At 41.2% G+C, this 72,089-nt stretch overlaps 1 protein-coding gene across 1 annotated transcript; it reads left to right on the top strand.

Annotated features, from left to right (window-relative positions):
* Positions 1–38,232: 38,232 nt before the first annotated feature.
* MYLIP (myosin regulatory light chain interacting protein) lies at positions 38,233–57,201 on the top strand. The gene is made up of 7 exons (XM_081144539.1): positions 38,233–38,544; positions 39,664–39,854; positions 50,824–51,009; positions 52,266–52,463; positions 52,908–53,072; positions 53,905–54,325; positions 55,689–57,201. The coding sequence occupies exons 1-7, from the start codon at positions 38,458–38,460 to the stop codon at positions 55,776–55,778; spliced, it is 1,338 nt and encodes a 445-aa protein (XP_081000665.1). The 5' UTR covers positions 38,233–38,457; the 3' UTR covers positions 55,779–57,201.
* The last annotated feature ends 14,888 nt before the right edge of the window (positions 57,202–72,089 follow it).

Raw genomic sequence — 72,089 nt, 5'->3', positions numbered from 1 at the left:
AGGGATGGGAACTAGACCTCCTCATAGCCCAGACTAAAGTTTCATATATTAGCATCTGCCTCTGGCTCCAGAAAACTTCTAAGCTGTCTAGACTAATAAAGCACTCCGTGGGCGGTGGCTCTTGGCATATTTTTGCTAGCGCAGGGTGGGCAGGCCAATTACTCAGGACTGCTGTGGTCTGCACCTTGGCTCATGCAGTCTATTGCCGTGATTTGAAAAATCCCTGCAAGCTTCAGGTTAAACTCCAGGCAACAGCTAAGGAGATTTATACATTTTCTCTTTCATCTCTTATGTAAAAAGAGAAGCAGGGGTATTTCCTTCTACTGAAGTGGTAACAATTAAGACCTGGCTTCATCATTTCCCAAAGCAAGTTGAGTACACTTATGTCTCTTTTCAAGAAAAGAAAAGTTATCCCAGCATGCAAAGCGTGCAAAGCTTAATACTAACCATAGGAATGAAGTCTTCCAAGAAAACTGGATTTTCATCACAGCTCTGAAATGCTGGCCGAGCGGTCTGCTCAGAGAGGGCCCGCCGTGCACAGGGAACCAGCAGCTACACAGTCATCATTTCTGCTCAGCTACCCTTTGTGAGTTCACACACGAGTTATGTTTCATTTTTATGCTTCTCAGAAACTCTCTGGAAAAGACAGATTTCTGAAAAACAAAATCTCCTCCTTCATAAAAAAAGCCCTTTTACATAAGCAAGGCTTTTATTTTAGCTTTTACAACACTCTGCCCTTCTGTGCTTTGTCCTGAAATCTTATAAAACCAAGATTTGGCTCTTTTATAATTCATGGCATGTGATGTTTTGGCCCTTGAATTTTTCTTAGAAAAATAATGTGATTATACAGTTCAGTTCTACTGCATGGGGCAGAAAGTCTTTATTTTCTGTAAAAGCTGAGGATTCAGACTTTCCCTGATAAAGTCAGGTACCTGTACACTGCTGTTTCAGAGTAATATCTAACAAAGAAATAGAATCAAATATCACTTTTTTTTTTTAACTGACTGGGTAAGAGAGCAGACAACATCAATAAAAAGTTTGAGTTATGACTCTGCTTTAAAGAAATACAATTGTTTTGCTTCCAAGCACATATAAACTCAAGTTAGGCTAATCAAGTGGTGTGTGATAAGGGTCCTTCAAGGACTTGCTTTAGCAAATAAACAAGACTAAAGTGTAATTATCACAGTTTCCTGACTAATTAATATTCTTTAATACCTCTGGTGTATTATTAGCTCACCAGTACCCCTGGTTTATTTTTATTTTGCAACAAACCTGATCGTATAGGAGCAAACTTCTTAGGTTTATTCACTTATATCATTTAAAAATTCTCCATTTAATCGTTTTTTACACTGTTGGTTTACTTAATCAAGCATGACTTCAACCTTACCAAGATATAGTCAAGGTTTAGAGGGACTCTAAGCATAAGATGGTATTGCAGCTAAATGGTCTTTAACCCGGATTTGATGATGCCTTTCAGCCAAGTGTGGACTAATGGAGGAAAAATGAAAAGACCTGGCTTGGAGACAAATTATTTACCCTCCCTGATTCTATTTTTTTCTCAGTTTGCGATTGATACACACCCCAAAGGATTGGTTAGGATAAAATAGGTTTTAAGTATGTGTAATTCCTCTTCAAACAGAAAAGCACTATTCAGATGCTGGGTATTATTACTGTTTCAAAGTCTGGATTACTGAAGCTCAAGTTAATGAGATTGTTTTTTTTCATGTATGAGCAGAATTTGTTCAGTCAGGTTTTTCCCAGGGTGAATCACTCCTTAGGAGTAAGAAAGCTTACTGGGAAGTCCTCTACCATTTTCAGGTGCCAAGGTGCTACCTGTTTGCAAAGTATTATCCAGGGTGGGTGAGAAAAACAAACTCACCTGTCCTTGGGGATCCAAGCTAAGGTTTTCTTCTTCCCAAATGCTTGCTGTGATTATGCCATCTCAGGTATTTCTCTGCCTCTTCTGATTTGATTAAATTCAACAATTACTGAAAACCCTCCAGGGAAAAGATCACTTGCTGGGTGCTGTGGTAGAAATTGAGGAGGAAGTGGCATCCCAGGTGGAGGGGGCGCTAAAGGGTGGATCCAGCTGTGAACCTGCCCTGGCTGCGGGAATTCACAGTCCAGGAAAGGACACCCACTGGACATTCACACCCTATGAGGCAAGCAGTGGTAAGTGAAAAATAGAGATACCAATGCTGAGCACACAGAAAGAAGTGACTAGTTCTGACTGGGAGTGTCTCGGAAGGCTTCTTAGAAGAGATGAGATTCTAGTTGAGCCTTGAAGAGCGTGTGAGATCTGGGGAAGAGGCTAGAAAGGTGGTTAGATTCAGTCTGGTGAGCTTTGAGGTGGATTGAAGAACACAAGGCAGACCAGGGAAGTTGCAATGAGGGGTGTAGAATGGGGTGGACTGTTGAAGCTGCTAGAAATCTGCATCCTTAAACTGAGTTGTGCAAAATATCACACCTTTTTGCTCTGCTGAAATCAACTTACTCTAGACTCTGAGCCTTTCTTCCACCAAGCAGGTGGAAATCCCATCTGTGCCATGACTGGCTTCTCTCCCTCGGATTACATAGGAGTGCGGGTGCTTGTGGGGGCCATAGAAAATGCTGCAGGCACCTCTACGCTCTATTCAGCCGGAGTCAACACCGAGGTCTTCAGTGTCAATGCCTGAGTGTCAGTGCTTCAGTGTCACATGCTACTTTCACTTTGAGAGTTGGAAGCAGGCATCTTTGCCTTGGCTGGACACCCAGTGGTCCAGCCTCTCTGGGCCCGTCATACAGCCACGTATTTCTGAGGCCCCTCACCTTCCCGGGATCGTACCTGAGAAGCAGCCACTCTCAGGGCTTCTATCACCGCTCCACTTTGGGGAAGTAACCTTCTCACCTCTTGTCACCTTCAAAGGCAGCCCTTCCATTCTCATCCCGCCTCAGGGACCCCTAAATTAGTTGTATTAGTCTGTTCGGGCTGCTATAACAAAATGTCATTGACTGTGTGGCTTAAACAAGAGACGTTTATTTTCTCAGGGTTCTGGAGGCTGGGAAGTCCAAGAACAAGGTGCTGGCGGATTTGGTTCTTGGTCAGGGCTCTCTTCCTGGCTCACAGAAAGCCATTGACCTCATAGTGAGGTACACTTTTCTTCAGAAGGTGCACTTGGAGAGAGCTCTCCCGCCTCTTCCTCATTTTATATGGGCACTAACCTCATCACATGGGTCCCATTCTCACAACCAAATCTAAAGAAAATCACTTTCCAAAGGCTCCACCTCCAAAGATCATCACAATAGGGGTTGGAGCTTCAACATATGAATTTTGGAGGGGTGCAAACTTTCAGTCCAGAACAACAATGTATGAAATAAAACTAGATTTGTGCAAATGGCAGGGTGCTATTGGCTCTGCACTAAAAGGAATAGTAAGGCCCAGCCTCCTGTTTGAAACAGGGGTGGAAGGGTGGAAATACAGAAAACAAAACTCAAGATAATAATATCTCAGGAAAGAAATCAGCCACATATTTTATAACTTTTCTTACATGGATGTATTTTGCTGTTATTTAACGCTTTATTTGGATCAACTTTTTAACTCAGCCATATTGTATGTATCTTAAGGGCAATAAATAGGCTTTACATCTTTCATCTTCTCTGGCACTTAGGCAAGTTGTATGATCAGAAAAAGCACTTGTGAATATTTGTCGAATGACAAGAAATGAATATTCTCCAAGACTGCCCGGCATATTACCAAGAGCCAACCCTATATGAAAGGAGTCTATGGCTTCTCATGAATATAACATCCCAACCATTGCCCCAACACGTACACATATGCCTCAAAGGAAACATAAATAAATCAGGACTTCAAAGTCCCAGGAGAGTTTCTCATTTTGAATACTATTTCCTTTTTAGAATTAAATGATGGAGAAAATTGTACTTATTATCACCACACAAGGTTCTAATTTGCTGTGTGAACTTCGCATATGAAACTTACCCAATAGAAAAGTTATCAGATATTGCAAAAAGACTAAGCTCGCGTGAAGCCACATTTCTAAGGGTTCCTGCAGTTGGAGGCCAGAGGAATAGTAAATTGGAGGTCTTTATTATCATTTTAACTAAGCAAAGATATAAAATCGCTTTCTCCCTCACACAGGCACACACAGATATATAGATACTGACATAGACTAGAAACCTGAATAGAGGTTGTATGAAATTCCTATGGCTGTTGTAACAAATTATCAGAAACTTGGTGGCTTATAACAACAAAACTGTGTTTTCTCATGCTTTTGGAGGCCAGATGTCTGAAATTAGTATCACTGAGCTAAAATCAAGTGTCAGCAGGGCCCACCACTTCCAGATGTTCTAGGCTCTGTTCCTTGCCTCTTTTAGTTTTGGTGGTTCTGGCATTACTGGGCTTGTGGCTGCATCACTTCGATCCCCAAGGTTAACATCTTCAAATTGCTCTCTGCTCTGTGTTCGCATCACCTCCTCTGTGTGTGTCAGATCTCTTTCTGCCTCCCTCTTATAAGGAGACATGTGACTGCATGTAGGGCTTACCTGGATAATCCAGGATAATCTTCCCATCTCAAGATCCTTAATCACATCTCCAAAGCCCTATTTTTTGCTATATAAGGTAACATTAACAGGTTCCATGAATTAGGACAAAAATATATTATAAGGGCCACTTTTCAGCCCACCATTGAGATGTTCTTATGACCAACCCCAGAAGCCCCTTACAATAATCGTTAATGGGACAATTATCCAGTGTGTAGACTATTTAGGCTTTTGCTTTTCGTCTCCATTTTTCTCTGGTCTTTTTTCAACCACATTACCCTAGGAGCTGAGCAATGACACTCAAAAAGTCAATGTAACATTTACCAACTCTGGTTTAAAAAAAAAAAAAAAAGAAGATTGATGGGGTGTTTTATTAATTGATTAAAATGAAAATAATATTACCTGGATTTGCTTATTTCTTGCCTTTTTGAGCTCAGATAATGAAGAAATCAATGATATATGTACAATAGAGAATCCATGGGTAGATCAAATAAATCATTTTCTTTGTGTATTTTCTTTAGGCTTTTCTATTGTTAGTTTAGCAAATTACAAATTAACACATCATGGAGAAATACTGACCAAAGGGACAGGTTTTGTTTCCCACAGTTTATTCTGGATTTACTCTGACCAGTCACTTTTTCCTGTGAGAAGTTTGAAAAATGAAAAGAATGATTGTAATTATTTTCTTTATATTGTGCTAGAATTCTTTAAAGATAACAGATGTAATGTATTCAAGTCCTTTTTGCACAAAAGCTCTATTAAATAAAATATATTAAGTGCTTTTGTGTATCTAATGAAATATTTAAAACTATGGGCTTAAATATTTGTAAATTCATTTATTCATTCATTTGTTAATTCAGCAATTATTTGCTCAGTGCCAGCCATGTGTCCTCCATGATTCTGGTTGCTGGGTAACTTAAAAGCCTGAATATGCCTTTTAGTACTCTTAGAGCATAGCTTAAATATCAGGAGAATCTAATTTAATTAATATAAGTTGGTTTGCACTGCTAAGAAGAAGGGTGTTACAAAAATCTGAGTCAATATTGGCCTTCACTTGCTCCTCTGAGTCTCAGGCAGCAGTAGCGACAGTGTGCTGCAGACAGAAGCACCTCTTTTCAATTTCTCCCAGTCTGGCTGCATCAGAAAATAGCTCTAGGGCTGCCATACTCAACAGCCTCTTATAAAATAAAGATCTGGTCAATTAACCAGTTGATTGAATCAATGATGGTAGCCAATCAAAATTACCCTAATTCTGGAAAGGACTTTTTTTAACCTAAATAATCGACCTTAATAGTCTAATACATCAATCAAGTGAATAGTGATTACTATCAAATTATCAGTTTAACTAAACCTAAGTGATTTAGTGCTATGTAGACAAGCTCAAATTTTACAGAGCTGTAGGCACCCTTTCTTCTGTACCTGCATCATGACCCCACTTGTATCCTTATATTTTTATTACAAATAAATATCTATTCTGCTGATACACTGATTTCTTTATTAAAATTATTTACTTACCTTAGAGTCTGTATTAGGATGGTTGATTTTCTTAATTGCTTTGGTGTGCATTAAAAACAAGAAACATATTAATGTAACTTTAAAAATAAAGCTAGCAATTGAGAACAAGGTCAGAAATGACAATTCACCATCCTGGAATTAAGAGTGTGCCTGACCCACAAAACAGAAATTCTCTCCTTCTGTTTAGAATGACTATTTTTTGGCAGACCAAACTACCTACTAATTCATTGATTTCTTCTCTTTCTATTTTTTTTAAATGTAAATATTACATTTAACTCAAGCATAATTTTTAAGTATCAAGACAAAAATACTAAGGCGTCACCTTGACATTTGCACAATTCAAACATCCTATCCATGTTTTACCAAGAATTTTATATTATCAAAATTGGGTGGCTGGGTTTTATCTGTTTGCTCACACGTGTTTAAGAAAACCATTGAGTAAATAAAATAAGTATTCACTGGGACACAATGGTCAGTTCTCAGCCTTCGATTGCCTCTCCCTCCCCCCAATCTCTTCTTCTGAATCATTGCTCAAGTGATAGTTTTACTATTTAGCTCAAACATGTTGGACCTAGGCTGTCCAGATGACTTGGCACAGCTGGCAAAGATCATGCCCTACATTGATGTGACAGTGGGGGGCAAGGGGAGGATGCCGCTGGCTCCAGGGCGGGGCAGAGGTGAGTGGAAACTGGTTCTCCCATTGCCAGCTGCACGGCCAGAGCCCACAGACCTGCTGCCGGTTTCTGCAGGCGGTGTGGGCAGTGATGGCTGAGTGGGCGCAGCAGGTCAGATGAGTGTTTCCTTCTGCGTCAGTGATGCTCACTTAACGGAACTGTCCCTGCCCTGTCCCCAGCCCCAGCCTGCCCTCCACGCCTGCCCGGAGGGTGTGGCGGGCTCAGCGCAGGCCTGGCTCCCCTTTTTGACTGGGTTCCTTGCGGGCTCTAAGGCTGTCCTGTTCATCCTTGGCCACCGTTTGACAGTTAATATTTGTTTCACAAGTGTATGTTACAACGAAATGAAATAAAATGGATGTCTGAACCCGCCAGAAGGTTGTTTGTCTTTCAAATGTGAGTACAGATGAATTTTGCATTCATGCATACATATTATACTGAGTGCTTTTGTTTGTTTGTTTGTTTGTTTGTTTTTGTTAATCTTCACCTGAGGATTTTACAGAGTGTGGAGGGAAGGGAGGGATGGAGGGGGGGAGGGAGGGAGAGAGAGAGAGAGAGAGAGAGAGAGAGAGAGAGAGAGAGAAACATCGATGTGAGAGACATGGCCTGGTTGTCTCCCACACGCTCCCCGACCCAGGGGGTGGGAGCAAACTTGCAACCCAGGTGCATGCCCTTGACCGGGAATCAAAGCCGAGACCCTTCTGTACTCAGGCAGGTGCTCTAACCACTGAGCACACTGGCCAGGGCTCGAGTGCTTTTTATGTGAAATAGTCCCAAGCCCTTCTTGTCTGCAACACACTTTAAATACGTAGAAAACTCCTGTTTGAATCCATGAGGAAAAAGAAATATAGCATTTTAAATTACTTATCTAAGGTAATTCGGCTATTTAAATGCCTTTTCACTGCACAACACTACTATCTATAAGTATAACTTTTCCACCAGAACTCTGTCTTCTATGTAAGGAATGGGGAAAGGCCACAGTAAGCTTTAGCTGAGATAGTCATTTTTCTGAAGAACTCCTAATTTTCATTGCCTTGAGGAACTTAGAAAACTCCTTGCATAGCTGTAGTTGTAAACAAAACCACTCCATCTCTCTGTCCTGGATTTCCTTTCATTTTCAAGTTTCATGCTGTGACCTTTGACCAGCTTCACTGTCCTTAGCAAGCTTATCAAAGCCTTCTAGTTGATAAGGATCTGTGCTCCTTAAAATGTAGCCATAAATATTTTTGTTAGCAACGGCTGGAATGACATGACAAGCAAGATAAATATCAAACTGGTAATAATATTGATTATAAGCAATCATCTAGCACGAGACCACCAGGAGATATGGCCCCTGACACTACTTCATTTTTGTCCCTTTGTCTTGTCAATCATTAGCACCTGAGTTATACAATAATAATAATAATAAAACGAGTACTGTAAGAGGGGTCTGGTAACGGAGAATGAATTATGCAAAATTGCTGGGCTGTCTGTCTGCCCGGCCCAATCTGCCCGTGAGTAATTTACCTATTTTGTTATACTCTATGGAATTGCCTGCTTTGTCATTCAGTCTGAAGACACCTTTTCATTACGGTGGCCATTACACCTTTGACCCACCGGCAGACATTCCTCTGTTATTTTTGTCATTTGTTTACCACACACCTTTAGTGTCTTGTCTACAATTTTGTTTTTTATCTCTCAGCAGTCTGTTTACCCAGGACTGTCTTACATTGGAGCCTCTGAGAGAGCAACTCACCTGCTAGTGAAACTGCTCTGTCCCAAATTATGAACAGTAGCAGAAATAATAACAATAATATGGCTAACACACAGCATTTACTATGCACTAGGTGTTATGCTAACCACCTTTCACTCAATAATTCACATTCACCTTCTGAGGTAGACATTACTAGCCCCATTTTGCAAATAAGAAAACTGAGGTTAAATAACTTGCTCATAGCCCCGTATCTGGTAAGCAGTGAGACTGGAATTTGAACCCAGGTAGCCTATCAGAATCAGTGCCTATGACCACCAAGCTCTAAGGCTCTAGGGTACCATGAACACAGTGGATCAGCTACATTCAGACATGATCTGTGTGCAGACAAGGCCTGTATATGCTGGTGGGGAAGTCCACTACCAGGATTCTCTATCGTCTAGTTAACCTGCAAACCCAGAGGGAGTCCACACTCCTGTTGTACGGCAATCATGCCTGGCATCAGCTCTGTATTCAGTTACAGCTAAAGTCTATAGTAGATGCTCAGTAAGTACTTGCAGAATACAAAGCCATTCTTGAACAGCAAAGGGAGAGAGCAACACCTTCATGGTTGTAAGCAGTAGACCTCTCTCTTATGAGATAAGGAATTACTTTTTAATGTCAATGTTGTTTTCTATATATCCTTGTATGCCACACGATACGGTGGCATTCTCCAACTGAGCGCAAGTGTTCGCTGCAGAAAGCACATTACTCCTGGCCTCTTTGTTTACACTGAATTATTATAATTTAAGCTGGCTGCTGTGATAGTTCGATGTTCAGCCACTTGCAATCTTGGTTAGCCAACACAAACTGAGAAGTTTGGGGTCAAAACAGAGATTCTTGTTTCCAATATGTATGCGATATAGTGATTTGGCATGGGGGTGTCCATTTGATGACTTCAATATCTGTTACCTAAATGTCTCAAAAAGAAATAGAGTCTGTTTCAGTCTTATCTTGTAGACTGTTATAAAACCAAGTGAGATCATGTCTGTAAACTGCTTGGAGGCATTTGGTTGAAAATACGTTACAAACAGTGTGTCTTCTTATACATAATAACTGTTGCTGATAAAGTGTTCAAAAATGCCTTACATGGAATGCGACTTGGAAATTAACGTCAGTCTCCTTTGCGCTTATTTCTTGAAATGGCAAATTTTCTAAAATAAGTGGAAAGTTCCAGGGATAAGGGTAGACTGTTAGAATAAAGTTTTTCTTTATTTACAGTTTTCTCCAAAACTAAATAAGCAAACAAAACTAACTGGGTGTGTGCATGTGCACATGTGTGTAATCCCTGTGGAATAAACTGGGTCCCTTATTTCAGGAACTATTCAATCTCTATATAATCGAGGAAAGGGGGGTTGCTGCTGTTATCTTTGTGTGGTTGTTGAATCTGAACTACTTATTACATTGCATTTCTGTCACACCCATTGATATGCACCCTAGTCAATATTCAAGATTATCTGAGTGAGGAGAGTGCCACAAATGTGTCACAACTTTCTAACCATATCAGATTCTGGCACGTTGGGAATTGGCAGAGGTCGATTCTGGAACTGCTGGGTCAGTAACTGGGATTTAAGCTTGTCTGCAACCCTGGAGGCAATGTCGTAAGCAGGCAGCATGTTCGCCATGACTGATCTGGCAAGGCAGGCACCAAGAGTCTAACCAGAGGCCAGAGTCAAGGTAAGAGCTGAGGTGGAAACGGAATAGTGACCAAGGACCTGGCATTCAGAGGCCTGTGTGAATTTAGCACAACATTCTGTGGCCATTTCAACTGACTTCTATGTCTACCTGCTTGGGCAGAGACTTTCACTGCTGGGCAAGTTATAGACACCAGGCAAACTCTGGCCAGATATTTTGGGCAAACAGAAGCAATAGTACAGCAATTAGTATCATAATTATTCACTTTACAAGGTTGAATAAAGCCTGAGACCAGAACTTAGTTCTATAGAGAAATGTTATTTCTTCCAGGATTTTCTAAACTCGTGCCTCAATCAATTTCATTGAAACAGGGCAAAGTCACTCTACAGGGTGGATATGGGGAGTGGCTGCTGTGAACAGAAAACTACCAACAGTACTGTCTACACTGCAAGTCAATCCAAGGTTGGCCAAAGGTCTGTGTGTCTCGGGGAGGTGAGAGGAGATACTCAGCATGAGGTCAGAGTAGTGCAGGACTCAGGAGGGAGCCTGGCTGGCAGGAAAGATCAGTGTTGTCCATTTCAGAATTCAACATGGGTTCTAAAGGGTCAGGGTGTGGATGGCCCTGAAGAAGGTTGCATTTACTCTGCTTCTGTGCAAAGGTGGACTCTCATTTGAATTCTAAGGCTAAAAAACACACAGACCTTAATCATTCAAAACATTCCACCTTGTAGAATAAATGTATTGGATTGAACCATATGAAATTGTCATTATTTAACTGTTTGTGACCTTAAAATATTTGTATTGCTCAAATAACTATTCCTGTTGAATGTTGTTATTTAATCATATTGGTATTGTTGATTGATTGATTGATTGATTGAGTCAATAAAAGAAATGGAAATTAGTAAATGTAAACACATCAGTTAGATGGTGTTTCTGACTCAAGGGGATTATCTGTAGAATGACCCCATAAGTTGTTACCTCAAGTCCAGACAAAGCTATGTAAGGAATCTAAAGTTCAATTAAATGTAATTTTATGTATCTTTGAGTGTTGCATGGTCCTAAAAATATAAAAGAATGCAAGAATCTATCAAGTTCCAGGATCTTTATAATGGCATTTCTCAGGATCCCATCCAATTCTAAGGTGTAGAGTTACAAGGAAAATGACCTTTATGTGTCTACAGGACTTACTGACAAGTGGGCTCCTAGCAGAGACAGAGGAGCAGGTCATGCATTTAGATTGAATCCAGGGGGAAGGGCAGGTGATTGCTACTCTCTTGAAAATTAGTAATTGACAGAACAACTGTAAATAGGTTAAGGACCCACCTTAAAATCACAACAGAGAATTCTGGCAGCTCCCCACTTAAATCTCTATTAGTAGATACATCAGATCAGTTGCAGGAAAACAGGCCACAAGTGGCCTGAGGCCCTTCCAGCTGTGATGATGAACATGCTGACTACATTTCAAAGGGCTTTGAAGCTCAGCCCAAGAGGTTTCAAATTCTTTCAGCTGCTGTCTTCCAACACCTGGAGGGCATTTGCTGTTATTATCAATGATCACTTCTCTTCCAAGTCCTTTCTATGCAGAAGTGTGGGCTGCCAGGCCAACACTGACTCTCACCACCATAGCCACCCTGGCCAGGAGGCCAGCTACAAGGATTCTGGAAAAAGACTGCCTTAGCCCCAGTGGACTGTACCCTATGAAATGAGATCTTTAAAAGACCTTAAAACTTACTTAGTGTGTTCATAAATCCAAAACATGAATCCAGATACTGTTATCCTTTCATCTCTTATGCTAACAATACCCAGCTGTGTTGTTACATTTACATTACAAATTGGAAGAAAGATGATGTCAGACAGGCTGAAAAGACTTTTAAATAGCAAGAGTGAAGGCAAAGGGCAGTGGCTTAATAAGTCAAGTTATTTATTACAGCATTTATTCACTTATTCATTCAGCATGTACAGATTGCCTTCTGTGGGCCAGCCCCGATGCACCGCACCATAGTTATAAAGCTTAGTAGGGTGAGATAAAATAATTAAACTAAGTACTAAATGACAAGTGAAATAGTGGAAAGATATATGAGATATTAGAGTAGTACAGAGAAAAGAATGCTTAATTTTACTTGGGAGAAATTACCCCGAAATTACTCTAGGTATTTCAAGTGGTTTTAAAGAATGATGATTCTTTTCCATTGGGTTGTAGAGGGAAGGAAAGAAAAAATTCCAGGCAGAGGCAAGCACATGCACAGAGACATAATTCAGCAAGGCACTTTGATGAAATTTCAACTCTCACTTGAGCAAAGTCTGCAAAAGAGAGAGCAACAGTTGATAAGGCTAAAATTTTAATCAATATCCAATCTTAAATCAAAGTTATTTTAGAAGCAATGGAAGCTATGGAAGGTTGTCAAGTAGGGTATGCTCTGGTCAGATTTTCATTTAAGGAGATCAGTCTGGTGACAGTCTGGGGGGCTGCATTAGGAGGGGAAGAAGGAGAGAGGTAATCAGCAATAGTCCATGTGAAAGAGGATGAGGCCTAAGCTAAGGCTAGGGAAATGGGATGGGGAAAATATATGTGCAATAAATATTTGGGAGGTAGAATTAGCAGGCTTTCCCATAATAAATGGTTAATGCTGTTAGCAAGGCAGAAGGTTATGGTGGCCTGCCACTTTCAATTGGTGGTTTGCACTTATTGTGGCATGCTAGGCTAGACCTTCTCACACCCCTGCAGTGAAGAATGTTTTTTTTTTATTTCCAATATGTGAGAATCAATTTGTGATTCCACTCCCTCCACATGACTAGTATGTTGCTTGAGCCATAAGCAACTCACCACATGATTTCATCAGTACTCACACTGGTTATACTCTGTTCAATAAGATGAATCCATTCATCACATATTTAGAGGTAACAGCAGTGTCAAATTGTTATCAAAGCTTCTTAATGTCTACTCTCAAATTTCTACACTTCTCTTTTTGTTGAGTAGTAATAAATTGTTCATGACTCAGCATCAGTTTGTGGACCACATTTTGAGTAGCTCGATCATGATCAAAATGAATTTTAAATAGTCCCCAAATTTCAGTGGCTTTATGCAATAGAAGTATGTTCCCTGCTCACTGCCCACTAAACTGTCTGAGGTGAAAAGTCCTGGTTGATGAATAATTCATCTCCACCTAGTGACTCAGGGACCCAGGCTCCTTTCATATTTTGGATCACCATACTGTAGGACCTCCTCTTAATCTAGATACTAGATACAAATGGAAGAAGAAGAAAGAAAGAGAGAAAGAGAGAAAGAGAGAAAGAAAGAAGAAAGAAAGAAAGAAAGAAAGAAAGAAAGAAAGAAAGAAAGAAAGAAAGAAAGAAAGAAAGAAAGAAAGAAAGAAAGAAAGAGGGAGGGAGGGAGGGAGGGAGGGAGGGAGGGAGGGAGGGAGGGAGGGAGGGAGGAAGAAGAAAGAAGAAAGAAAGAAAGAAAGAAAGAAAGAAAGAAAGAAAGAAAGAAAGAAAGAAAGAAAGAAAGAAAGAAAGAAAGAAAGAAAGAAAGAAAGAAAGAGGAAGAAAATGGGTAGTAAATACCCACTTCTTAATAACTGTGGCCAGGAACAACACATATCACTTTCACTCACATCCCATAGGCTAAAACTCAGTCACATGGACCGACCTAACTGCAAAGGAGGCTGGGAAATGTAGTCCAGCAGTAAACCTAGGAAGAGAAGAAGGTGTATATGGGGGAACAGCCTGAAGACTCTGACACATGACTACTCCAGATGATACTCAGAACGACTGCTGACAAAGCACTTAATTCTGTCCAGGAATTGTGGTCAGAACAAAGACGTGCTACTCAGAGGAGCTCAAGGCTCCCCCACTGTTCTGAGCTTCAACATGTCTTTCAGCCTTGTTTGGATTATGGACAGTTCAGATACAAGCGAAGGCGCATCTACGACTGGTGCACAGGCGTAAGTGCATGCTCAATTAAGCGTGCAGGGCTACCCCGTGCATATGCATGGCAACTCAGAGGTGAAACCTGATGGTTCTCACTGTGCAGGGCTGAACGATTTTATATAAGCCTATGCATGTACAATTTATATATATATATGGTTTTTACTTCTTGGATTCACTTGGCCGTGGTATGAGTCAAAAGCAAACCTTTTAGTGTGGGGCATGATGATTCCTCTTCCAGGACAGACTAGGGACTCGAGAGAGGATCCAGACCATTTTACTGCAGCAAAATCAGACTGTCCCCAAATGTTCGATGTGGTTTTATACTTCCTTGTCTTATACAGATTCACTGATTCACTGACTAGATAGCGCCTTGGCTCATTAGTTTTAAGTGCTACAGCTAAATCATTCACGTTTCGCAGAAAATTTAATGTGTCATTTAAAATGTCACCAAAATAAAGAAATGTAAAAATGTCACCACTGCTCTCTGTCTCTTCTTTATTCCTTTTCTCAATTTAACAACTAGTTTCCTTTATTACCTTTCCATTTTCTCTGCAATTTACTTAAAAAAAAAAAAAAAGAGTCAAGGCAAATATGTTTAAGGGTCATTGGATTAAATTCCGAGCATGGAAAAAAAAATATGTTGTACCTGCTGCCCTCAGAAATCACCGCCTTGTGCCTGTATGTGAGAAGCCATCAGCTCTTCCAGTATGGTTGCTAAGAAGGCGGCATCTTATTTGGAGGTGCAGAGTTGCAGTTCCTACCCCAGCTTCTCCATCTGCAAGCTCTGTGACTTGGACTAGTCATGGAGTCTGAGCCACAGCTTCCTCTTCTGGGGGACCTGGGCAGCCTCATAGGATATTCATCTTAACAAGTGAAGCCAGACATGCAGCAAGACTCAGTGAAAGGTGGCCGTAGGTAGTGATTCAGACTTCAGAGCCCAAGCCCCATTCTGCAGTCTTGAAGCAGAAAAGAGACACTGCTGCTCCCTTTCTCCTGGCTGCTGTTCTGTGGAAGAGACGGGAGAAAGCTGAGCATGGCCACTCCCTTGCTGCATTCATTTCCTGAGCCTGCTATAACCACAAACTGGGAGGCTTAAAACAACAGAAATGTATTCTCTTGCAGCTCTGGGAGCTAAAAGTCTGAAATCAAGGTGTGGGCAGGGTTGATTCCTACTAGAGACTCTGAGGATCTGCTTCATGCTTCTCTCCTACCTTCTGGGGGTTGCCGACAATCCTTGGCATCCTTTGTTTGTAGGTACATCACTCCACGTCTCTGTCACCATCTTCACATGGTTTTCTCCCCTGCATGTGTCTGTGTCTCTGGTTTCTTTTAAAGACACCAGTCATTGGATTAGGACCCACCCCAATGCAGTATGAACTCAATCTGACTGCATCTGCAAAGATCCTTTTTCTAAATAAGGTCACAGTCACAGGTGCTGGGGGTTAGGATTTCAATGTATCATTTGGAGGACACCATTCAAACAATACTATAGGATGGCAAAAAAAGCCATTGTTTCTGTTTAGTGTTCAGTTTCCTTCAGGGTCCTGGAGTACCTTCCACCCTTTGCCTGAGCAAAGGCATAGCAGGGAAGAGAGAACATTCCCCATGGAGAAACTGAGGTCAGTTAGCCTTCACTAAGCATCATTTGGGCCAGTTCCCCTACAAGCAGAGCAGTGCCTGCCAGGATCTTGAATAACGACCTATTTCCCCCTTTTTCCTTGACAAGTTTCGAAAAGGATGACCCAGTGCTGTCCACTGGCTGTTTCTACATCATCTTCTCTTGGCCCTCTGTCTTGACTGTCAGCAGGAAAACAAAAGAGCATGTTGAATAAAATGCCTCCTGCCCTGAGGGCTAATGGCATGGGCACATAGAAAACTGTTGCCATAAAACAGGCCATCTTCTTCCAACTCTGCCCCATTCAGGTAGGGCATTCAAGGGGCTCATCACGTGGTGTCTTTATTAAAACCTGCCCAACTATCTGAGTTAAGACTCTAGCTTTATATCAGAATCGACAGGACTTCTCAGTTATGCTTGTCAATACCCAGAAGTTGGCCTGCACTGCCACAGCTCAATTATTTTCTTTTCTTCTTGGTCTGTCAAATTCTTCTGTCTGTCTTGGAAAATAACATTTGGAAATAAAAACACTTTTAAAAAATATCAAACTATTTGCATGCAAGATTAAAAGTTTTAAAAATCATTTAAAATAACAGAACTGCTCTGAGGAAAATTTTTAGTTCTGAATCACAAGCACATTGTAAGATCTGGGATGAAGATCAGGTGCCTGTAGGAGCTATTTAAATTTTATCAAGATTAGCAATGACCAAAAAGCCTGTTGTAGTGACCCTTGCTGTCATATCTTAAGGTATATGAAATTTCATTCTGGGCACTATTTTAATTGTTGACAAAATTATTATCTTACAGATAATCAAAAGAAAGTAGACCATGGTATCTGCATTACTGGCTTGTTGAATATAATTGTTCAGTTTTTTTGGTAATTCTAAGGAATGAATGAAAGGCATAAAACACAGCATTCTTTGGAAGCAGCAGTGTACTTCTAGTTCCCATACGCATCTTATTGGGTTATTTTAAATTGCTCAGAACCCTCAAGGAGGGCCACACTCACATCAAAACACTTTGACCACATGAAGACATAATGCTAATCTTTCACCCTGGTTGGACAACTATATCTGATCTAAAGTACAAGTGCAAAGTCGGCCTTTAAAGGATTTAAGCTGATAGGCAGTATAGCTACAAGTCAACCTTGCTTCAAAGGTGAGGCGAAGTCCAACAAAAGACCAACAGGAGTGTGAAATCTAGTCCGTTGCAGTAGATAGAGTCTGAAAAAGAGTCAAAGCCAAAGCTTTGGCGGAGGCTTCTTAACTATGACAAGTGTTGAGTTTTGATGTTGCTGTGCCGCCTTAGTCCATTGAAGCTGCTATTATAAAAATACCACTGACAGGGTGGCTTATAAACAACAGAGATTTATTTTTCATAATTCTGGAGACCGGAAAGTCCAAGGTCAAGGTGCTGGCAGATTCGGTGTCTGGTGAGGAGGGCCCCCATCCTGGTTCACAGACACTGTTTCACTGCATCCTCACGTGGTGGAAAGGACAAGGGAGCTCTCTGGGGTCTCTGTAGGGCACGAGTCCCACTCATGAGGGTTTCACCCTCACTAGCTCAGTAACTCCCAAAGGCCTCATCTTCTAATACCATTACTTTAGGGGTTAAGATTTCAAAATATAAATTTGGAGGGAGGACACAAATATTGAGTCCATAACATGCCCAAAGTGTATTCCAAGTAGTTTTTTAACTTTGTTTCCTCTAACACTCGGAGATCTTTAAGATAATATTAATTTGGCTGATACGTAGAGGTAGGTACCAATGTGGATTAGATCAAGAAAGGTAACTTCTATATTAATTAAAAACATAACAATTTTAGCTTTCCTTAAATCATTAGATATATTATTTATGACTTATGCCAAAAAGAAATGTCCAAAGAAAGACTATCAAATTCATGCTATATTAGTTATACTGGAAGCCAGGCTGTTGTTTTTTTCTGTATGATAAAACTTACCAAAATAAAAAGAGAAACCATGACTTTTATAAGAACAAATAATAAAACATCTAAAAGCACAGAATATTTCCTCTTTTAAAAATATTGTTCTAAATTAGGAGAGTGGAACTGTTGTCTTTAAAACTGAATTGCTTCCTCTTTAAGTTTAACATATTATTGAAATTTATGGCTTTATCCCAAGGTAGAAATGACTACAATTTAGCATGTAGAGAAAGTAGAAGAATTTTTAAATAAGCATTTAAAATCTGAGAACTAAGAAGTTTCTGAAGCAGATATTTTGTTATAGTTAGGTAGTTAAATGGTAGCTAAGAAGGGAGAGGCATGTGAAGGTGAGTTTTAGATAATCTCTTAATTCATTATTGACTTCAAACTAGCATGCGATACATGAGGATGATTATTTTTTTCACTAATTTGATTCACCATGAGAATGTTTTCTATTGTAGTGCTGGGAAGGGTGGAAGAATATCTTTCTTTGGCAGACGTAAAGTGCCAAATAGCATCGTCAGTCAAAACTTGTTGTGCTACAAGTATACAAGTCACAGAAACATAGTGTGGTCATTTCAACTTTTATTTTCTGTATTATAAATGAAAAATAACAGACTAGTTGGTCATTTTTTTGGCCTCCACCCCCACAGATGCTCTTCCAGACATCTGAGGAACCACATGGTAAATTTGTTACCTAGGGGATAGCATTTCTCTGATGTTCTGTGCTTCCTTTTGCTTTTGGCCCTGGGGCTCAGGAGCATGGGCCAAAGGCCTGATCATACTGTGGTCCTATTTCAACCAGAGGATGCTGGGAGTGTCCCAGCTAGAGGTTTTGTGAATTGCCATACCAGATGGTGTGTGGGACAGTCTTCTCCAGCAAGGACTGAGTTTTATCACTGGCAAATTGAAAACATTGATTGAGCCAATAAAGAAGTTTCCCTCTTTATTCCAGTCACTTGATTCCAGATCTGTAAATGTTCATTTTCTTAAGTAAATTTGGAATCATTGGTCATGTATGGGTGGAGCAACAATGATAGAAAGAATTTCGTTGAATTCTTTGGATCGTGGTAAGAAGTCCAATAAGAGCACACTCTTACTGTGGCCTGAAAGTGAATTCATTCTCACTCGACCTGAAGGAGGAAAATCCTTCATGCTAATTTTGGTCTTACTGCCACCCCTAAACGAACATCAAGTGAATGCATTATTACGTTATGATAGTTACTTGTTGGAGAGGTGCCAGCCTGGTTTGACTGGGGCAGGAGGAGGGGTGGGAGTGATCCTAACATGAAACCAGAGGTTTATTTATGAAACAGACTGTGCCTATACAATTAAAGACTAATTTTCTCATTTTGGAGGCAGAGCCAGGAGTACGTTCACCTGCTGAGCTGCTAAAGTTATGCTCAGAGTGTGGGCTGATCCTCACCAGATACACGTGAAACACAAGCACACTTGAACGCTGCTCCCATTCGATTGCTGGCAAGGAGCGCAGCAGGGACGCGGGTCTCACTGCTCCTCAGGGGCTCTGAGCACGCGAGGGCGCAGGGCAGGGAAACACACCCAGGGCTGCAGGCACATCTCGGGGGACACGCAGCTCTCCCGCAACTGGTCTCAGCAGGCGCTTCCCAGTGGCTCAGGCTGGGTGGCCACCCAGTCACTTCAGACTGCCCCGAGGAGAGGGCCACCAGATTCTATTTAAAGAGTCATTTGTCCTTGAAAACCCCCAGTATTTTAAGAATATATTGCTACACACCAAAAACATTCTTCAGGTTTTTGTACAGCATTTGCAACGATAGTCAAATGGCTGCCCTAAATGCAAGCTGCACGGGCCATCTGCATACGTGAGGCTCACCAGCTTCTGCGAACTCAGGATAGTCTGTCTGCCATCCAAAGGGAGGAAGTCTGTTACGAAGTGGTATTTGTTTGAGAAAAATACAAACCTCCAAAGTCCCAGGATTCTTCTGCCAAAATACAGAGTTAACATCAAAGTTTTCAGTTTCGATGGACATTTGGAGAGTACCAGTTTCCATGGCAAATCCAACAAGGTATACTTTCCCTGGCTCTTTACTCTTGAGTGTAACCTAAAAATAGCATCACAGAGGAAGCCTGACCCACTTCGGTTTAAGAGGTATAAGATCACTTTCTGATTAAAGCTGTTCATTCAGAACCTCCTATACGATACTATTGTATACATAAGAGATAATTAATTAATGCCTGAATTCCTTCTCATGGACACTGAAGGAAGTAGCAGGATATCATGGAGACAATTGTAGGAGTGGGAGCTGTGGGTTCTTCCACTGGCCCAAAATTAGTTGTGTGATCTTAGGCGAGTGCTTTTAAATCTCTGGGTCTGTTTTCCCAGCCTGCACAATGAAAAATCATGTCTGGGACTCTTAAGGTCAGATCTAGTGCTAAAAACTCTAAGAATGTCTAATTGTGCTACAGCCTAGAAAAACTGCCCAGCATTCATTTTCAAGCCTTACATCTAGAAATTTACTTTCCAAGTTGCCTTTTCTTGTTAAATCAGTATTTGCACAGAACTTCCACAATCGTATTTTACAGGGATGGTCACTCTTGCAGAAGTGCAGAATTCTTAAGTGTTTCTTCACTTTATTTTTGTGTGTTCATATATTTTTCACAAGACTGTTCTTTCCTTTTAATCTTCAACATTAAAATATTGTTAACAGTTACATTAGCCACAAGACCAGAATGTGAGCCAGGATTGAGTATGACTTTGTTTGCATGAGAAAGGGTTAATATTACCTCCTCTAGACTGTTTTACTCTCTCTGGTCAATTTTAGGTTTTACAGAGGGATAGGAGATGGGCCAGAGCAGACCAGGTAGGGCCATCACCAACTTTCTGGCTTTTATTCTGAGAGCGGAAGTCATTACACGGTTATGAGAAGTGACATGAAAAGATTTGTTTTTAGAGCATGGCTAAGGCTGTTTATGGAGAATACACTGTAGAGCAGGAAAAGCAGAAGCAGGAAGACAGTAGAAGATAGTGGCAATAGTCCAGGATTTGGGGGTGGATTAGATGTGGGGGGGTGATGATTCCAGGGCTCTAGCCTGAGCAGTTGACGATGCCATTTACTGAGGTGGGGAAACTGAGGAAAGAGCAGTTTTGGCAGGGGAGTGGGGGTAGCTGGGAATCAGGAATTTTGGTTTTGGATGTGTTTTGTTTGAGATGCCTAATAGTCTAATAAGTATATAAAATTATTGTTTCCATTTTGCATATGAGGAAACAGGCACAGAGAAGTTAAGTGACTTGCTCAAAGTCTCACTTGCAAACATAAAAATTAAAATAACTGTTCCTTGGTGCAGTAACAAACACATTATAATAATATATATATATAAATATTTAAATAATAGTAATATAATATAACAAATATAATAAAAACAAATATTGTATCATTAATATGCTACAGTTTATCTGCATATGGTTGGCAGCTAAGTATCCCACTAATGTTCAATTTTCCCCAGAGAATTGTCTCCTGGAAACAAGTTCCAAGACTATGCATTGCCACTTGAGACTGTCATCCAGCTAGGATTAATGAATGATAACCTCAGAGGACAATAAAGAGAATAAGGGGGAAATAAAGAGAAAAAATATTATTTCAATACCTCAGAAGGCTCCCACACTATGAAAGCACATATACACAAGATTATTTATTGCAGCCTTGTTTGTAATTGCAAAATATTGGAGACATCCAAATGCTAAAAGAGGGAAGTGGTGAAACAAAGGCCAGCATATCCACACAACAGAGAACGAGGTAGCTGTAAAAAAGAATAAAGATCTTTAGGAGCAGATAAAGAGTGATTTCCAGGATATATTGTTCAGTGGAAAAAGCCAAATGTAAATAAGACATTCTATAGTATGATACTTTTATGTAATAAAGAAACAAAATTCAATATATATATATACAAGAATCTAGTTATTCTTGCAAAAAAATAAATATAGAAAAGACATACTAGATGCTCCTAAATAAACTTTCTGCTCACTAATGTGTGTCTGAGGGGAGATTCTCAGGGAACCTAACCTGAAACACACACACACACTCCCAGCTCTGCCTGCTGAAAAGGCCTAGAAACAAGGGCATGCCAGGAGCAATGAGTACACTTCCTGCCCAGATATTGCTCTCGAGGCCTCATTCTCCACTAGAAGAAACAAGGGCTCCTTGCAGAAGTGGCTGATTCCAGGGTCAGGAAACAGAAAATGAAAGCTGAGCCTGAAGCATCCTGCATCAGAAAGAGGAGTTTATTTGAAGAAATGTGGGGCCATGTTAAAAGAATACGGGAACCAGCTTGAAGGGTTCTCACAGGCCAAATCTGGGACAATTTCAACATCAAAATAAATAATCATAGTAACAAATTATGTACAATTGAGTAAAATAAGAATCCACCAGTCTATACTGCTATAAGTAAATCAATGAAAAAATAAATGAAATGAATGAGTGAGAAGGAATAGCTCTTCCCTGTAGTAAGATACCAACAAATAAATGTAGAAAGAATGATAGAATGAGAAAAATCAGTATTTGGTAAATATCATAGTAATGTTTGATTCATACAAAAACCATCAGTGGATGTTAAACACTATTGGGTGAGAGTTTGGTGAGGAATAAACTATCTACCTACTCCCTTAATATTTCCCCCCAAGGTACTTATTGATCACAAGAGGGGAAATAGTAGCTTAAGCGGGGGAAGCTGGGGAGACACACCACCTTCACCAAGTGACCAATGTTAGCGTCACCCACGATGGAACAAACTGGCATCCTGCCTCCAGACGCATTGAGGACACAACATCATTGTAGTTGTATTCCCACCCAAATGCATAAACTCATTCTAATGGGAGAAAACATCAGACACACCCAATAGAGACACATTCAACAAAATAACTAGCCTGTACTTGTACGAAATTTCAAGGTTATAAAAGAGAGAGACTGAGGAACTATTCCAGATGGAGGGAGACTAAAGAGATTTGGCAATGTGTGATCCCAGAGTGGACCCTGGACCAGGTGCTTTTCTTCCTCTATTTTATCTTATTTTAGCTCTAAAGCACATTATTGGGACAATAGGCAAAGTCTGAATAAGGTCTGTTGATTAGATGATAGTATTTATCAGTGTTCATTTCCTGATTTTAACAAATTATACAGTGGTTATTTAAGAGAATGCTCTTGTTCTTAGGAAATACCCAACAAAATGCTTAAGGATGGGGGTGATTATGTCTGCAATTTACTGTCAAATAGTGTAGAAAAATATTACACACAGAGAGAGATTAATAAAGAAAATATGGTAAAATGTTAACAATCAAGGAATTTGGATGAAGAGCATATAAAATAATTCCTGTATAAGGATCTCTTTGTACTATTCTTGCAACTTTCTGCATTTCTAAAATTACTTCAAAGTTAAAAAAACAAAAAACTATGAGGGCAACTTTCAAATGTTCTACTTTGATTGCCTACAAAATTGAGGATATTGGCTATTGCGGAAAGTAAGTGTTTAAGACAAAAAGGTTTAAAAGTTTGAGGTTGTACATTCACAAATTTAAACTAGCTGAATCAGAAAATAAAGTTACCTGGCTGGACTAAATTTTCAGTGTTGCACTGCTACACATAGATGCCATTTCAGGATGTATGCCATATAGGTTATGGTGCAATATCAAAAATATTTTTAGATACTGTAATTAGAAAAGTAGAAGATAATTATACATGGCAAATGATTACAACTAAAGTGGCTTGCTAAATTTTTGGGATTGTTGATATGTTTCGTCAACACTTGAAAAGGTGATTTAATATCTTTATTTATATGTAGTTTATATTTAAACTTTTTTACTTTAATATGACTAAGAAAATACAGAAATAATTTTAGTATACATTCCCATCCAGTCACTGTCTAAATATGTTAAGATAAGCAATACTTAATAATTTATTTAAAGGAGAGAAGGAAATACCACTGGGATAAATATATAGTCATTATTAGAATGTTTTACGCAATTGTAATTAAAATTCAATACTCTCTATCAGACTCATGTTTGTAAATATCTAACTTTGCTATATCTGGAGGCTGCATTGATAGCTTTATTTTTTTAATTAAAAATAATTACATTTTATTTCCCCTCCCTTTCCCCTACTAAGATAGGAATATAATCTTCTAACTTAAACTATTTAACAAGCCAGTGACTTCTTTTGTTGGCTCCCATGTGTGTACAAATAAACATTTTCCTACATTAAAAACTAATAATAATAATTACATTAACCTGGTATGCATTCACTACCTTAACCAAGGGATCAAGGCTGGCAGTAGTCATGTTGATATCTTGTTTCCCCAGACGTGATGCGATGAGAATGACAGTTCACCTCTGTGCATCAGACAAGCTCAAATTGAGGGACATTCTACAAAATACTCGACCAGCATGCTTTAAAATTGTCCAGGTCATGAAAAATGAGGAGAGTCTGAGAAACTGCCACAGACCAGGAAGACTAAGGATACCTGACAACTAAATGTAACGTGCTATCCTGGAGGGGATCCTGAGAGAGAAAAAGAACATTGTTTTCAAAAACAAAACAAAAAACAAACAAAAAAAACCTGGCAAAATTTTTAAAATGTGTATAGTCTCATTAATAGTAATGCACCGATGTCAGTTTCTTAGTTTTGACGGATGGACCACTGACATGCAGGATGTTAACTTTAGGAGAAACTGGGTGAAGGGTACATGGAAATTCTCTGTACTCTTGGTAAATTATTCTAAAATAAAAGGTATTTGTAAATGGTTCCATTAATATAAATCTATTCATAAGGTTGCTAAAATATAACTTGCTTTGAAAGTTGAATATTTTTTAACTCAAAAGTATTTAATGTACCTCTGCTATTTGCCAAATAGTTCAGAAAGAACTAATTTAACCTGCTGAATACATTTTTTTCTCCATCGATTTTCAGAGAGTAGAAGGGGTGGAGCAAGACAGAGAGATTCATGGATGTGAGAAACACACATCAATTGGTTGCCTCCTGCATGAGCCCAGACCATGGCAGGGAGCAAACCCGCAACCCAGGTGCATGCCCGTGACTGGGAGTCGAACCCAAGACGCTTCGGTGTGTGGGCTGGTGCTCTAACCACTGAGCAACACCAGCCAGGGCTGCCGAACACATTTTTAAAGAAGGGGAACTCAGATTATCTTAACTCAGATGACATCCCATTTTCTACTTTCAAGGCCAGAGGAGAAAAATTTTTGAAAGCTTTGGTTGGAAGTGGAGGAAATCAGCCATGAAACTATAGGCATAAAATAATAATCAGTGATGATTCTATTCAAATGAAGAACTTTGAAGAATATTAACTATTGAAAGTTGAATTGATGACCTGGAAAAGAACCTCTGATTGAGAAGAAAAGGCCACGCTATTAGATAGTAACAGAGTGGAGAAAGGGGAAAGTAGTTTTTTTAACCACTTATGAAAATCACAAAGATAAAAAGCTTTGCTTCCTCGAATCTGTATAACTTTAGATTGTATGTCAGCTTGTCCTTTAGAAAACTTGCACAATTTAAGTCACAATCAAGAATGTGAAGACTAAAAGAGGAATGATATTCTTTTTCTGAAATGAAAAGATAAAACATGAGGAGAAAATTTTGGGACCTGCATAATTTTAAAGAATTACATAATTTGAAAACTCTGCATTTACTCTTAAAACCAGTACTGCTAGCTCAGAGAAACCATTTGGCATCATTTTTTTTAAAGTTTTTAAGTTAAAAGCTATCTAAGCCCAAGAATAATGAAACCGTCAGCATAACAGCTTAGTGATATTTTAGTAGTTACACAGGAATACAAACTGGCAGAGAGAAATAACCTGGCACAGAACTCTAGCCCATGCTTGATCTACACTTATCTAGACTGAGTTACAGTGTCTATTTGTGATCCAGAAGTGCTTTTCTGCTGTTCAGCTACCACCGCCTACTTGGATTATATTAGCCACGACTATGCTGAATAAATTTGGTCACCATGGAGGATAGTGTTGATAGTCGTACTTTCCAAGAACACAAGGCAGAGGTAATTTAGGACAATGCACCCAGTTCAATAAAATGATAAATTGAGTTAAAGAAAAACAAAGTAGCCCAGGTTAAATATTTTGTCACACAGTCAATAAAAAAATGAAAGAAAAATATATACATTTGAAACCCTTAGAAATAAACTCAAAATGAACTATAATTAGTCATCAGAATTTTGATAATGAAATTTCAGAATATATACACTTAACAAAAATAATTTTAATCATTTACCAAGGAAGTTCCCCTAAAGATGAACATATTACAGGCAAGTTCTTTCACAGGTAGCAGCAGGAAATTTTGAAAACGATTTTGCACGTAATCTAATTTAACTGCCTCCTTTGGCGATTTGAGGAAACTGAGGCTTAAGGAGTTATAATAATAGTAATTACTTCTTGGGCGCCAAGGACTTTACATAATTTCATTTAGTCCTTACCAAAATCAAGCAAGCAAGCAAACTTCTCAAAGATTAGGCAATTTAGGACAAGGGAGTCAAGTACTTTCCACATAACCACATAGAATGTGGCAGAGCAGAGGGGCACTCAGGTTCTTAACTCCAGGAAAACTGTCATCGGGCATGATTTTATTAGAATGTCATACGCTTTCAGTTTAACTGGAATCATTTTAATAATCTAAAATTTTATGCGTTTAAAATTCAGTTTTCTCCCAACTCCAACTTAGAGCCTAAGGGGAGAGAACAGAGAGCGAGATGAAAGATCATCGTTTAACTGTCCCCCACTAGGAAGGGGGACCGGAGAGATCCCTGGTGTCCAAAGGGATTTGCTCTGCCCTGGAGTAGCCCCCTCTTGAAAAGAAGTAGGTGCTGCGTGCTCACCCCTGTCTGGGGGCAGGCTGCCTGCATGAAACGGTGGGAAGACTTGGGATTTGGGCCTTCATTAGGAAAGAAATTAGAGCTTCATTGATAAATTTTGCCAAACATTTAGGGGAAGCATTAACACCAATTCTGCAGAAAATCTCCCAGAACACACAAGGGAAGGGAACACTTCCCGACTCACCGTTGAGTCCAGCATTACTTTGATACCAAAACCATCAAAAAGATATTACAAGAGAATTATAGTCCATATCCTCATGAGCACAGACGCAAAAATCTTTTACGTAATATTTTAAAATGAAATCCAGCAATATTAAAAATGAAACTAGGTCTGTTTGTATTTGCTTTAAAATTTAAAAAAACCAATTGTCATTTATTTCAAACATCAAACAAGTTTTATTCATATCTTGAACCATATTATGTAAGTTTTTCCTTTGCTGGCCAGTGAGGGAGACACAGAGCTTCCTTGAGAGGCCACTGACACTCCTATGGTAGCCTCATGGAGAGTTGGCAGAAAGGACCTCACATTCTATAAGACTCTTGAAAGGAAACCCACAGGGATTATATCATCGCATAGCTCTTTGTGTAATTTTATATTTTTTTATTTCCATTATGTTCTATACTTTAATCCTCTGAACTTTAAGAAACAGATAATTAAGTATATCCCCCATCGTACATTAAGGAAAATATATCTGCTTTATAGCTTGATAGTGCTTTCATTTACCTCATTTAAAACTTATAAGAACCCAGCACCTAGAGGACAGGGGTTACTTCATCTTACTGCTCTGAAAGTTGAGCCTCGGGTTGTAACTTTGATATGACTTGCAAGGTCAGCATTAAAATCCACATGAGAGCACTTTTCTAGCCTCTCAAGCTGAAGGCTGGTGATCTTCACCAACCACATTTCTGCTCTGCCCGTCTGGATGTTGTGTAAAAGGCTTTGAATGACAGCTTATAGCCGAATGATCTTATAGGCGAGGAAGAGGAAACATTGGAGGCTGATAGCAAACGTTGAACTAGTCTCATAAGCTTTAAGAGAAAGCAACATTTTATTTTTCTCTGGAAGTATCTCAGACATTGTCATATTAAAATATATACTTGGTGTGTGCATGTATAAAGATACATCTTTCTATATGAAAATCTCTTTGGAATGATATAGCTTGTTCCTCAAGTTAAATTTGTTTCTTTCTTTGTATCTGAAATTACATGTTGGTGTTCCTTTCAAAGAAGAACCTTGCAAAGTTTCTGCCTTAATGTTGGTTCTGGCTATATTAATAAGGTTCAAAGGGTTTTCAGATAATTAGACTGTAGGGTGTTTTTAAAAATAAGACACATGGGTTTAATAGAATTTAAAGACTACCAGAACTCCCTACTACTTTTCCAGTAACCTACTTTTCTCAAGTATAAATACCGCTAAATATTATTTGAGGAACATAGCTTGAATAGTTTATTAGTACTTTCAATTAACAGAGTGGATAGAAGAAGAATATCAGCATTTATCCTTTGAAGTGCAACTAATGAAGTTTCAGTCTATTCATAGTGGAGGTTCATAGCAAAGCCTTATTTCTCTGGTTAGTTTAAAATTCCTCATTAATATTTTAAGAACTACAACACTTGACTATTGATTTTAGGCAATAAAAGCAATAAAGAACTCATTAAAATGAAGTTCTGAAATAAGGAAAATTAAATGTCTCCTTTTTAATATTTGTTTTTAAAAATTCCTGCCAACCAAAACAATCACACCCAATATTTTGGTGTGTTTCCTTCCAGATATGTTCATGCATAGATTTGGTGTGTATTTTACATTCTGGTAACATTACTCTGCTGGTTCTTGGACTTTAATTGGCAGTGAAGTTGGAGTGAGAGGAGGAGCCATGGTGTGATCCTAAAGGCTCCGCTGGCTCCATCAAACTGTCTGCTCTCTGTTCTCTTCTTATATTATTTTTGCTGACCATGGAGGATGTTGGACCCTCTGGTGCTGCTCATTCTCAGAGGCCTGCAGGAAAAAATTTCTTTCCTCTTGGATGACATATGGAGACAAAGGCTGGGAGTACCTTGAAGGTAAGCACTTAAGGTTTAGAGTGGATTGAGGTAGGAAAACCATCTACACAGGGCTTGCCTACTATGTGCCACTTGATGCTGACACACTTTCGCTGCTTAGGTCATTGTGACACTGCACCTTCCATTGACACAATGGGGGGAAGGAGAACTGAAAACAGGAGCACAAGCAGGAGAGCTGAGAGGCAGCAAATAGATATCATCCGTTGACCAGATATCATCGTTAGGGAAGGTAGGAAGGCTTTGGAACCACTGAGCAGGCCAGAGGAATTGAGTAGTCCCAGAGGATGAGGGGAGGAATGGTGAGCCATGAACTCTTCTCATAGTTTCATTATGTTTGATGACACCATCCAGGGAGGGCTTGCATAGCTTTGAAAAGCCTGGAACGTGAAGGTTGGGCCAATGAGGGATGGCCAACCCCCGACAAAGTTGACTCTCAACCCATCTGATTGGAATGTGATGGGGGTAGAAGAATGTCACAGCAACTAAAGGACACAGCTTGGCCTTTGTCACCTCCATGTAACACCTCCAGGTCTGAAATCCTCTCATCTCACAACTGAATTAGAGCTCAGCAAAAGTATGTGAGGGATGTCATGGTGAAGTTCTGGCCTTTAATAAAACCTTTACACTTCTTTGGAATGTGTGTGTTACTTTGTGCTATCTCTGCTTTTATCTTTGAAATGATTCTTCTCAAGTTGAGGGATAGTCTACAAGACCTATTCTCTTCAAAATACCAATGTCCTGAAAGACAAAGACGGAGGAACCATTTCAGATCAAAGGAGGGTAGGGTGACAAGGGAAGGCAACTCGTATTCCAGAGTCTTTTGCTATTAGTTCTTTTGTATTAGGAGTTCTTTTGCTATAAAAGATGTTAATGGAACAATTGGTGAAATATGAATAAAGTCTGGATATTAGATAATAGTGTTGCATCAATGCTAGTTTCCTGATTATGATAATTGTATATGTAAGATAATGTTACAGAAGTTCGTCCACCCGGCTCTAGCAGAGCCAAACACTAAACACAGAGAATTGCAGTGGGAAACTATTGGCTATTTTATTATGAATGGTGCCTTTGAGGAGAACAGAAGCTACTGCTCAAAAGCCTGAATTCCCCGATGGTGTGTGGGTTACAGATTCCATAGGGCAAAATCACAAGACACGGGTGGATTAGGAGTTTAGGGTCATTTGAGGAGTTGATTAGTTGGAGGTGAGGAAATAAATCATTTCTTCAGGTCTTGAGGATAGCTCTGAGGTCTGTTCTGGTGTCCCTCTGTCCAGTTTCATGAGAAAGTAGCCAGGGGGTTGTTCTACCTTAGGGCTCAAGAACTGAAACATGACTTAGATCACAATGTTATTTTTAGCCTGCCAGAGGTTGGGAGCTTACAGTCATTAGTCAGATCCAGGCTACTGTCTTCTGCTGCCTGGGGGTGGCTGACTATCCAGGGGAAAGGCTAGGTCTCTGGGGGGTAGAGAGAGAGATGATTCCTAGAGCTAGGATTTAAAGCTAAATTTATTCTGCCTACTAAGGACCTTTGGCTTCGGTAGTATCCTTATTTTTGTATATTTACGTGGATTCATACTTAAGGTATTTAGTGTTAAAGGTAGCATCATTTTTGCAATTTACTCTCAAACAGTTCAGGAAAAGATTATATACATAAAGAGAGAGATCAAGGTGATTAAATGTTAATATTTAAGAATTTTGGTGTGAACTGTATGGAAATTCTTTGTACTATTCTTTCCTGTAAGTCTAAAATTACGTGAAGTTAAATTTAAATAATGAAAGATAGCTTTTAAACCTTAAAAAATGTTTAACCTGGTCTTACCAACATTACATAAATATTGCGAGGCCCCACCGTAAATACTTATAATAGTTTCAGTTATTGATAATATGCATTTTTTTCATGGCATACACTAAAATTGAAATGGCAAAACACAATTTTATATTTATAATAAGGAAATATTTAACTGATCTCACTATATAAATATCACCAGGAGCAGCAAATCCCATCACCATCCACCAAAAGAATTGTCCCCAAAGAGGACTGATTTACACAGCAGGACATCAAGTGGGAGACACAGGCACAGAATATACGTGAGCGATTTAAAGGAACATGACTTTACCACTGTACATCTGAATATCACTCTTTCTTTTCTAAGTATTTTTGCCTACGTTATTTCATTTTATACCTTGCATTCAAGTACTACCTTATACCTGCTGTTTTTCAAGCAAACATTTTCACAGCTAGATGGGATTGTTTAAAAACATATATCTGAAGCTGGTTAAAAACAACTACAGTCTGAGAAAGACTCATTGACTAAATCTGAGCTGGAAAAGGGAGAGGGGAGGGAGGACTGTGTTGTTCTCAAAGCACCCCTCACAGTCCTGAAATCTAACCGTTGTCTTGGGCAATCTGTCTATGATAAATCAAACTACTTTCGTCATGACAAGAACAGTGATATCAACCCAAATGCAATTTTATTTTCATGAGTATATATTTGCCTTAATCTATTATAATGCAGCTAATTAGAACTTTGTATTATAAGTCTTTCTATCTAAATTAGTTAGACCCCAAGATAAAGGGGCTGTTTGAACTATGTCTTCCTTGCCTTTACCATTGGTGGCTAGATTCTGAGAAAAGATTAAAAAAACCACTTTTTTCAGTTTGATGGGGGGAAAAAATAATGAATTTTAACTTTTAGTATTTTGAAGGGAAGAGAGGTTCAAATGTAAGGATTTCTAAGAGACAATTTGTCAATTATTCACATGTTTAATCATACTGGACTTATCTACAAAAACCTGTGGAAAGTAAACACAGTAATTTTTAACAATGGATAAAATTCAGGCTCTGATGTCACTCCTCTGCCTAACGCCCCCCTTACTTTGAAGCTCATTTCCTTCCACCTCTGCAGCAGCCACTCCACACCTTGAAAGGCTTGTGCTGGCAAGTTCCTTTTTCAAGAAGGAAATTCCACACAGAAATTCATTCACAGCTTGCTATCTAGAGAGCTGTCCTTTGTGTCTTGCTCTAACTTTTGCCATGAACCTTCCACAGCCAACTATCCAATACTGCAAATTATACCCATCCCTAATCCCCGTATTTCCTGTACCCCTTCCCTGCTTTATTATCATTATTATTTTGCTTAGCATTTACAGTTTCCTTGCTTATTTTGTTTATGGTCAGTTTCCTTTCCTGGAATGTAAGTTTCATGAGGCAGTTTTGCTCTTTGCTCTATCACCAGTGCCTAATACTTGCCTGGCATGTCATTCATTTGAATGGGTAAATGCTGACAACCAAATAAAGGCTCATAGCAATGAGAAATAATAATAATAGCAATGGCGAGTTTATGAAACTGTGCACTGCCAAAGCAATTAGTTATAAGGTTTTCATTTTCTGGTTTGTTTATCTTTACTTTTCTTTTTCTCTCAGTATGGACAAATAAAAGAATGTGTTCAAATTTTACTATAGTGAATGCTACTTTGGAGAAGAGTATGGAAATTCCTCAAAAAATTACAAATAGAATTACTTTATGATCCCACTATTCCACTTTTGGGTATTTACTCCAAGAACACCAAAATACTAATCAAAGAAGAGATGTGAACTTCTATGTTTATTGCAGAATTATTTACAATAGCCAAGATATGGAAACAACCTAGGTATCTATTGATGGATGAATGGATATAGAAGATGTGGTATATATATGAAATGGAATATAACTGAGCCATAAAAAAAGAATAAAATCTTGCCATTTGTGACAACATGGATGGACCTTGAGGGCATAATGCTAAGTGAAATAAGTCAGAAGGATAAAGATAATACCATATGGTCTTGCTTATATGTGCAATCTAAAAAACAAAAAAGAGAAAGAAAGAAAGAAAGAAAGAAAGAAAGAAAGAAAGAAAGAAAGAAAGAAAGAAAGAAAGAAAGAAAGAAAGAAAGAAAGAAAGAAAGAAAGAAAGAAAGAAAGAAAGAAAGAAAGAAAGAAAAGAAAGAAAAGAAAGGGAAAGAAAGAAAGAAAGAATTCACAATAGTGAATTACAAAGCAGACCCTCGCCTAAGTCAACACTTGCATATCCTGTAAGCCTATGCTAGAACATTAGCATATGCTACAAAGACTTTGACTTTGGCTAATAAATTACTATGTTGCTAAGGGAAAATGTGAACTAAGTCTAAATTTATGAGTTATTAATAGTTCCTTCCCCAGGTCAACAATAATAGATATACATATATATAGAAAATATGTTAAGATGTGAAATGTGAGTTGGAGTATATGAAACTGTTACCTTCCAGAATGCTGTGGACTGAATTGTGTCCCCCAAAATTCCTATATCAAAGCCCTAACCCTCAATGTGATGGTATTTGGAGGTGGGACCTCTGAAGGTAATTAGGTTTAGATGAGATCATGAGGGTGGGGCCCTCATGATGGAATTAGTGCCCTTGTGGAAGAGACACCAGAGAACTTGCTTCTTCTCTGTCTCTTACCATGTGAGGACACAGGTGGCCATCTGCAAGCCAGGAAGAGACATCACCAGAAACTGACCATGACGACACTTTGCTCTTGAGCTTGCCAACTTCCAGAGCTGTGAGAAAATAAATTTCAGTCATTTAAGCCACCCAGCCTGTGGTATTTTTGTTATCACAGCTTGAGCCGGCTAAAACACTGAATAAAATGAAAAACCAGATATTTCAAGATGAGAAATAACAAGTAAACATTCCATGTAGTGTTGGCAGCTGAACTTCTTACCTTTCTCCAGAATTACTCCTTGTAATTACTATTATTGTCTCCACACTGGCCCTGGGGCTGGGGGTGGGGTGGGGCTATTTTAAAACTCAGACCCAAGTGAGGTCCTGAGGCCATTCCCACCAAAATCTGTACATAGCCAAGACAGGGCTTGGTAGTTCGGGCAAGTGTTTGCAAATGATTAAGGAGTAACCAAGGGTGACTATACAAACACTAGGTAGGTCAGTGCCAAGACCCAGTTTGCTCCCTGACTTCACAGTGCCCATGCCCTAACTCTTGGTGGACACCAGATTCACACCAACCACTGGAGGACCACATGCTTGGATTCCTCTTCTCCTGGAAGTCTGGACCCAAGGAAGAGCAGGATCTCCTGCTTGTGCCAATCTGGGAAATGCCCACAACCCCCACCTACTCACTGCTGTCTTTCTGGGCTCTGGGAGCTGAAATGTCTGTTTGGACATTTTGGAAATGGAGAGAAAAATAGGGGTAGGGTGTGAGGTCCAGATCCATCACGGCAAGTAGGGAGAGACCAGGCTGCCTCCCTCACACTGGGGTACAGATGGCTTCCTGACCAACCTCTCCCAGGAATTCTGAATCAGGGGAGAGAAGGGAGAGGAGAAAGCAATTGAGTGCAGGGTACTTACAGCCAAAGACATTGCCAGGAAGAAAATGACTTGTTGTCAAGTCATTTTCAAAGAATTACAATCTCTGAGAACACAGCAAGGACAAAATATGGAACAACCGAAGGAAGGGTAAGATTTTCCTATCAAGTGATAAAAACTACAGATGTCAGCAACAATAAATGAGCTGGGCAGAGATTACATAATTCAGCTTTAGTGAGAAGTTGCCTCATTCCAAAGCATTCATAGTTGCATCTTGACCTATCTTGTTTATTCAAAGCTTGTGGTTTTTCCAACATATATAGCTGCATTCATGTACTTTTGGTATTTCTACAGCATTTCTAAGTTGTTCGCTTTCTCCCAGGAGAGCTGGTACTCACTAACATTCCGCTGATTTGAAAAATGTTCATCTTCCCACCAAGTTCTGTGTCACACCCATCCACACAATACATCATGTGGGCCCCACCTTTCTTTGCAGAAGGCTTGCTCAGACACAGCTGAGGGGCAGGGAGAGGAGGCATTACAGATCAGCTGGCTGGAACACTACCAGTTAGGGCAGGTTTGTGAGTTTGAGCCTGGGGCAGATTGGGTCTGTCTTCTGTTCATGGCTCCCAATTGCATCCCCAGCATCCAATCCACCCGACCTCATTCAAGATCAGAATAAATGATAGCAAACCCTATTGTGGGTGGATGGGCTCCTACTTATCACCAAACTTGAGAAGTAACTGTAACAGCACAGGCCTAATTATTGATCATCTCTATAAGTAAAAGACAGATATCAAAATATAAAACAAAAATTTTTGTTGTTGTTAAATAAAATGTGCCACATTGGAAATGATTTCCCAGCTCTGAGCATCTCTCAACTAAATGATATGTGCCAAAGAAATAAACACATCACAAAATCTGACATTTCAGGGCATATGGGCAGTGAGAAGAAAAACAGAGGAAGGTAGTATTTCAGGAAGAAAAAAAAAAAAAGACAGCTGAGAAACAGTACTAGTTAGATTTTTTGTGGTGATTTTTCTTTTTGTTTATAATTTTCCTAATATTCATAATACTAGGTATAGATTTGGAACTCCCCACCCCCCAAAGAGTCTCTTGTTATCTTGATATGTCTCCAAAAGTTCATACTTGCTTATATCACAATCAAAATTTAGAACTCACTGCATGTAAAGTAGAAAAGTAAAACATTAATATGAACTAAAAATGTCTGATAAAATTATAGGTACGTTATTTTACTTGTATTTTTCAGTCTTTTCCAAGTAGTCTACCATGAACATGAACTACCCTCACAAATAAGAAAAATATCCTTTAAACCGCCTGCTAATGAAGACAATGCCGTTTTGTATGTTCCAAAGTTTGTAATATGGGCATTGCCTATTCTTTCTCCATCCCTTCTTTCACTCTTCAAACAGCCAGTTTTGGAAATGAGACATTCTGCTTTGATGGTAGGCCAGGGTCAAATTAAACTACTTCTGAATTTCACAAGTCCAACACTTCAAATGAGAGATTTCAGCTCACTCAACACATTCGAACACTCGTGCAAAATGAAACGTTGCTTATGTGAATAGTTAGCTTGGATAACATGTGAAAGCAAACAGACTTTTTCTAGGGCAGTCTCTAAGTGTGCTTCCCTCTGTGCTCTTATAAATGAGCACTGATGTGGGTGAAGAGAAGGGTCTTTCCTTTGCCCCAGCACAGGGTTTCTACAGTGGTGTGTGCAGTGTTGAGACAGGACTGAGTGAGGATAAGTAGCTGGCCAGATCAGACCTGAACCAGAAGAAAAATTTCTCAGCCAGACAACCAGCGTGTCACATTCTACAAACACCAGCTAGAACTCAGTCTTTAGCCCTAGCATTGGAGACAGAGAGAACAACTGTGGTGCTGGGGGGTGTTCGAACAGCCAGCATTGTGCTAGCTCAGCTAACTCTACCACTTAGTTACAATTTCTATTTTTTAAATATCTACCTTCATGCAGCTGACCTTTGTACTTTGCTGGTTAATTGTAATGTTATCTTTAAAAGGTGATAGCTAATTGAGAGCAAATGAAAGCAGACACAAGTGAAATGTAGCGTGTCCCTGGCTAATTCGGAACTGCTTCAGTCACTAGGGATGCAATACAGTTACCACCCCCAGGCTGAGGTGTTCAGAGTCTTTTATTCTGGAGTTTGGCCCAGCTGGGGCTTGAAACTGGCTCCAGATGACTAGTAGCATTACCAGATGGTGGGATCCTCTAGGAAGTCATTCTGCTGTGGGCTTTTCAGTTCCCAACCAGGTCTCTGACCACGCTGCTTTCTCACCCAGTCACAATCGAACTCAGCTCTCATTCCTGAATTAACCAGACTCTCACTATCTGAGAGAGAGAGATAGATTGGTCCTCTATTTCCCATTTATGCTTGTAGAAGCTGCATTTTTTTTTGCCCCGTTATCAGGATTTCTCTCCCCAAAAGCCATTTTTCTTATTTTTTTTAAGTCTTGCTTTGTTTTGTTTTAAGAAATCCTTCTCTTCAGTCTTATCTGATATTTCTTAATTTCAAAAATAATTGAAATCCTTACCAACCATAATCTGGGCTTGGTTAGAAATATGCCTGCCAAAACCAAAAAGATAATTTATTTTTTAAAGTAGTTTCTTCAGAGAGAAACGTGTTTGGTTTTGGTTTTTGAATGTTTTATTTTTGTTTGCTTATTTTTGTTCTTGGCCAAATAAGTCTCCCTTTCTATTCATTTCCGTGCCTAATCGCCACTGATTCTGGGACGTCCCCAAAGGTGTGCACTAAATTCCATTTTGCTTGTGTTAGCCAGCTTTTGGTTAGCTGGCTTTGGTTTAGCCAGCTTAGCCTCTCAATAAACAAAAATATTAACCAATGCACCTTGCCTCACCTCTTCTCCCTGTTCTAAAATTTCTAGTAATTAAACATAGATGAGATAACAGCCATCCTAATGTTATCTCCCAGACAAATTTCCCAGGTCGGTAAACTGAAAATAAAGGATGGGGGACAGGAGTTGATACAAGGAGAGGCTACTTCGGCAGCACACTATCCTGATGTACATCCATCAGACACAAAGAACCGAGAGAGGGCGCGTGTCCATCAGCAGCATAGGAGGTCAGGACTTTGTTTACAGTTTAACCCATAGCTGGCTTTGGTGAAAGACTATGTGCTGGGATCTTTCCTTCTTTTTCAGAAATAAACACTTTGGGACAGAGATCATCGGGATTCGGGAAAGAGGGTAAGGACAGACGCCGTGGGCAGGCAGTGACAGAGCTGCTGCTACACATCTCCTTACATATACAGAGTCATCCATACGCTTTCACGAACATTCTCTCTGCTGCTCTTGGCAGCAGTGCTGGAGGGCGGGAGGAAAGCAGGGCAGATATTGTGGTTTCCATTTTATTGTTAAAAACACTGAGCTTCAGAGAGATGAATTAAGTTTTCAAAGGGTCCAATGCTAAAACCCTCATCTGCTCTCTTTACCTTTAAATAAACCAATGAGCCAGGCTAAGCAATGTGTTGTCAGACAGGAAAAAACAGTGAGTTAAGAGTTTTAGACCTTTAATTATTCATAGCTACTACTGAGGCTATACCACCTGTTAGGTTCCGAGTTGAGTCCCTTACCTCTAAGGTGGGGATAACATCTGGTGGCCCAAGAGAAGGGCCTGGCAGCGCAGCAGGTGCTTAATTAATGTTGAATGAATGAATGAGAGAGAACGGGCAACCTGAGCGGCCTCAGCGCCCTGCAAGGTGCTCTGATTCCGCTCGACAGGTAAGCAGAAGGCGCCCGAGGGGCTGGTGGAGAAGCCCACTGGCCAACTGCAAAAACTTTTATGCTCAGATTGTTTTTTTCAGGGGCGAAGTCTGAAATGAGGAACCACCATTCCGCCTTCCAACAACCTGCTGTGGCAAATCCCAGGGGGAAGCAGTTCTCCTTAGGCTTTGGGTTGCTCCCAATCCTTTCTGCTCTCACCTCTCAAGTGCGTTTTTGGAGAGACTCAAGGCTCCTTTAGAAGGGCGGCAGCCCGGAGGCGGCCCGTCATTGTCAGCTCGGGCCCTTTACAGAAGGAGCCCGGCCCGGGAGCCCGCGTTGCTCGCTCGCTCGCCCGGCGCAGCGTCGCCCAGCGGGCAGAGGCGGCGAGCGCGCTCGGGGCCTCCCTCCGCCCGCAGGACTCGGCGCCGCGAGCGGCCGCCTCCCCAGGCGGTCGGAGGAACTCCGCGGGAGCTGGGAGGTGAGACCGCGGCTGAGCGGGCGCCGCTATTGGCTGGCAGGGCGGCGGGGGCGGGGCGGAGCCGTCGTGATTGGCGGGGACCCCAGCCGGAGGGGGCGGGGCCGCTATATCAGAGGAGTCCCTGGCGCGGCGCAGGCAGTCGGGCGGCTGGAGTGCGGCGCCGCCGCGGAGGCTCGGGAGCCGGGGAGCGGGCTGGCGGGCTGGCGCGGGGGTCGCGGGAGGGCGCGGCGGCCGTAGGACGCAGGGCAGGGGTCTGCCGGCCCGCAGCCTCCCGAGGGCCAGCCTCGCCGAGCCCGGACGTGGGTCTGATTGGTGGCGAGGCGGCCGCCCCGCGCACCCCAAAGAAGAGGCGGCGGTAGCTGCAGCGGCGGCCCCAGCCATGCTGTGCTATGTGACGCGGCCGGACGCGGTGCTGATGGAGGTGGAGGTGGAAGCGAAAGCCAACGGCGAGGACTGCCTCAACCAGGTGAGGGTGAAGGGCCACGCGGGGACCGGGCCGGTCCTCCAGCGCGGAGGGGCCTCGTGGCGGCGCTGGGTGGCTCCGCTTGCCGGGGGCCGAGCGGAGCTGCGGCGGCCGCAGAGGGGGGAGCGCGGCCCGAGGCAGAGCGCCCCGGGCACCCAGCTCTCGCCCCCGCCTCCCTGCGGGCGTGGGGCGCGCGGCCTCCATCCCTGCGCGCCGGGAGCGCGTGGTGGGGGGCGCGGAGCACGCGTGCGGTGGCCGCCCAGCCGCCCAGCCGCCCAGCCCGGCGGCTTCCCAGAACACCTGCTGCAGGTGTGTGCACGATGCCGCCGCCTGGTCCCCGCGGGGCCTGGCAGGAACACCTGCGTCTCGAGATGAGGTGGCTGGAGGCGATCGCAGGTCGCGGGTTGCTTGGCAGACAAGGCGGGCCCTTTTCTCTTGCTGCTTCTCAAACGGACCAGTCACCTGCATCTCCGGATTTGCGGGGGATGCGGGGACCCTGGGCTTTGGCCATCGGCTCCCCTGTCGTCTTGAAGCACGCGGCACTTCCTTAAGAGTGAGGAATGGTTCCAGGCAGTGGGCACTGGTATGGCAGACTGCAGATTTGATCTCGAGTGAAAAGCTGTGCCCTGAAACCCCCTGGACCTGAGAGGTTTGGAAGACCTCTTGTAAAGCTTAGCTGACACTTGTGGCGTGTTTCTTTCCTTTTTTTTTTTTCTCTTTTCTTTTGAGTCCAGATGGTTAAAATTGTCTAGATACTAAGCTGCCAAATCAGCTGTGTCAGTTGAGCAGGGGGAGGGAATTCTGGTGATTAGAGTAAGAAGGTAAATACCCCGAGATTACCCTCCGCAGCTTTTCTGGAAGGCTGTGTTTGAAGACTCCTTTTTCTTTCCTGCCATTGGCCATGCCCTAGATATTAAAGGAAGGACAAGCCTCTCTACTTCACCTAGTGGTTTAGCATCTCTGGAGCCTTAGAACTTTGTTCTTCCAGTTTACAATAGAAATTGTAACACAGTTGAACTTTGTAAAAAGCAGGCAGGAATCTTAGACTCACATGGAGTCCTTGGGTTTGCTTTTACTACATGGACCATTTGCTCATCCATGCTGTATTCATTTTTGTTTTAGGTATGCAGGAGATTGGGAATTATAGAAGTTGATTATTTTGGACTGCAGTTTACGGGTAGCAAAGGTGAAAGTTTATGGCTAAATCTGAGAAACCGGATCTCCCAGCAGATGGATGGGCTAGCCCCTTACCGGCTTAAACTGAGAGTCAAGTTCTTCGTGGAGCCTCATCTCATTTTACAGGAGCAGACTAGGTAAAGTGATGCTAAAATAAACCAATGTCAAATAAACCTTTGGTTTCATTGAGAAAGGGTCATTGCACCTTCCCAGAGATGTTCATTCAAAGGCAAATTTGTTTGATAGAGAGTGAGTTGGATCGCAATGTAGAAGTTTTCTGTGGCACAGCCCTTTTATTGAGGTGAAGAGGGAGCTATATAGCTGGCCTGAGGTACATTTTCCAACTCTTCTTGTGGTTTTTCTTGTCTTTATACACAATGAGAGAGCAGAGCTGAATTCTTACAAACACTTGAGATTTGTGCCAAGGGAGACAGTCAGAGGGACAGAGAAAGACAGAGACTGACTTCCTGATAGCAGCATCTACTATCCAAGAGTAACCTCTGCCGCAGCAGTGTTACTATAGGTCAAGACTCTTCTAACAGAAAGCAGTAAACAGTTCCTCTTGGATTACTTAAACTTGGTCAACGTCTTCTTCAACCTAGTGTCAGGTTACAATGTGTAGCAAAGAGCTCTGTCCGACTTAATGGAGAATTTTTAAAGTTTTGAAATTTCTTGAAATGTAAGGCAGTTCTTCTAAGGCCAGTGTAACCCAACTCCAGCCTACAGATATGTTACACATATTGTTGAGTTTAGATTGCTTACCTCTAGAAAAGCAACCAGTGGTGGTAGACAACTGGAGCATGTGGTTTCTTTCAAACTGAAAATGTTTTCTCTCCTGGACTAACTGTAATACTTTTCTGAAGGATGAGCCAAACTAGGAACCAATGTTTAGTATTTATTGCTGAAATGCAAGAGACCTAAATCTTATAGTGACATGTCAAAAAGGAAAACTAATTCTAAATATGCCAAACTTTGGTCTAAGTTCTAATATTTTTCATAACCCTTTGGCTGGGAAATTTGCCATGCACATGAAAAATGTGAGTGTGAAAATTTTGAGTAATGATGAGTGACCAATATACTTTAAGAGTTTTTAACATGTCCTATTTCTGTTTGTTTACCCAAGGGCTGATAGAAACATATTGAAATACTTTTCATTTGAATTTGAAATCTCTGCATTGCCTTGTTACAGAGCTTTAAAGAGTGAGAGAAATGTTCAATTTTGTTTCTGAAGTAACCTGGTATATTGAATTCTTAGTGCTCCTAAAAATGTCTTGCAAAATATTCAAGTGACTGCATATGTAAGGATGTTTTAGCTGTCTATGTGAATCAGAGTGGTTCGCACTTTTGTTTGTTTTTTCACTTAAAGCTGATTTGTGAAAACTTCCACTTTCACTTCAGTGTGATAACTGGTTGTCAAGTAAGAGGGAAAAATATATATAAAACACAACATATTGCTATTTTCATTGTGCACTTATATCATGATTTTGTAATCATTTCAGGGTCTCAGATGCAAATCTATTTTGATGACACAAATTAATTTTTTAAATCTGCAGAAGCTTGGAGGAGCGAAGACATCATTTAAATAGTGACTATAGTTATATATAATACATTTGTATAATGGATGCTTACAGACTAAATTTTACTATAAGACGGTCTTTACCTGTGCTTCTTATGATTGAGTTAACAGCTATTATCAAATCTGTTTTATCCATGAAAGAAATAGAGACAGTTTGTGAATTAGAACTGGAATCAAATTTCCTACTTTGTTGACTCAGTTGACTTTGACTCTTGAGATTCATGTCTAATAGCATGTAAAGAAGCACATACCTAGTTAGATGAGGTAATTTTAATTGATTTTTGATCCTTTTGAAATCTTATTGAAAAAGTAGTGTGATCTAAGCTTTTGACTTACTTTTATAATGTTGGTGAATTTTAGTTGTTTTTGTGGGGTTGTCTGAAACACAGAATTGTAAGAAAATGCCTAAAGTTTATATAGCATTCTACCTTAGTAACTAGATAAAGTGATTTGTAATTAGCATTTGTACTTTTGTTATTGTTGTTGTTGTTAATACTCACCTGAGGATATTTTTGCCATTGATTTTTTTTTTTTTTTAGAGAGTGGAAGGGAGGGAGGAAGTAGGGAGAGAGTGTGAGAGAAACATTGATGTGGGATTGCTTGCCTACACCCCCCTCCCAACCAGGGTGGGGGATCGAATCTGCAACCCAGATACAGGCCCTTGACAAGGAATTGAACCTGCAACCCTCCGGTCCTTGGGCCAGTGCTCTAACCAATGAGGAAACTGGCCAGGGCTAGCGTTTATACCTTTTAATTAGGATCAGACATTGTACTGGGTCCAGTTTAGTTACAATTAGCATTGTTTTTATGTGCATCATACTATAGAACAAAAATACTTATTTCCCCTAATGTTGTGTTAGCAAGATAAAGCTGGTTGATAAACTTTTCAGTGTTTAATTATTCATGATAAAATATTTATATAAAATGACACAAAAAGAAAATAGATGTGTTCATGTAGTGAGTAAACTCAGCTTTACCAGTACAGTTATGAGAAGTGATTGTTTACTGTCTCCAAGTCAAGTCATAAGGGTGCATTTAGTGTACTGAAAGTGTCTGGACTGTTTATTAAGTGGTGCTGAAATACCGTGGCTGAGTTGTCCTCTGTGGACAATTAAAGTAGGCTGCTTATATTAGAACAGGCCTAGCTGGGGGCCAGTAATATATTTGCATCAGATTAGGGAGGCTGCTGTGGGAATGACAAGCAGGAAAGCCTGTTTGTAATAGGAGGGTGCTGGGGTCAAGGCAGAAGCCCTGCATTCTAGGTCCAGCTGTGCCACCAACTACCAGTGTATGCAGACTTCCAAGACTGAGCCAGCTCTTTTTCTCAATTGAAAGCCTGGGACAAGATTGTCTCTAAAACCTCTTCTAGCAATAGATTTTTTTCCTTTGCTTTCGCTTCCTCTCTATATGATTTTCCTCGATACATTTCCCTAAAGACAGAAAAAACCTATGAGATGTCAGCTTAGATTGGTACATAGAGTTAATTGGCCTCTGATTTGGCCTAATTTTAGATCTGGTTCTTTACCCAGATTCTTATGTTTGCTCTTGAATGGAGGTCTGGAAAGTAACCAGAGTCTTGTTTAGACTCAGCTGGCACATTTCAGAGATGGACACAGCAGGTATTTTCAGCAGATGTTTGCCATGCTGTGGGTTCAAACTAAAAGTGAAACTAATGTATTCTGGAAGTAGGTCTGAAATAATAGTCTTTCACATTCTTGCCTTTCAAGGGCCCTTGGGTATTCACAGCAATTCAGACCAGATTTTGTCAACATCTTCAACAGCAGAGATTAGGGAATTATATGCTTCATCTTCAGAGATGTTAATTATACCATCCACTGCCAATAAACTCTTTCTCCTGCGTTTGCCACATTTTAGAAGAGCTCTGTGGTCTTTGCTAGGGGCACTCCTGCTTAGGTTAAGACTAACCAACACCGGAATTCTCTTTTCCAAGTAACAACCCCAATACCTTTAACTAAACGTGCATGGAAATGCTGTAATCTTGACCCCTGAATTTCATCAAGATTTCAGTGATGAGGGACTTGCCTGCCCCTGGTTACATCTTGCCTTCCTTCAGACTTTAGCTCAGTCACCACTCTCAGGAAAGCCATCTCTAGGCTTGTTCAGGAGACTGAACTCTCCCAAGACATTGTGTAACTTTCCTTTATAGCATTTAATGAGCATATAATACTGTGGTTTACTGATGTGACAATTTGTTCATTGTCAGCTACTCTAATAATCTAAACTCCATGAAACAGGGAGCTGATCCACTCTGTATCCCCAGAGTCTAACAAGTGCCTGGTGCATAATATTCATTGAATCAACAAGTTAAGAACTTGGAAATAAATAAAAATCAGGCTAAATTATACTGATGATATACATTTTCTTGCAGAATTAAAGTGTTTTGCCAGTTTGCTTCTATAAACTGAAAAGTTTGAGACTATCTAAAAGAAATCTCACCATTAAAACATGTTTTGTAGTGATTATTGTCTTATGAATTTGCTCTGAGCTTAGCATTCTTTTGCTCCCTTCACCCCCTCCACCTCACCCTCAAGGCCATTTGTTTATTGGGCTGGTGCGTGCGTGCGTGTGTGTGTTAATGCCCAAACCCAAAATAGGCTCCTGGAAAGTAAAAATGGTAAAAACAGACTTGTATAATATTGCCAAAGAAAGTACTAATTCAGTTTCTAAATTCTAACTTCTCTCTTTTCCTTTGTGCTCAGAATACAGGATGTTTGTGTTATTATATGTTTATTTTAGCCACAGATCTTCCATCTGGGCACATTTAGTCTCTTTATGAATTTCTGATACTTATATATTTGTATGAAATCTCCAAAAATATTGAGGAATCGATTTTTATGTAATCAAAATGAACTCTTAACCTTGACCACATAATTTTTAAATAAAATTTGAAGGTTTAGAGGGCACGTAGCGTCAGACTCGGGGTGACCAGTGGTGCATAGCTGCAGGGGTACAGGTGTGTTTATCTTTAGTTGTATCCCACTGCAGCCTGGTGCCAGACTTCTCCGGACCTGCAGGCACTCCCCACTAATCTAGATGGTTAAGAAAGAGATTGTAGTTAACACTTGCAAACTGCAGGAATGTCTGGATTGTTTGACAAGGACTAGTAGGGTGAGTAATCATATTCTTTAGAAATGCAGATTTTATGCTAATATATTCTTCTGGTGTGGGTTGTAATCACTTTTGAAGTTGGGAATGTCTTCCATCACCAGGCGCCCTCCACCTCCATATCTTTTAACCTCTTGGAGCCCAAAGAGGAGCAAATTTATTAGTGATTCCCATTTTGCATTTTGGTCTTTGAGAAGGATTTCCTTTTAGCCTGAATGGAGACTTGACTTGGTAATTATTTGCCTGTGACAGGTTACTCAGTTGCAAACGTTCCATGAAGTGTAGGTTTGATAGTTCATTTTAGGTATAGCTAGCTGTTCATTTGAATTCTGAATCTAGACCCTAAGGGATTTTCATTGGTATTTTTTTTCTCAATCTTTTATTATGAATATAATCTCTTATACTTTCAAGCATACAGATAAATTGAAGATTTTTTACAGTGAACACCCAATACTCCCACCTAAATTCTATCAACAGTTTGCTCTACTTGCCTTATCTCATTTTTATTTATTGATCCCTCCACCTGTCTATCAATGTTTTTGATGCTTTTCAAAATAAATTGGGTGTATACTTTCTTCTAAGTATTTCAGTATGAATATCATTACCTAGACCTCAATATTTGCCTACAGTTCATTTTTTCTTTTGATATAAAATTTACATATGATGAAATGCATAAATTCTAATTATACCATTTAATGGGCTTTTGACAAATGGATGTGCCTGTTTAAACAAAACCCTTATCAAGATTTAGAATATTACCATCACTCCAGAAAGTTTCCTCCTGCCCTTCTGCAGTGGGTCTCCACCCTCACCCCCCTCGCCCACCCACCCCCTTGCACAACCAAGGTGGTATGTTTTTCCAGCATAGGTTAGTCATGTTTCATGTAGGTGGAATCATGCGGTGCCCACACTTTTGTGTCTGCCTTCTTTCATTCATCATAAATTTTTGGCTGCCTATCCCATTGTGTGTATATCAGTGGCTTGTTCCTGTTGCTTGCTGGATAGTGTTCCATGGTATGAATGCACTACTGTTTGTTTATACTCTTGATGAAGACCTGTTTACTAGCTATTAGGACTAAAGCTGCTATGAACATTCAAGCACAAGTCTTTTGCGTAGACAGGTGTTTTCATTTGAGTAATACCTAAGACTGGAATATCTGGGTCATAGAGGAAGCAATCGCTTAGTTTTATAAGTAATTGCCAGACCTTTTCCCAAAGCCTTGTACCGGTCTGCGCTTCCTCCAAGAACGTACGAGAGTCCAGTTCCTTCACACCCCTGCCAGCCTTCAGTTTGAATTTGTACGTCTCTCTTGGTTAGTAATGTAAACACTTTTTCATGTGCTTACTGGCCTTTTGTACATCTCTTTTTGTGAAGTTTCTATTCAAGTTATTTACCCATTTTTATTGAGTTCTTGTCTTTATTTTTGAGCTTTACAATTTCTTTACATATACCAGCTGTTTGTCAGATATGTGTTTTGTAAATACTGTATTTTCTCTGGTAGCTTACGTGTTTTCTTGATGTCTTTTGATGAGTAGAGGTTTTTAATTTTGGTAAAGTATAATTTATCCATTTTTTTCTTTTACAATTTTTGCTGACTGTGTCCTAAGAAACCTTTACCTATCCCCATGTCATGAAGATACTCTCCTCTGTTTCATTTTTAAAGCATTATGGTTATAGCTTTTATGTTTAGGCCTGTGATCCATCTTGAAATGATTTTTGTTTCCCTGGAATTTAAGATACAAAACAAGAAATTCTTACAGCAATTCTGTTTTGATTTGATGGTTTTAAAGTATAACTTGGCAGTCTTTGGTTTAAAATAAACTGATGGTGGTTACGTGACTCATTGGACTGAGGCAGGCATTCTGGTGATCTCAGTGGGGTTTTAACCAGGTGAGGGACAAACCAACCATCACTAACAGTTGGCCAGGTTAAGTCAGGTCTTTGTGGGGAGAAATACAGTTCAATTATTGGGACTAGAGAGTTTTTAAAAATAGCTCCTTATCCATTTTAAAGATGTTTTAGGTTAGTTGTTGGTTACTTAATTTTTGAGATTAGTAGTACATGTGATATAGTTATCTTACATTTGTGTCACAAAAAGCTCTTTAAAATAATGTAACTGGAAGGATACCTGGAGGGCAATAATTGAGAGTAACCATCCATGATGAGCAGATAGACAACTCCCAATTGGTTTGCAGAAAGATCTACTTTGATTTGTAGGTAGTTTTTTTTATGAGTCAAGCCAGTGTTTAGAGGAAAGTTCTCTGATTACATTTCATAAAAGATAAATGACTTAATTCCTTAAAGCTACAGAAAGAAATTAATTTTTAGAACATAGGAAATTTGAAGTACTTTGAAACAAAAATGTATTAAGAATATGTCATTATTTTATTTAATTAAAATTTGGCATATCCTTATTAACTTTGTCTTTTTAATCTTCCATAATGCTACAGTAAGTATGAATTCATTTATACCCATGATGCAAAGATGTAAGTTAGCCAGAATGTTTCACTTTGGCCCCTAAAATGTGATCTATATATTGAAGATACCCATTTTCTTAGTAACTGGATAAAACTTAAAGAATCATTAATTTTAAGGTGTTAACCAAGAGAATGTTTAGAAAACACACTTTGAGCTTATGTCTATGGGACATATTCACAGACATTTGCTTAAGACCAAGAAAATAGTTTTTTTCCAAGGCTTGCTTTCTGTTTGTGATTCTAGCATGTAGCCTAAGTTGAATCAGATATGTTAACCACTTTTGATCTTTAGTAAAAAGATAAAAACAATTCACTGCAGACTTGACTTCTTTGACCACATCTGCTTGTTATTGATATTATCGGTAACCTTTCACCTACTTTACAAAAAAGGGAAGGGGGAAATCCATGAGTCAGACAGTTACAGGCAGGCCAGATGGTTCGAGATAAAATAGTTGGACGAAATACTTGAATCAAAGCCATCCCTAACTATTGAGCCATCACTGGGTCCTTGTTGGATACACGTCTCTGAGCTCTGCCATCCTCCCTCTGGGAAAGAGCACAGAGCACATTAAATAGAGCCTGCTGATGGCTTGTCACAGCTGGTGACCTTTGCTGTCACTGTTCCATTGTGCTGTTCTGGAGAGCATGAAGTGGTCACCAAAAAGCCAGTCTGTGGCTGGAGTTATTTTGGTAGGATGTGTTTCTTCACACTAACGGGCTCTAAGTTTCATCTAAGGAGGAACAATCAGACTTGTTCACCCTGTAACCCCAGTGCAGGACTTGGCACAGAGGGAGTGCACGGCAAATATTTGTTGACTTGAAATGAAAAGGTTGCTTTGTAGCCATGAAACTGAAAAATGCAGGCAGGGCCCTATCAGAAAGTTTGTGTCAGTGGTAAGGAGGAGAGTTCTGCTTACAGGGTAATGATTGCAGTCCAGCCTAGAATGTGGAGTATGTGGCAAAGGCCACTTGTCCTCTGTCCCCCCACCTTTTTTTTTTTTTTTTTTTTTAATATATCTTTATTGATTTCAGAGAGAGGAAAGGAGAGGGAGATACAGAGATAGAAACATCAATGATGGGAGGGTCGTTGATCAAGCCCGCAACCCGGGCATGCACCCTGACCGGGAATCAAACCCTGATCGCCTGGATCCTAGGTCGACGCTCAACCGCTGAGCCACGCCCAGCTGGGCACTGTCCCCTTTTTTAATTCTGACCCACACGCTTTGAAGGGATCAGCATTACTCTTGGGTCGCTGACCACCTGTTAATATTTTGTTCCTGCTGCTTTGCCTTTGGTTTTGGCAGCTGTCTCTTCAGAAGTAGCCATGCATAGTTTGGAAAAAGAAATTGGATCGATTTTGAAGCTCCTTTGCAAGCTGTACTTGCTCTTTAGTAAAGCAGAAACTAGGCTCTAGCTTGATACTTGGTAAATAATTTCAAAGACACTGTCCCGTAAGTGGTAATTAAGTAGATAAGAGTTAGCTTGTGGTGATACCCTTACAACCTTTCAGCACATCATTTCTTCTTTAACGGAGGCATATATTCAGATCTCGTTTTCTCCTCTCACGCCCCCTGATGAATACAGGAACCAGAGGTGCATTAACCGCGGTGAAGTTTACTGAATGGTCGTCTAAAGAGCCTTTACAGGGCCGAAGCAGTGTGTGACACCCACATTTTATGGGGATGGTGGGCCTCGGTCCTCAGACAGCTGTTTTAAAGCCAGTTATTTTTGTGGTTATTTCTTTGCCCCAGTAGGGACCCCCTTCTCAGTTTAGCAGTATGTCAGAAATACTTTAAAGACTAGCAGATGTTTGGGTTAATAAAAACCAGGCTTATCTTTTTTCATTGCTATTATGCATTCTTACTGTGATTTCTTCACAGGGACTTTGAGTAAAGGAAAAAACCTGTAGTATTTGGCAGAGCCTGATCATTTTAAACATTTCTCTGTCATTATAGAAGGCATGAAACATTAAATTTAAACAGCTCTTGAAGGGAGATTAATGGCTCTTGTCAGCCTGACAAGACTCTCAATAGAGCCCCTCCTTGTATTTCTAGCCTCACTTTCTCCTTCCGTTTCTCACGTGCCTTATTGTCCCCTCTACCTGCAACGTCAACACAGACTAGTATATGAATAAAAGCAGTGTTGTTGAGGACTGGAATGGAGGATCCGGCTGAAGTGGGGAGCTGATCTTCGAGCTCCTTTGAGAATAGCGTTTAGAGCTGTACCAGTGATTGTAACTTATTGGTTAATGGAAGGAATATTGTGTCATTTAAGCATGTTTTTAAAAATATATATTATCTTTATTGATTTCAGAGAGAGGAAGGGAAGGAGAGAGAGAGAAACATCAATGATGAGAGTGGTCATTGATCAACTACCTCCTTACCCTGACTGGGGATCTAGCCCGCAACCCGGGCATGTACCCTGACTGGAGATCGAACCGGGATCTCCTGGATCCTAGGTCGATGCTCAACTGCTGAGCCACGCCCAGCTGGGCTCATTTAAGCATGTTTGAGAGGCTATAACAAGTCATCAAAGAAAAGTTATACCTACACATTTGCTAAATTTGATAACCTAGGCCAGTCTGTCTGCGGACATTCATATGCTCTCTGGAGAATCTTGGGCAATGCAGATTGGCAGGCAACAATACCTGAAGTTTTCCAGGAGTTTCTGAGTAAGGCAGACCTTTTAGTAAATGTAGAATATACTAGTATATACAATTAGGGCAGGTCAAATGGAATGAAACAAAAGTGGGAATGCATATAAACTAATTACTGACAGTATACAGTTTTACTTACGCTTACGGAGCTCTCTGATATTAGAGGCACTTGAGAAGTTAGAATATGTCAGATACCATAATAGAGGAATCAGCAGTTTGTGTGCGATGTAGATGAAAGGGCAGCTAAGTGAGGGGTCAGAAAGAATGGCCTTCAGGACAGAGGGAGCAGTGAGACCAGCCACAGGGGCATGAACGTGCTGGTTTTATTCAGGGAGAGGAATTGTCCCTTTCCCTGGGCATAGGGGCTGGAGGGGATGACAGGAGATATGCTAGAAAGGTGGGCGCCAGAGGGTGGAGAAGCCTGGGTCCATGCTGACGGCGTGCTTTTTCAGAAACAATGGGATCCCTTGCAGGATTCTAGCAGAGAAATGGCAAGTATGGACCAGAAGCAAGCAGCTGGGAAAGTGGATCAGCACAGAGTCTGGCAGAGAGATCAGCTTAGAGGATATTATAAAGCCTCTGACAGTTTGGAGGTATAAGAAGGGTAGAGGAGGTAAACGTGGGAAGAATAGAGCTGGATTGAAAGGGTTTTCAGAAATAGAAAGTAGGTGGAAATAAGATGAATTGTCAAAAGTGAGTTTATTGGGGAAAATAAGAAATCAGACTGTGGTTTCCACTGAGAGAAAAAGCAGGCTTGGGAAGGTGGACAGTGAGCTTGGTTTTGAATGAGCTAAACTGGGATACTGGAAAGTATCCCAGTGGAGAAAGCTACAGGTAACTGAACATTCGAATCCGATTCCTGGGAGAGAAGTTTGGGCTGAAAGTAGAGATTTGAGGGTCATTTGAATAAAGGTGAGGATCTTAAGATACCAGTTCTATATCAAGATAAAGTTTTTTCCGATTCCAGTAATTTCTTTTCAAAAATTATAATGCAGAAACTTGGGTGTAATTATCTCACATTTTGTAACTTGACTGTTACTGAACTTAGATTTGTTTTTGTCTGGGTTATACATTTTATTCCAGAGAAACTTAGTCTTTAGACTTATTTTGCCTGAATACTCGTAATTAAAAAGTTTCTTTAATGTAAGCATTTTAAGGGTGGCTTTTTAAATTGCTGTTTTCCTTAAAAGGGATTGTGAAAATGCTAAGCAGGTTGAGTTTGATATCACAGTAGTTCCCAGCGTAACCTGATTCTTGCATTGCTTCGTAGGCATATCTTTTTCTTGCATATCAAGGAGGCCCTCTTGGCTGGCCACCTCCAGTGCTCCCCAGAGCAGGCCATGGAGCTCAGCGCCCTCCTGGCCCAGACCAAGTTTGGAGACTACAACCAGAACACCGCCAAGTACAGCTACGAGGAGCTGTGTGCAAAGGAGCTCTCCAATGCAGCCTTGAACAGGTGAGCCTGCAGTTAAGGCTGATGTTTATACCCACTGACCTAGCAAATTTATAGGAATTTCCAGAAGAAAATGAATCTATGGTATATATAGATAATTTGTGAGGTTAAGACTAGGCCATTGCCCAGTTTAACCAGTTATCTTCAAAAGATTCTTAGCCTTGCCTTTGAGAAACCTATAAACACAACACATAATCTACACAAATAAATGCCCTTATATGAAATGCTGTATAACAGGAGTTTTAAAAATCTCTGACCTTTTAAGGTTACAAATCTTCTAAATTTCAAAGCCTATCATGTATACTGGAATGTTCTTTATCCCAGTGAGGATTAAACCAAGAAACCTAACATACGTGTCTTAGCTACCTATTCTTCAAGTAATAAGTTACCCCGAAACTTAGTGGCTTAAAACAACAGACATTATCCCACAGTTCTGTGGGTCAGGAATCTGGTCCTGGCTGGCTGGGTTCTCAGGCTCAAGATCTCTCACAAGGCTGCTGTCAAGCTGTTGGAGGAGGGAGGGATCCACTTCCAGGCTGACTCATGTGGCTCATTGGCAGGCCTTGTCCCCGCACCACTTGGGCCTCTCCATGGGGTTTCTTCATTATGCGGTAGCTGGCTTCACCCAGGACAAGCAGTCCAAGTCAGACAGAGCAAGAGAGAACACCACGATGGAAGTCACAATCTTTTTATGACTTAATTTCAGAAGCGAGTGACATCCCATCACTTCTGCCTTCTTCTGCTCATTAGAAGCAAGTCATTAATCCAGCCCCACTCAAGTGAAGGACATTTCCAAGGGTGAGAGCAGCAGGTGGAGTAGATTAGAGGGTGCCCACCACAATAGATAAAATAAATCCTGCATTTTTTTCAGTTGCAAACAGGCTAATCAATCCCTTATAATGCTGTTTTAATGAAATTTACAAAGTAAATGTAGACAAATACATGAGAAATTCCTACATATAAATTTCTTACATGTATTTTTAAAGATTTTCATCATTCTTCCAATTCATCCTCTTCCAGCATCCCCAAAGTCTTTCTACTGACTATTTAATAGTCGAGATTTTGATTGGTGTCTTAGAAGTATTTTACAGTAAGTTTGCTAAATAAGTGAAACAGCAGTAATATATAGCTTTAAGTTATTGTGATTCATAAATGACAGTGTCCCTGGAATTCACTAGTGAAAATGATAAAGATTTCTCGCTAAAGGCTACATACGTTAATCTCTCTTTATACCTCTTTGTCCTCTTGGTGTCCTCCAGCATTATCGCAAAACATAAGGAGCTGGAGGGGACCAGCCAGGCCTCGGCTGAATACCAAGTCCTGCAGATCGTCTCGGCCATGGAAAACTACGGCATAGAATGGCACTCTGTGAGGGACAGCGAAGGGCAGAAGCTCCTCATTGGGGTTGGACCTGAAGGAATCTCAATTTGTAAAGATGACTTTAGCCCAATTAATAGGTAACCCAAGTCTTAAATTTTTTTAAACCTCCGTATGTGTGTTGGTTCATTTGTAGCTCTAGCCGTGGAAATAGGCAGTCACCCTTTCAGTGCAGCGTTCCATTTTGGCGCACCCATTCCTTGTATTCAGGCTTTAATCATTTCTTTTTTTAAAATACTAAAGTGAATCGATGTGGCAGGCTTACTGTTTCTTCAAATAAGTCATTCACTGATATAAAAACCCCTTTTTCTCACACACACACACACACACACACACACACACACACACCCCGAAACTTGCTCCGCCCCTCTCCGTGGGCCCGCAGTTGCTTTTCAGTGGGCCCTCTTATCTAGGAAGCCAGGTGCTTGGAGGAGCATCTGGTTCTGTCGCCGGGTCCTGAGCACATGAGAATCTCCTAAAGCTGCCCTCGGCTGGGCGTGCTCACTGTTCTCTCTGTCTTTCAGGATAGCGTACCCCGTAGTGCAGATGGCTACCCAGTCCGGGAAGAATGTGTACTTGACTGTGACCAAGGAGTCTGGGAACAGCATCGTGCTCCTGTTTAAGATGATCAGCACCAGGGCCGCCAGCGGCCTCTACCGAGCAATCACGGAGACGCATGCTTTCTACAGGCACGTACCGCTGGTAACCGTAGCGTCCACCCTCAGCTCTAAGGTTTTCAGGTGACGAGAGGCTCCCACACTTTCCGGTGGTGTTGCGTCAGTAAATCCTGTAGCGAATTAAAGAAAAAAGCGCTTTGAACACTTCACTTCTGCTGTAGCAGTGGGGTCCTTAGCAACGTCATCACGCTTTTGCCGCAGAAAGGGCATACACACTGGCTGCACAGAAACCGTCCCAGCTTACCCCTCTCTGCCTCCCCACAGCACCTCCTCTCCCCTGGTGGTGCTGTCTTTTGCCCTTTCCAAGCAGGATGACCTCAGTCCCCTCTCCTTTCTGGCAGAGCTGCTCTCCTGAATCCTCACTACATTGTAAGGGTTTTTTAATAATAGTTTCGATACTCTCGTTTAAAGTAGAGTTGTGGTTTCGTGCAAATATTTGGAAAATTAAAGCTAAGAAATTTAATTGGCAGGCAGTTGGACCTTTTTTATGCTAAAATAGACACACAAATTATGGAACAGAGTGGAAAGTTCGTAGAAATTTTTAACATAAAACCAACACTCCAAAGAAAAATGCCCTTTTTCGTGCTACAGGCTGCTTTGGTCTATCACTCATGTCCTTGCAGGTGGAGGGGACATTCACTGTCCCTGACATTCATGGCGGCTTTATCAGAGAATCATTGAAATCCTTAACACGAGAAACTGGAGGAATATGCTTTCAGGATTGCAAATAGGAATATAAATGTCTGCTGACGCATATATTCCTACCACAGCAGTGTTTGATCGTCCAGATCTCAGGAATGGCAGGCTTGTCAGTGCTAAGGAGGCTGTTCCATCTCCCCTGTAGGTGTGACACGGTGACCAGTGCCGTCATGATGCAGTATAGTCGAGACTTGAAGGGCCACTTGGCATCTCTGTTTCTGAATGAGAACATTAACCTGGGCAAGAAGTATGTCTTCGATATTAAGAGAACGTCGAAGGAGGTGTATGACCACGCCAGGAGGGCTCTGTACAATGCCGGCGTGGTGGACCTGGTCTCCAGGAGCGAGCACAGCCCCCCACGCTCTCCCCTGAAGTCCTCGGAGAGCAGCATGAACTGCAGCAGCTGCGAGGGCCTCAGCTGCCAGCAGACCCGGGTGCTGCAGGAGAAGCTGCGCAAGCTGAAGGAGGCCATGCTGTGCATGCTGTGCTGCGAGGAGGAGATCAACTCGGCCTTCTGCCCCTGCGGCCACACCGTGTGCTGTGAGAGCTGCGCCGCCCAGCTCCAGGTGAGGGTCCGCTGGCTGCTCCCCGGGCAGCCTCACACCCCTCCAGGTCCTAGTGAGCTCCTGCCACCTGCCAGGTGCCGGCTCACTAATGCACAAACTGGGAATGTCCACCTGCACCTGGAAGGGTCTTTGTATTCGGTGACTTGAAAGGTGTTGCCCTTTCAAAACATTTTGGATTAGGGTACTATTTTCAACAATGTAATTACTCTAAACCCTGGGCTTTTCTCAGGTGCTGGAAGCAAGGCTCAGATTCACAAGGTGAGGGCCTGATTAGTGGCTCAGCCAAGGGCTGGAGTCCCGGCCTTCGAGAGTGGTCCAGGACTTCCTCTTCCATGTCACGTTGCCTCCCATTTGCTGATACTTGAAATGGTGGTCTTTACTTAAAATATTTGGGAAAGAACACTTAGAGTTTTGGATTATAGTTAACTCTCAATCACCCACAGGTTGTTTACTCTGTGATTATTTATAATTAATTTCCTCTTATTACTGCATTTGCCTCTAGGGGCATCTTGGAGTGGCTCTTACTTAGCAAGGCAAACTAATTTTAGTATTAATACGAAAAATAAGAGCAACACATATATAGTATTTTTTTCCTTTCTTGCATCTTACATTTCCTCTTAGGATATTTTTTTAAATCCTTTTTCATTTCCCAGGACCATTTGCTAAATTTTGCTATGGTTTTATATAAAACTTGCCCTAAATAACATCTGGACCTTCTGAAAGTGCTCATTTCAGGGCTGTTTTGAGAGCTACATAATCAGCCAACAGAATGCCTGTGTCCTTAAGTAGATCATGCTACTGTGACAAGTTGTTTCCCCAGGAGTGGTCCTGGAATTGTCTTTTTCCGCCCTTGTTCCTAAGGCCCCTTTGTGGCTGAGGAAGGGCCATGCTTACTGAGAAGCCTGCCAGCCCCAATTACTGCAGCCTGGGACTAGGAGCAGAGCCACACCGCTGGCCACGTGGCATCCAGCCAGTGAGGCTGGCCGGCGTCAGCCCCGGGGCAGCACAGCCTCGGGAGAGCCCCCTGCATCGAGGCATCGCCATCTGCCCGTGTGAGGACGGCAGCCTCCTCACGCAGCAAGAAGTCTTTGGGAGCCGCTTTACTCTTTGTGCCTTGTTCAGGGCTAGACAGAAAGCCCCATTCATTTCCTTCAGTTTACCCTTTTTCATAATATTTGTTTTGAATCCCTTGTAAAGTATAAACTTCCAGACTGGTTGGAAAGCAAAGATTTCTACCAGCTGAAAGTTAGAAATAATTGTGACCACAGCTTATTTAGAAAACAATGTCATGTGTGCCACAGGTGAACACTGCAGATACAGACTGAAGGCGTCTTAACAGGTTCTGTTGGCTTCTCTTTTGCAGTCGTGTCCTGTGTGCAGGTCTCGGGTGGAACACGTCCAGCACGTCTATCTCCCCACCCACACCAGTCTTCTCAACCTAGCGGTCATCTGATCTGCGTGCACCTACCCGACAGGCCGCTTCCATGAACTGCACTATCGTAAACTGAGAGTGGGAGATTGTGGAGAAAAGAAATCCTCCGGCACCCATCTGCCATGCCACGTTAGAAAGATTGCAGCACCCCTCACCCCCAGAACATGCCATCAGCACCTCCAGTGGTGGGAGCCAGGGAGAGCTCGGACATGGACACATTCCTCGGACTTTCATTCTTTTTATGATTAAGTAAAGGGATAAGTAAAATCTCTGATGTCATTAGGTGGCAACATAGCCAAAACGTGGGTACCTTTTAGGAAGTGATGTTGTAAGTCTCTTAATGTATCTCAAGGTAAGTTTCCTACCTGCGGCCAATTTTGTACGAATTGGTTTTAAGTGTTTGCTTGGTTTTTGTTTTGTTTCTGTTTTCTGATATGGTTACAGAGCTCTGAACATTCTTAATAGGAAAATTTTTCTTAAAGAAGTATCATTTTAATGTCATTTCTGTTTTGATAACTTGTTCAAGAATGATTGGAAGGCATACGGATTTAAAAATTAATTCTGTGACCGTTAAAAAGTTGACAACCAAGCTGTCAGATTTAAACCAGGCTGGCTAGTGGGAAACAGATGACTCAGTGTAGGTGGCTTCCTGTCCCTTTCCCACTCCTCTCCTTACCCCCAAGCCTTTCAATTGTAAAATGGTACCAGTTTGGTTAAAAAATTTCAGTGGAGTAATCAGCACTCCTTGGGCCTCTTGAGTAGGTGAGATATTTTATTATTGAAAAGGGAGCACGTTCCTTGGGAAGAGAGGAAGCTTCATGGTGTACACAGAAGGGTGGTTCTTCGGTTCTCCCAAGCACTCTGCCCCAGCTTCACCCAAGGGGCTGCTTCTGCTTGAGCCGTCAAGCCTTTTACAGCCTTATCATAGGTATCTAGATATTGTATGTATGCTTTTTTTTTTTTTTTTTTTTTTTGTAAATGCTTACGTATTAACTTGTGGTTGTCCCCTCTATCTGTAGTAGAGGGGTTTCAGGTTCTTTGCTTCTATATTCTTACTCATGTTTCCTCTTCCACTTGGGCATTTTGGACGTTGGTCAGCTTGTAGGTTTTCTAGGACACCGGGAAACCTAGATGACCGTGTTGGGTGCAATACTAGCTGAGTTAAAGCTAGAAAGCTACACTGTCACTTTACTGAGATTTCTGAGTATACTTTTCATATTGCCTTAATGTAGCAGTAATGTGTTTATGCATTTGTTTCTTTGCACAGACATTTTGTCAAATATTAAAACTCTACTTTTTTATGGCACATATTAGCATATAAGCCTTTATTCCAAAAGGTATTTATTTTTTCACTTGTAAAAAAATAATGTTTCCACATAAAGAACTGTTATATCCTAAGAGGACTTCTGTCTTTTATATTCAGGATAATAAAGACTTTAAAGCAAATGTGGGTGTTTGTAGCATCACAGTTATTTTAATTTAAGCCAGTTTAACTTATTTAAAAGAGCATGATAATATCAATAGTTGGTATCTAATTTGGCCCTATATGGAAAATTTGAAAATGTTTCAGGTATTGGCCCTAATCGAGGAGAACATCCAGTTATTCACTCTTTTATGGTTATAGGATTGAAATGTAAGTCAAAATGGGGTAATATTTATAAGCAGATGAAAAATAAAATTGGGGAAAGGACTGGGAAGTATTGGAGAAGGAAGGAAATGTTAACGTTGGAAGTCAACACTTTAAATGCAGGTGCTGTGCTGGTTAGTTGCCTGGTCAGGGCAGGTAAGCACTTGTCTAGGTCCTGGCAGTAGTGGTCACAAGCTACTATAGAGCCTATTCTGTACAGGCTACTAGGACTATATGCTATAGGACGACCAGCCTCCTGCTGCTAGGACCTAGCTGCTCTAAGCATGCCAATGCATGCTAATTTGTACTGCTCAGGAAATGCTTTGTGGAGTAGAGAACACTGCATATAATATATGTAACCGATAATTATCTGTAGCAGTCGAAGGAAATAATTTGCTACAAAAGTTCAGTTCAGTACAAGTACAGTTATTTCAAGGAAATATGTATTTTTTAAATTGAATGACAGGGATTTGTTCTCTACTACTATATCTAAGTCAGTCTTGCATTAGTTTCTAGGAATTAACTCATTTGTTCATTCAACACATTTATTGAGCACCTAAGTTATTACTGAGCGCTAGAAATTGAACAGTGGTCAAGACACGGATGATACATGATGCCAGTATCATGTACTTGGCCGGTAACACACTATTTTCTCTATATGGAGAAGTTAAATAATCAAAATCATAGACTATTAGCACAGGGGAAATTTAGAGTGTGTAAGTTTCAAAACACTAGCCAGACTGGTGTCTAGCCAAACAAATGGCTAAGATGATATTCACCCCACTAGACCCCAGACTCCTTAAGCTCAGTGCCTAACATGAAAACCACCATATTACAAGGTGGTATAATAGAACTATTAGGAAAGTGCTATGGAGATACAGAAGATACTGATTAATTCTGCTTACAGACCAAGGGTAAGGGTACCTCACAAAGGAGCTTTGAGCTGAGCCCTGACACGCTAGTTGGATTTTGCCAGGTGGAAAAAAACCATGTATGGCACATGCAGGGCTAGAGTGCAGCTTGGTGGGGCTCGACCATCCCCTGCTGTCAATGAAGTGGTAAGAAATTCATGGAGGACTTTGAATTTCAGGTTTAATTTGGACTTGGTTCTCCTGTCTTCAGAACAAGGAACTTTGGGGACAGGAGAGCAGCAATCAGATCTGGTTCTTGCCCAAAGAATTCCTACCACAGAGGAAAAGATACACAAGAGCAGGAAGAGAACAGACAGCACTCGCTTTCCATCACCCGTAGACATGGAAAGAATGAGACAGGTCAAAGGACTTCCCAAGCATTAGTGAGACAAGTTATATAAAACTTCTCTTTCTAGCTTAGAATAGATAATCTTTAGTAGAGGAACAAACAGATGAGCCAGACATGGGAGTAAGAAGGAAATAGAATTCGGTTTTGGCCATGATGCATTTGAGATGCTTGGTCACCTGCAAACCTGGTGTCAGTTGAAAACATGACTTGAAACTTCCAGAGGATGATAAAGTAAGAGAAGCATTTGGTGGCTGTTACATTTAATTGACATTTGGAGCCATGACAATGTAAGAAGGCATCTATAGGAGAGCATTAAAGGGCGGGAAGAATAAAGCTGAAGATGCAGCCCTGAAATGACCTATTCCTACAGTGGGCAGTGAAACCATCGAGGAGTCTGAAGAAGAACAAATGAAGGGATAAGAGAAGTCAAGAGACTGAAAGCGATGCCAGGAGACCACTTCAGAGGGCAGGGCAGCTACGTCAGGCTGCAGTAAAGTCAAAGCTGGAGTACCGAGAAGGGCCGGAAGACATGGCAAGACTGGGATGTCCTGGGTTCTAAGAAAGAGTGGGTGCATTGTGAGAAGTGGGACTGCACTGAGCTGGATGCAAATGTGAGACAAGGTTGTGGAAGTGATAAATGCGGGCCAACATGGGTTTGGTGATGAGGTGGGGGATAAATCAAGATTGTACCACAGGAGGAGGCAGGATCAAGAGAAGTGCTTCAGCCTGGCCGGCATGGCTCAGAAGTTGAGCATCAACCTGGGATCCAGGAGATCGCGGTTTGATTCCTGGTCAGGGCACATGCCCGGGTTGCGGGTTCAATCCCCAGTAGGGGCCTTCAGGAGGCAGCGGATCAATGACTCTCATCATTGACGTTTCTTTCTCTCTCCCTCTCCCTTCCTCTCTCTGAAATCAATAAAAATATCTTTTTTAAAAAAGAAATGCTTCAGTTTTGTATTTTCAGTGGGCGGGCATGGGTGAGCACAGAGCAGAGAGCCATGGAGAGGGTGAGTCAAGTACAGCAGAGCAGAATAAATGGGGAGCCCAAAGCTTCAAGAGGCTGTTTTGCTAAAAGGCACAATTTACGAAACTTGAAAAAAAAGCATTCTTCCATCTTTAAGGGTTATAAAAATTAGCACTGAAACCTGGAATGTTTTTTCCCCACCCTACCCCATCCCAATATGCCTACTCTCTATCCTGTTACAGATGGGAGCTCAAGTGCAATGCTGGTAAATTCTGGTATTGTCCCATACCTCTGCCACTGAAGCCCCACGACTAACCACCCTTGCATAAAATATGAGTTTTTCCAAGCAAAACTTAAGAAAGAAATACCCCGCAGGACAAGTTTGGGCAAATTTCCAAACACAAGCATGGGGGAAACTGCATGTACAAGTCACTGCAAGTATGCCTGAGGAAGGAGGCATGCAAGGAAAGCTTGGGTGGAGAGCTTGGAGTCAACCAGGCAGGCCAAAGTTCTTACAGCTTCACCAAGCAATGAGAAAAGAAGCCTAGACGGAGTTGGAGCACGGTCAGAACTTAAGACAGAATGCAGCCATTCTTGTTTTTGTCATTGCTTATCATATTTAGTGCCTTCCACAGAAATCCTAAAACATGGCAAATTACTTCTAGTCATATTTGCAGAAATCTCCTTGAAATGAGTTTGTTTAAAAGCTGCAAGATGTTAAAAAGTTAGCCCTATGTGTTTTAAAAACAAAACTGTCAGGATCACACAAATTACACAGATTTAACACACCTGCCAATTGCTTAAAGAAAAAATTCACTTTAAGCAAACGCTCAACATCTGTTGTTCATATAGCTTGTGCTAATACTAAAGGGAAAAAACCTCAAAGGTTCCAGGGAGCCTCTGTCAAGGAGAAACTACTAGTTGAAAAGAAAATCCTATAATACAAGTTTGTGAAACAAAAATATAAATAGTTCTAAGACCAAAACCAATACATGTATATGTGCATACATATGCATATGTATATACGTATATATATGTGTGTATGTATAGACATGTGTTACATATACATTACAGATAATACATGTCTATAATATGTATGTATGTACATGTTCTTGTAATTTTCCATCATAGACGTTGTTCATAAACATTTAGAGAATGTGAAGGAAGGACAGCACTGCGTTAGGTGAATTGGGGAAGGCTTCGGAGATAAGTCGTTCTTTGTCTTGAAGTAAGTAGAGTTTGGATTAGTAAGAAGAAAACAAAGCATAAGGTGGAAGAGCTCACAGGTGAGCAAAGCAGATGAGAGAAAAGGGAGAAAGGAGAGCCAGTTCATAAAGACACTTGACTGCTGCATAAAGTTTTTAAGTTTGATTTGATGAGTATGTAAAAGCCACAGTAAGATCTTTCCTCATCTCAGTTTTTGATTCATTAGCTAGGCATTGATTTATTAACCAGTCAATATTTATTAAGCACCAACTATACATCAGGCTCTGTGCTGGGGCTACAGCTGTGGTTCCCAACTAGGGGCAGTTCTTCCCCTAGGAGGCATTGGGCAATGGCTGAAGACAGTTTTTAACTGTCACACTGAGGGCGGAGGCCAGGGATGTTAAATATCCTACAATGCATAAGACAGTCCCAAGCACAACATTTTCCATCCCAAAATGCCAATATTGCTGCTATTGAGAAACCCTGGGCTAAAGGGTACAGATATTCAAGATTAGGTCCCTGCCAGCTCTGGATTACCAGGGGGAGTTGACACTGTAAATTAATATTGCAGTCAACTAAACTTCACAATGAAGTAGGTACTGGCTACTATGGAAATGCAGAAAAAGATGCCACTAACTTCGCTTGGGGTTGGAAAAAATTCTGGAATAAAGTCCCATTGGAGGTAAGTCTTAAAAGATGAGTCATGCTCGCCTCGGCAGCACCTGTACTAAAACTGGAATGGTGCAGTGCAAGAACGACACGCAGACTTGTGAAGTGTTCCATATTTTTCTACCTAATTTTAGATAGAGTAAAATGTATAAGGAGCCATAGGACTTTAATGCTATATTTTAAAAAAGCAATATGAAAGGAAAAGAAAAAGATGAGTCAAGGCTTACCCAGGTGGGAAAGGTGGGTGGAAGGAGAGTGTTGAAAATGTGGCCTATGTGGGACCGGTGGGCAGTTTGGCATAGTTGGGACATAAGGCATGCAGTGAGATGGGCTGGGCTGGAATGGTCAGAGAGAGAGCTGGGGCATCGGTTGGGACCACATCCAGGAAGGTGCTGTGGGCCCTGCCGACCTCTACCCCAGCCCCACCGAAGGTCAATGTCCACACAGGTTATGGAAGGGAATCTAGAATTACCTGAGCATGGCATTCAGTTCATGGCATTCTTGTCTGTAGATTTTACTTCCTCTGGGCTCTGGTAGGCCTGTGTCCTCTGAGTTTTGAGTAAAGTTAATAGCGAAATAAAATCCTTGCTAATAATTTGTCCTAGAGCTGGGAGCTGTCAGATAAGCATTCAGAATTTAAAATCTCATCTCAATATTCTTTCAGGTGAAGAAAATGGTAAGATAAAAATATAGCAGAGCTTATTAGTAACATCTTACCCATTTTTTCACTAAATGGTTCTAACATGCCGCCTTTTCCTGCTGCTTACATCAGCGTTTCTGTTATTAACGCTGTCTATTTTTCAGTTCTAAATCCTGGGAGGATTTGTCCCATGAATTTAATATGACTGAGGAAATTTGCTCCAGTGTAAAACTTAGCTGCAAATTATCTGACTGAGGCTAGGCTTCTTCATAAAGAGAGCAAAATTGAATCACTGCCTTTCTGTAGCTTAAATTGTGGTTACCTTTCTCCTTCACCCCCCATTTCATGATTATTTATAATGGAAATAAGCCAGCTTTATGAAATGATTGCATGCAACAAATGTCCTTGTGTTCAAAACCAGAGGCTGCTGGGGCTATGGGTCAGGAGAGTGTACCTGACCTATACGTCAGGAGAGTGTACCTCTCCTGACCTATAGCGGGTAGAGAGAGTTAGGGGGTAGAGGAGAGAGAGTCAGACAGACAGACAAAGCTGCCATATCTAAGCTTCTCCAAAGGCCACCTTACACATACGGCTCATTGCTCATAGGTGGGGGACTGCTAGAGTCAGGCAGTGCCTTCTGAAATGGCACTCAGGTATCCTATTCAAGCCCAAGTCCCTACAAATATATAACTATGACTTTTCTGGGTTTGAGTTCTTATATAAACTCTACAACAAGCAAGCGTAACTTACACAAATGAGCCAATTATTGTGGAAAAAAAGAAAGTGTAAGGTACACCCCTACACTCTAGTCTGTGGGAACCATGAGCCTCACCCCCATTTCAGTAATTGATTCTAGAAAGCTTTTTCCCTCTCCGTGTCACCCCTATGTTTGAAAGCTCTTTTTGCCTTTTGAGAAGAAGCCATGCTTCCCTTTTCCTCTCTGTTATTTAACCTACATTTACACACAGTACTGTTAAAAAAGTAACAACAGGCCTCAAGTGGAGTCCCCTGTGCTAAGCCCCACAGTAGCAAACTAAGACTTAATTGCAGTTTCAGTCTCCCGGGAATGTGGCCTTTACTCAGTCCACCTGGACTTACCTGGTCAGCACTAGTGAGGTGATCTGCCTGAGAGACCCGCACCCTTTCCCAGAGGAGGAGGATCTTGCCTGAAAGCATCCTCTCTTTTCTAGAAGCTTCCTCTTTTCCTCCCCTGCTGTCTATCCAAGCGTTCCATTTTGTACAGCTTCTCAGAGCTCCTTTCTATTTGCTAGGTGTGATGCGGCCCCATTAATGAATCACTGAATAAAGCCAATTAGATCTTCAAATTTACGCAGTTGAATTTTGTTTCATAGCACAGTACGTAAGACTCTTTGTTCGGGTCCCTTAGCGCCGGTGTTAATAAAGGTCCAGCACCAGACTAGGCCCTTCTAATGGCTTTACAGGAACTAACTCATTCTACCCTCACCGCAGGCCTATGACAAAGGTGCTCTTATTGGCCTCATTTATAGACGAGGGCCCAAAGCACAGAGAAAGTCACTGCTCAATGTCACAGAGCTAGAGAGAGGGAGAGCCAGGAGTCAAACTGTGACATTGTGGCTTATAATAAGAAATATATATTTGGTCTTTGTCCCTGTTTCATTTCTGGCAATGAGCTCCTAAAACCCTTGGAATTTTCTGAGTGATGAGAGTAATAAAGATGTCCTTTGTTATTTTAATGAGTGACTTGGGGCAGAACCTGCTCCTGAGTTATATCCTTTTATAATAAACCAGTAATCTAGTGTGTAAAATGTTTCTTAGAGTCCTGCGAGCCTCTCTAGCAAATTAATTGAACCCGAGGAAGGGGTTATGGTAATTTTGGTTTATAGCCAGTCATTCCAAAGCCTAAGTAACAGCCTGGGCTTGGACTGGTATCTGATTGGGGGCGGGGAGAGGCGCAGTCTTGTAGGACTGAACCCTTAATCTGTGGAATCTGATGCTCTCTCTGGGTAGATGGTGTCAGAATTGCCCGGTGTTGTATGGAAAGCTCCCGCCCCAACACCCATATTGGAATTGGTACCAGAACCAATTTACAAATGCAGGCCTTTGGAGCTCTTCGGCTTCACTGAATTTTGCTTCAAAATTATATGATCTCAGATGGCTTCATGTGGAACATCTGAAGAGGCAGAACAGCAAATAAATGGTTTTGTTTGCTTTTTTAAGGAGGGTGACCAGCAGTTCAAATTCTCCCTGCCAGCGCCCTTGAGTTTGAATGTACAACTATTGGTTGCAATAACCCTCACTACTTATGGCTCTTACAGTTCCCTTTAGAAGCAGCCCGATTCTGCTCCATGAAGCAATTTCACATATATTTTTCAACTACCATATGTTTTTCAGGGGAAAGACAGAACCTTAAACAAAGAATGAGAAGGTATACAGCTAGAGCCAAATGGGAGTAAGATTCTGGGATTTCCAGCGCTGTGGCTTTGTCCGACTAAAACGATCCTCAAAAACAACTGAAGGACTTAAGTCTTGGCAAGCCTTTGCGCTTTCAAAGTATCAATGTTAATACCCATTTCTTTGCCAGCTCTCCTCCAATTTCCACTACTAATCCCTGGGAAGAGTACAAAAGCCTGGGCCAGTTAGGCCTTCGAGGTGGGGGAGAATGCATGTGCACAGCATCTTTCGTAACCAGTTCAGTGCACCCCCGAGGGCAGCCCTTTTCCAGGTCCCCACCCACCAGGGAACAGGGCAAATACTACAGCCAGCTCCACACAGCATTCCCGAGACATGCACACTTCCCTTAAGACTTTGAGGAAAGATGGGGAAAGAGTCACATTATACACACTATTTGGCAAAGATGTCTAAAAACCCCCATGCAAGCGTCTCCGTTAGGCACCAACAGAGAGGAGATGGAAATGAACCCAAGAAACGTAGGGAAGGAAAATAGGGAAGAAGAGAAAGAACAAGGGAGTGGAAAATGTTTTCCTTTTTTTTTTTTTTGAACTCAAGTGAGCCAAATATCTTTGTTGGCTGAGTTAGCGAAGGGAAGTCAACTGGGGAATGACAGTGAAATAAACTTGTGAAACTGAAGTATCTGCTGCTTCTCTTCAGGGCTCTGTAATATTTACGAACCATGAGGGTAAACTGTAGTATCAGGAGAGTGAGATTCATTCCTTTCCAAAACTTATCTGGTTATCCACATGCAATTTGTCAGGAGAAGATACAAGCCACACCTCTTCACACAGGCACACCTCATTTTATTGTGCTTTCCTTCCTTGCACTTCACAGATGTTGCATTTAAAAGAATTTTTTGTTTTGCTACAAATTGAAGGCAAGATGCTCCACTAACAAGAAGATTCTGACTTGCTTTATTGTGATACTCGCTCTATTGAAGTGGCCTGGAACTGAACCCGCGATATCTCTGGGGTGTGCCTTCATAAGCTTTCACTGAGGTTTGGTGCAAGAGATCATTAAGAGTTATTGATAAACCTCAAGGCTTCCAGCTCCCATGTTCCTCAACTACAGCTGTAAAAGGATGAAGCTGTGAATCTGTCAGAGCCTCAATTTACTGCCCTTGAACTCAAATGTCAGTACCTTGGGGAAGATCACATTCTTGTTATCCTGAAATCATCTGAGTAATAGCACCATGCCACTTATTTTTAAGGGAAACCAGACTCTTGCTATCTCATTCCCACTAGGTGCCAGCCACCAGGACCAGCACCACCCCAGGTATCTCCTTGCACCTGGACAAAGCATCCAGCTGACACGTTGCCATCTACAAACACATCTGCCCAGAGCACTTCCCACATAAAACACCCAATAACTGTCCATTGCATGCAGAACTCGACCCATACTCCTTAGTCAAAATCCTTCATCGCTTGGTCTCTACATACCTCTCCAGACCACCCACTGTTGAAGGGAGTAAGCTATTCAGCTCCCTGAATGTGTTTTTATCTCTTCTTGTCACTCCTGGACCTTTGCTGGAATGTTTCATAATGGGGAACCTTTCTTCCTTTCCTCCCTGCACTATATTCATCTGGCCTAAACTTTCTTCAGGGTCCAGCTTAAGTCTCTCACCACTTGTACAGATTCTTCCATGAATCTCCCCTCCTCTGTCAAAATGAATTTCTTCCTCCATTATAATCCCAGAGCACTTTGGACCAACACATGGCATCAGAGGATGTTTGCTCATTTGTTTGTTTTTAGTACATATTCCTAGATTACAATAATTCCTACATAGCAGTTATCAATATCTATCATATTATACATTGACTTATTTCTTTGTTGTCTGTCTCCCCAACCAGAAAGTACAGGGATTTTGTCAGTTTTGTTTATTGCTGCATCCCCCATGCCTTGAACAGTGCCTAGCAGAGAGCAGGTATTCAAAAAATATCCCACCCAGACTGTCCTGCACGTCTTTCCATCACCCAAGAGTTGCTGGCAAAATGCTTTGCACATACTTCTTGAATCCAACCAAACTGAAGAGCCAGCCACCTGGATCTGGCTGTGTGTCTCTCCTCAGCTTTGAAAAAATGTGCATTTCACTGCAATTATACAGCTGTGGTGCTGAGAGGCAGGCAGACACGACGGAGGGTGAGGCTCTCATAGGAAAATTCTAGGTTAGACTCTTACAGGCAACTCTAATTGCTAAATCCAGTTAGGAAGAAGAAATCAGTTAAATTAAGACTCTTTCATGTAAGAGAACCAAATAAGAAGCTGTTGGGTAAAATTTTTCATTCCTCATTCACTTCAATTAGCTTTCTCAGAGAAGGCAGCGAGATAGCAGGACTTAGCAAGTGTTTTACTGGGCCAAACACTACGCTCCCATGACTACAGAAACCAAACGAAAGAAAAACCTGCTGGGCTTTGGCCACCAAGTTCCTCTTTGGCATGTGTCTGAGGAAGCCGCCACGTTGTCTCTAGTGCGATCTTAAGGATTATCGGTGCAAAAGATCGGCCTCGCAGGCTTGACTCTTTGCCAGCATGCTTCCAGTTGGGAGAGCTGATCCTCCCAGCTGAGCAAAAGCTCACCCGCCCCCACTGAAGCGAGCGGCACAGAAGCACTGTTCAGTTCACCTCTGCTGGTAAACAGTTACTTGTACTGTCTTCAGTCATTTCCTCTAAAAAGAGAGAATTTTTTCCCCTTAATACTTGCAACTTTTATGTGCTTACATCATCATCTTCAGTAGCACCTTAAGTATCACAGGGCCTGCTTCTCTTTTTCTGAGAAACCCAACAAAAATATATTAAAATAAAGAAATACAATGATATGAATAGCCACTAGAATGACCAAAATAAATTCCAACAGATTTGTTATATGTAAAAAAATTTATATACATGTGCACTTGCATTCAGAAGCAGAGTTGTAACTTTAGGGTCAGCACAATCAAGATTCTAGGTAAGCTCTGTCACTTACTGACCATGTGAATTAGGGCGAGCAATATAAACTCTGTAAACTTTGATTTCCTCATCTGCAAGGATAAAAATAATACCTGTCCATAGTTATTTTGTATAGCACTTAGCTCCACACCTACAATATGGCTACACTCCATAAGTGCCAAATGAACAAATTAATATACTGTCCGACACCTTCAAATACTAGTCCAGCCCTGCTACGTTTCTGAGACAATAGGACTTTTGTCATCTTTCCAACAACTGGGTCCTGAGACGACTGTTTCCTGCAGTGCTGGCTGCAACCTAAAGGGCACTGTTCAAAGTTCGTGACCCAAGGATTTGCATGCTGGCTCTTACAATCTTACTGCACATAACAATGGCTTTCTAATAGATGGAAATAAGGAGGAGGAAGGGGTGACTTTTTCTACTCTGCACAAAGGCACTATAAGGCAAGTGCTGGCCCTGGGCAATTAAAGACAAGCACTGGCGCCAGCTCCCTGGAAGAAAGCAACCGGGTTAGATGACTGTGGTTTCAGCCACAGTTGGGCTCATTCATGGGACTCTAAACACTGTAAGTATTGTTGAATGGGGCTGAAAAGCTGCTCTCGCCAGACAGTCTTTGGGTTTGTAAATGTTAGCTACTGTGTTTGCTGTTCTTATTATACTCATGATTTTTAATTTTACCATATTATTTGTAGTGTTCAGCCTCGTTCCAGAGGCCACGCCTGTCTCCCACAATAGTCCGTCGGTATCATGTACCTGCCGTAATAAAAACCAAAAGGCAAATCCAAGTTAACACCACACCGTCTGGAAGCGCTCTGGTCGTGCCGGAGTAAGGCCCTCCGCACACTCAGTCTCCCTCTGTAGGCTGAGAACAGGCCCTGGGTCTGCACAGGACCGGCACTGCCTCAGTCAGGCAGCTGAGAGATGACAATGAATGAAGGGCAGTGAGTCCAGGGGAACAAAGGAAACAATCAGGTCAACTTCAGGCCAGCAATCAGAGGTGTGGCCCTTTGCGTGGCCACCTGGAAATCATGAACAGTCACCAGGACAAGGTTGGTCATAGCCCCAGAGTGGGAGTTTCTTCCTTCTTCAAGCCCCCATAACATGCCGTTTGTACCTCCCTGTGTTGGACTTCGACATTGCCTGGTTGTCCTCCTGGAAGTACGCAAAGGGCAAGGGTACATGGCATAAGAACCGTGACTCTCTCTCTTGCTGGTTTATACCACAATGTAAGTCCGTGCTGGTTGACCATAAATCTATCCACCCACTTTCCTAATACACATTTCTATATCTCGATTGTGTTACACAACTCTATGCATTTGTCAAAACCCACAGAACTGTACACCACAAAAAGTGAATATTATTGTGTATTATTAAGAATGAGAAGTCATAGCAGACACCACTGATCCTGCTTCCTTACTAACAAAAGCCTGATTCTCTTCAGGCATCTATCTGGCCTAGGGGAGGCGGGACCCTAGCAGCCTCTTGGAGATACATCTTGATTAAGCTAAGCCAACTGGTAACCGGATTCCTCTTGTCACTGATCGGTTGAAGAATGACATTTCATAGGATTCTTGCCGATCTAAGATGTGAGGGCCTGGAAGCTTCAGCTCAGGTTCTGCTTTCTCTTTAAAAAGGGGAGGGGGCTCAGGCACTGGCCAGTGTGGCTCAGTTGGTTGGGTATCGTCCCATGCAACCAAAGGTTGCTAGTTCTATTCCTGGTCAGGGCACATGCCCGGGTTGTGGGCTCCATCCTTGGTAGGATGTTTCTCTCTCTCTAAAAAATCAATTTTAAAAATCTTTAAGAAAGAAAAAGGGTCTTCATGACAGTCTTGTGCCCTCTTCTTTTCTGGCTTTTGGTATTGTATGAGGATGGGATGCCTGGAGCTGGCACAGTGATCTCGCAAATAAGGGAAACTAGCACACAGGCAGAGGACAACAGATCGATCAGCGAAAAGAATCCAGGTCATACTGATAGCACCGAGCAGCTGAGTTCACTGACCCTGGAGACCCGGTCCAACTCTCCCACCTCCTGACTTTCTGCTATGCACAGTGATACATTTTTATCTTATTGTTGAAGTTGGTTTATTTGGTTTTCCTATTACCTAAGGCCAGGAGCATAATGATAAACGCACTGGCCCCATGCTCTTAGATATGGGTCAGGCATCCTCCCGGAGGCCAACAACAAACACACAACAGGTGTCTGTTACACCAACGCCAAGATATCTTGTGTTTGTCTGGTTGCAGAAATTGTCTATTGATTATAGGTAGACTACCTATAGAGCCACTTGTACCTAATTCAACCAGTAAAAAAAAAAAAAAATGCTAGAAACTTAAGCCAGCAATGCCTTTAAAGCTGCCAAAGTTTGTCTTGTTTTATAGTTTATTGTTCTGATTTTATGATAAATTTCCCCTTTCCCCTCTTTTTCTAGGTTCTGTCCTGCTAGCTGCTGGACTCTTACTTTTCAGCTCCTCGTATGGGTAGTCTCTTGCTGAGTCTGCTCTCAGTGGGGTTTCCTGATGACTTTTGTTCCCTTCATCTGTCTAAAGCTTCATCTTTCTTTGGCATTTACCATCGTCTAAAAACTCTATATTTTTCCTTTCCCTCTTTTCTTGATCTGACATAAAATCAAGGTTGTCTACTGAGAGTTATGTTTAAGAATCAATGTTTAAAAAAACAGCCTTGGTACCTTTTAAAAAACCGTTTTTTCATCACATTCATGTTTTGTTTTTATTTTTCATGTTCTTTTCTTGATTGAAATGCTTATCATACAGGTCATGGGAAGTCTCTTTATTTTCATTGAACTCTTTTCCCTTTATTAACTCAGGTTTGATTATTTCCTTATTAATCCAACAGAGAGGGCTCCTCCCCTATCCTTCCAGCCCCACAATTGTAAGGTAAAAAATTATCTGCCACTGGTGTCTTGCAGGCAATGCGTCAAACAGACACTGCATCAAGCAGCCAACATTTATCAGAACTCTTTCACATATCTCTCCCTAAAATGCCTCGTGTAATAATTCAAGTAGACACTCAATAACTTAAATTGCTTTGAATTAAATCAAATTGAATTTTTATAGTCGCTACTGGATGACAGGCAACACGCATGAATCTGGCTGTTTTGAAAGCATGGGAAAGGACATTAATGCTAGCAGCATCTCCAGATTCTAATACCTATATTCAGGCAACTCAGGGCAGTCAAGGGCTGAATATTTATGACATGGATTACCTGGTTCTAGTCCACTGATTCATCTTCTGCCTGCTGATACCTCTGACATCTTTTCATTCTAATATCTAAAACATTATCATAAAGTAGCTAGCACCTATGAATTAATTAACTAGCTAAATGCCAGGAGTTTGACCCTCATGAGTAAAGGTCTGGGATGTTAAGGGGATTGCAGATTCCAGGATCTTCTTAACCTTTGTGGAGCAGGCAGGAGGATGCAATTTGCATGAAGACTCTCAGAATGTCCACTCACTTTATTATTTTTAATTGCAGTATGATAACATATGGCCTTTTCATATCTAACATTTGTTTCTTCTATCATTAGCCCTCAGTTCTCGTCTCTGGCGGCAGCTAGATTTCATTTATTCATTAAACAGTCGTGTACTGATCGTCGCCTGGGGGCAAGGACTATTCTGGTGCTCAGGACATACCAGTGAACCAAGCGGAGAGGACTCCTGCTCTCCTGGAGCTTCCATTCTAGTGCAGAAGACATTAGAATGTCATAAACCCATAAACTCAGGAAGAGCTTGATTTTTTAAGATAAATAAGGCTGAGTAAGAAACTGCTGAGCAACGGCCTCTCTGAAGAGGTGCCCTTTGAAATAAGGCTTTATGTTATTTTTTATTAGTTTTGATTTTTGATGTTTAAAATATTTTTTTAGAGACAGTGGAAGGGAGAGAGAAAAAATCATCAACTCGAGAGAGAAACAATGACTGGTTGCCTCCTGTACACACACAGACTGGGGATCAAACTCACTACCTAGGTATGTGCCCTGACCTGGAATCTAATCCACCACCCTTTGGTGTACTGCCTGAGGCTCCAGCCAACTGAGCCACACCGGCCAGGGTGAACTAAGGATTTATTTTAAAAGTTCTTATTTTCAGACATTCTTTAGGTATCTCCTTCTTTTGTTCTCTAAGAAAACTATCTTGCAGCAGGAATAGAAAGACTAGAGTCTAGTAATGTGATATTGGAAAAGTCTCTTTACTTCTCTGGTCCTTACTTTTCAGGATAGCAAAATAAGAAGGCTGGATCATCAATGAGATTCTTTGTAGCCCTGAAATTATAACATTTTGTGAAAGTTATTAGAGCTTTCTAATACTATTGTATTATAATTAATTAATTATATAATAAAATATTAGAACTTTACAATGTTTAATCACGATCACATTAGAAAACATTATTATTAGAATGTGTATTTTAGAGAACACATGTAAGAAACCCTTCTAGCTACTATTTGACTTTCCAACAGTTAACATCTTTTTTTTTTATAACAGAAATCTTTTTTAATACTTTTTAAATAATTTTGTCTATCACATTGTTTTGTTTTGTAAGTTCTTTAAAAAGAAGTTGATGCAATCCTAGC

The sequence above is a fragment of the Miniopterus schreibersii genome (assembly GCF_964146895.1).
Source record: "Miniopterus schreibersii genome assembly, chromosome: 8".
In the NCBI taxonomy this organism is placed as follows: Eukaryota; Metazoa; Chordata; class Mammalia; order Chiroptera; family Miniopteridae; genus Miniopterus; species Miniopterus schreibersii.
This window is presented reverse-complemented; position numbering and strand designations above follow the sequence as displayed.

What these genes read in the sequence shown, in the direction of transcription:
- MYLIP (XM_081144539.1), top strand. Translation starts at nt 38,458, where the DNA reads ATGCTGTGCTATGTGACGCGGCCGGACGCGGTGCTGATGGAGGTGGAG. An exon ending in GCGAGGACTGCCTCAACCAG is followed by an intron (nt 38,545 to 39,663) that starts GTGAGGGTGAAG and finishes TTTTTGTTTTAG; the next exon opens with GTATGCAGGAGATTGGGAAT. An exon ending in GCTGCGCCGCCCAGCTCCAG is followed by an intron (nt 54,326 to 55,688) that starts GTGAGGGTCCGC and finishes TCTCTTTTGCAG; the next exon opens with TCGTGTCCTGTGTGCAGGTC.